The sequence below is a fragment of the Diceros bicornis genome, chromosome 14 (assembly GCF_020826845.1).
Source record: "Diceros bicornis minor isolate mBicDic1 chromosome 14, mDicBic1.mat.cur, whole genome shotgun sequence".
NCBI classification, from domain to species: Eukaryota; Metazoa; Chordata; class Mammalia; order Perissodactyla; family Rhinocerotidae; genus Diceros; species Diceros bicornis.
Genome location: NC_080753.1, coordinates 39,500,329 through 39,572,417, shown reverse-complemented (window position 1 = coordinate 39,572,417; position 72,089 = coordinate 39,500,329). Strand labels below are relative to the sequence as shown.

Genomic DNA, 72,089 nt, shown 5'->3' with positions numbered 1-72,089 from the left:
TATACATTTTTTGATGGTGAAGTGTGTACCAAGTAGTATTCTAGGCACTGGGAATACAAAGATAATAAAAACACCCAGTCTCTGAACTCATGGAGCTTATGATCTAGCAGGAGAGAGAGATGAGAATCAATAATCATATAAATCAATGTAAGTTCGCAACTGTGATGAATGCTCTGAGGGGGAAGTATGCTGTGCTGTGGGGATTTGACTTGGCTAGGGGTAGAAAAAGACTTTCTTAAGAAGATTGATTGAAATTTGAAGGATAAATACTACTTAAGTAGGTAAAAGAAAGAACATTTCAGGCAGAGGGAACATCTAAGGTGGAAGAAGCATAGTTTATTTGAAAAAACTACAAAAGGCCAGTACAGCTGGAATAGCTAAGAGGAGTCACTATAGAAGCCAACGTAGAGAGATAGTTAGGGCCAGATTACGCAGGGTTTTGCAGGCATATTATGAATCTGCTCTCCATTTTAAGAACAATGAGAGGTTATTTCTGTATTTTAAAGTAAGGACTAAGAGTATGATTTGCATTTTGAAAAGAACACTCTAGTTGTGTGTGGTGAACAGACTGAAGGCAAAAAGACAATAGGAGGGCCGGCCCTGTGGCTGAGCGGTTAAGTGCATGCGCTCTGCTGCTGGCGGCCCAGGGTTCGGATCCCAGGCGCGCACCGACACACGGCTTCTCTGGCCATGCTGAGGCTGCGTCCCACATACAGCAACTAGAAGGATGTGCAGCTATGACATACAACTATCTACTGGGGCTTTTGGGGGGGAAATAAATAAATAAATAAATAAATAAATGACTATAGGAAAGTGTAAATGAAGATAAGATGTCTATTTGCCATCATCAGGATGTTAGGTATGGCAGTGTGACAGCTTCTCGTTTTCCATGAAGTAGGAGGTGAGATCAATGGTGCCCATGAAGGTGGAAGTGGAAGGATTGATCCGAAGTTGAAGGAGAGATAGGACAGATGATGGAGGTACTTCCATACTCCAAAGCCAATTGAGAGAGGAGGCTTCAAGAGAACATCTAGAGAGTTTGATATGTGTAATCTAGAATTTAAGGGACACAAGAATTAGTGCCTGACCTGATTCATGGCTAAAAACATCTAGAAGCAAGAGCCTGAGTACCTGCTCTGACAGTAGAGTGAGGAGAGAGGTAGAGGGTGGAAGCCAATCTCCCACTGATATCAGACAAAGATGGGTGTTTCTTGGTGACAGATAAGTACCTAGTCTAAGGGACTGAGGCTTAATTCCTATAGGAAGGGATGCCCTACAAAAGGCTGCCTGCAGAGAGAGAGAGAGAGAGAGTGTGTGTTTGTGTGTGTGTGTGTTTGTGTGTGTGTGTGTGTGTGTGTGCAGGGGAAGGAAACTTGCTGGAGGACAGGTCTGAGGGGGGCAGACAGACAAGTGAAATCAGCAGAAGCATTGCTTGCACCAAAGAATTGAGGTGGGAGATTCTTCAGGGAAGCAAGGTTTCCAGCAAATGTAACAAACTGCCTAACAGCTATGGATGACTTCTAAAACTGAATACTTTTAAAGCCAGGAGAGGACCATGAACAGCACCAGCTACACAAAATGGCAAAATGACTTTCCTCCCTTCCCTCATCTCCTCCTTTCCTCCTCTCCTTTAGTCTCTCCTGTCACTGCACCATGTTCCCCAACTTCACAGGAGCCAGAAAGAGCAGCATTAGTGAGGAGAGATGGTTCAAAAGACCAGACATACCTCCCTACACATTGTAAGTTTCAAGAACTTAAAAAGGCCTGAGCTGGGAAAAGGGAAAGTTTTTAATTGGGTAAGAATTTTAAGACTTGATATTATACTGTACTGAAAAATGAGACTTATTAGTATCGTTAAAGAGAAGTTATTCTGACACGTTAAAAATGGTAAGATTTTATTCAAGACTACTGTAGCAGAGGAGAGAGACTGAAGTCAACTCCAAATATAGGAAAGGTAACTGGAGATTTATAGCCAATGAGTAAAGTGAAGGGATCAGTGGATGGAGAATTACCAACGGGAGAGCTCAAGGGTAGAGGGATTTTTGCTAAACTGGCTTAACAAGATTTTTGTGCAAGATAGGCCAAGGCCTTAGATATCAAGGGTAAAGGATGAGGAATTTGATCATGTCTCAAGGGTGGGAGAATTTTTGCTAAGCTGATTTTATAGGACTCTTGCTAAAACTGGGCTAGGCAAGCCAAGGACAGGGCCCAAGGTCAAGGCCTAGGTGAGAAGAGGTCTCAGGGGCTGGCCAGTGGCGTAGTGGTTAAGTCTACATGTTCTGCTTTGGCTGCCTGAGATCCACAGTTTCGGATCCCCGGCACAGACCTATACATCACTCATTAAGCCACACTGTGGTGGCATCCTGCATACAAAATAGAGGAAGATTGGCACAGATGTTAGCTCAGTGACAATCTTCCTCAAGCAAAAAAAAAGAGGTCTCAGAGGAGCCTGACTAATGTTTGGTCAAAGAGGAAGTATGAGCAAGAATCCAGAAACACTTTTGAATCTATGCGAGTTTTCATCAAGAAGTGAGGAAAAAGTAGTCTACAGAGCAGGCTTAAAGAGGCAATATGAGAGAAAATAGTTTCTTTCCTACTTGCACCCTACTGAGCTCAGTTCATTTAGTAGATTTGTAGTGCTGAGTTGTTCTGGTTCTTAATGAGAACTTTATAGTATTTTCCCATTACGTATAATCTTGGCTTTTGCTCTAAGCAATTTTATGAATCAGAGATATGAATTGCAAAAAGCAGAAGCTACTGTGGATAGTTTAAGCTGAAATAGAATTTATTTTTAAAACTGAACATCCCATAAAAGATTTTGAAACAGGCAAGAGAGATTACTGGGTACCGTTTCAATGGAATGCTGGAGTCTTCAGTGATTAGTTGATCCAGTAGAGAGTGTGGGCTTTTGTTTGTCTTTGGGTAAGCTTTTTTACAACTCTACAGAGAAAGAAGTTAACTTGTAGAAAAGTGATAGTAATGCAAATAATTCCTGTCCATAGAAATGCAAATTGTGGCTGGTGCAATGCAATTGACTATAGCCTGTATATTTATTCAGAAGTTTGCCGGAGCTAGCATCAATTTGTAAATTTATTTTAGTATTTCTTATCTGACTATGTGTATGTGGTAGTTTGAATTATCCTTTGAACCAATTATAATATCTAACTTATTAATTAATAGTTCTCTCATAAATTAATGAGTTAAATAAAATCTTTGACATGATGGGGTTCAGGACATATTACCCCGAAATATGGCACCTTGGCATATTGAATATCTTAAACTGAAGGAATTTGAGAAAATAGCAGAAGCAGGAAGGTTGCTCTGACCTTCCCCTCCCTTGCCCTTCTTGAAACAGATCATAAAACTCCGATGTGAAATGTATCCTCCCTGTGCCAGGAGGAAGGAAGACATTCTCATCACCAGGAGTGGGGAATTCGGGGCCGAGAAATCTGTACAAACCAACCTTGTTAAACTAACCCTTATCTTCTTAGTCACTTCTTCAACATTTGCTACTCAAAACCCAAACCCCTTTGTCTTGCCAATTCTTTACAAATTGTTTGTCTACAAGGTATAAAAGCTTCCTGCTTTGGTCACTTCAGGTCTTCATTCTCTCTTGAAGGCTCCCAGGTACATGTAAAAATTCAACAAAATTTGTATGCTTTTCTCCTGTTAATCTATCTTTGTCAGTTTAATTTTCAGATGCAGCCAGGGACTCTAAGACGTTCCAGGAAAACTATTTTCTCCCCTACAGACACATGTTCACTTTATATTTATATGAGAGCTACTTTACCTTTTAACACTGCAAAATTTATCCTTTAACATTCCAAATGTATAGATATCCAAAGAATCAGGCTTGGTGTCCATGTCCCCAATAACAATGTCCCAAATATACCACGGGGCTACTAAAGCAAAGATCCCAATGCCACTGCAGCCAGGCATAGACCTGGTAGCTCACACCACTACAACTGAACATTGAGCCACTGCTGTTCCTGAGAGCCACATGTCTCCATTGACATCCTCGAAAAATAAACAAAATCTTCCCAATGCTTCTTCCTCACATTACTGTCTTCTAAATCAAAGGTCCTTATGAGTGTGTCAATTAGAGAAGTCTAGATCAATCTCTGTACCGTAGATGAGTTTCTGACTTCTGCCTTGAAATGTAGGGGGCTCATAATAACATAGGATGGCTGTCAAAAGAAGTGTCCAATAAATATATGATATTTTAATCATATATCCATTCATGAGTATTTTTTAAGAGCTTATTTTTATTAGGTGTCAACATACAGAAACAGAAGCCAGTTTAAGAGGCAGTGTTTATTTGGGATCAAAGAATTGCAATTTGAGGAGCACAGATTCAGGTAGAGACCCAAATCATGTCCTGATTACAGGAGAGGGGCTCAGGGTTTTTATGGGAAAAAGGGAAGAAGATGAGGTAAGTTGTATTAAAGAAGAGTTCATTGGTGCTGGATGAAATAAGGCTAGGTTTGTACTTCATAGATTGGCTTGAGATTCCATCATCAAACAAAAGGCTAGACTTGTTCTTCATTGATTTGTTAGTGATTTAATCATCGCAAAGTCCAATTTCACCAATTTAACAGGATATTCTTGTCCTTACTGACTTCATGGAATGTTGGCAGTTTGGTCCAGTTTGGAAGATAAAGAAAAAAAGATAGGCATGGCAATTCCTCTGAAATGGCTGCTCTGGCTCTATTTTAATATGGCTCCACTCATGTCATTTTTCACGTAGGAAAGGTATACTGAATTTTACCTACGCCCTGTTTGGTGCACGCCCTCAAGATTATGTAACTTTTTTCATTTGACTCCTTAATTGGTGAATTATGTTAATAGATTGTCTAGAATTGAACAAATTTTGAATTATTGAAATGATATTTTTTTTCTCAAGTACACTTAAAAAGTGTCCTGCTGGATTCTGTTCATGAATATCTTTCGCAATGATATTAGTAAGCTGAAGGGTAGCAGAATGTTTCACACTAAAATATGCCTCTTTGGTATAACGATTATTTTGAGGTGATTGTTTTGAGAGACAACAAACATAGGAGAAACTCTGAAAATAGAGTCAAAGTTATCCTTTTGTAAGGGCGATTTACATTTATAAAGCAAATCTCCGTTTGTAAGAGTGTCTCCCTCTCTGTACCAGACAAAGAAGGATGACTCTAAATCTTAAGAGAATCTTATCAGTTGAGAAGGCAGTGACTTTAATCTGCAAAACAAACTTTACTTGTTTATCATGCTTTTCCTGATAACCTGTCCAAAACTGACTTCCATCCCACACTTTTCTTCTTTTAACTGAAGATAGTATTTAAGCTGGAGTTCTAAGACACTTTGGAGAGTTACTCATTTTCCCCTGGGTATCTCCCACGTATACAGGAGGTATATATACATGTTAATAACCTTCTGTTTGTTTTTCTTTTATTAATATTTTACCACAGGGGTCTCAGTCAGGAACTCAGAAGAGTAAAGGGAAAATTATTTTTCCTCCCCTAGAAAGCAAAATTATTCAGTGCTCTTTTTTTTTCTAATTAATACATTTTTTTCTTTAGAATAGTTTTAGGTTTTCAGAAAAATGAGCAGAAAGTACAGAGATTTCCCATATTGGTGCACTCTTTTCGTAGTACTTTTATTTGCTGCTGGTGTTAGAGTAACACTGGTGTTGTAAAATCAAAAACAGAATCATTGCTTCCTTCACTGTGCTATGAAACTATTTAAATATTGAAGGAGTTCAGAATATTCCACCCCAAAAACATGCCACTTTGGCATGTGGATTATTTTTAGGTAAAGGCAATAGAGAACCAGCAGAGGCAGAAAAAGCTCATTATTTCCCTTTTAACTCTCTAAAATAGAGTATAAATTTCCCCTTTTGTAAAGGAAATTTACATTTATAAAGGAAACTTCCATCAAGAAAGTTATCTGTACCAAGAAGAGAGCTATTCTCAGAGACAACTCTTATCACCTGAGAGACTTTTATCCACACAACACAGCAACCTTTATTTACCATACATTTCTTCCCTTACCTTCCCATAATGTGCCTCCCCCTACTCAGAAGTCCCAAATCTCTATCCTTTGTATATCCCAGGATGGTATATAATTCTCAGTCATCTCTGAAACTCCTATACATCCATATGTAATTAAAATGTTTTTTTCTTCCTGTTCATCTGTTTTATGTCAATTTAATTCTTATGCCAGTCACAGAATGTAGAAGCGTAGAGGAAGCATTGTTCTCTCCTGCAATATCATCAAAATCATGTGTTCCATAAGGATTTGAAAAGTTTTCACCTGTGAAACCATCTGGGCCTGGTGATGTTGCGGTTTAGCTCTCTGACCACTCATTTAACTATCTCCATGGTTATTAGGCGGTATGGTTCTCTAGCTTATATTGAATCAATAGTAGTAATGTTTATTGTCCTAGAAAATCACCTGTTCTGTCCAGGTTCTCAATTTTCTTTGTTGAGTTGTACAAAGTACTCTTTTATAATTATTTTAATTTCTTCTGCATCCCCTTTGTAATTCCCAATTTTATGTTACCATTTTACTAGCTTATTATCTATTTTTAAAATAGATATTTTATCTATTTTATAACTATATAGTTTATCTGTTTATAGCTATATATTTTATGTCTGTCATTTCTTCCTAAAAAATAATCTTTTGGGTCCTGTTTTCTCCTTTTTAAATTTTGTTTGAATCTATTTTAATTCATTTCTTATGCCTGCCTTGGCTCTTTAATTGTTGTTATTTTTCCAATGTTGTGTCTCAAATGCTTAATTATTTTACTTATTCTTTTTTAACGATGTGAAGGTTTTAGGCTCTGAGCTCAAATTTAGTTGTACCTAAAAGTTATCAAAATACATATGCAGAATATCTGGAGTAATGTCTCCCTTACCTCATAATAGATTTTATCCCATCTATATGGTACTATCCATGAAATCATGTTGAAAAACAAGACATGACTCATCTAGCTATAATTTATTTGTTCAGGGACGATCATCTTCCCATTTGGGCCAATTACAGCCTCTTTCCTGAGTTTTACCCTTTAGATAGTTACTTGGTCCAAAGGTAAACACTCAGAAGTAGGTTTTTGTGAAGGTAATAATTTTTTAAGCTGCTGGATCCCTCACTTGCACTTCAAGGCCCTGGGAGGTGCCCAAGCAAGATGTTCATGAAGTCATATATTTTTTCAAATTGTACTTAATGTCACTATGGAGATGCATAATCTGATTTCTGCTCCCCAGTAGGTGACTTGCTTTCTTTCTGTATTTTGAAGTTTAGTAATTATGAGAATATGTCTCAGTTTTAATGGATTCAATATTTGTTCTTCGTGGAAGATGGCTTTCTTTATAAATATTTACAAATATTTTATCAAGGTTTTATTTCTTATTCCATTTAGTTTTTCTCTACTTCAGACGCTAGTTACCTGGTTTTGTTTACATCTTAAATAGGTTCTGGTACCAATTCCAAGAAACTGATTTTTCTTGGAGTCCCCTGTCTCGGGAGATAAAGAAGCTCCTTTCCTCAGGGTGCCTCTCACAGGGGGGTTTTATGACTTGCTTCAGGACAGAAGGACAGGGAGAGAGTCAGAGTGAACTTCCTGCTTCCGCTGTTTTCTCAAACTCCTTCAGCTTAAAATATTTATTATACCAAGGTGCGATAGTTTGGGGTAGCATGTTCTGAACCTTATCAATTACAAAAATATGTTTATTTCCATGTTTTTATTCCCATATTCAAAACATAATATTATGTACTATCTCCAAAACTACTTCCAGTCGTTCATAACATCATCAATTGTAATATGGTTTCTATCTATCAGGCTCTCAAGAGGGAACAGATGGTGTGTTCACACTGAGATTCTTTTAGAAGGATTTCACAAAGGGCCTGTTTAATAAAGATGCCGTGAGGCTAGGGGGAAGAACAAAGACAGCAGGGTGGTTACCACTTGTAGGCCTGAAGGAGAGAGAAAAGGAGCCGTTACTTGAAGGAAAGGTCCACTTTGATGAACCAGCCTGTATTGACGCACAGAAAGAGATCCAGAGAAATAAACACTCCAACCTCTCTGTCCTCTCATTCTGATCTGCTAGTGCTCCAACAAATGAAACTCAAGTTGAAGTGAGAGGGCAAAGGAGCCCAGGATGTGATTCATAGAGGCTAGCCTGCTGTGGAAGAGTAGGCAGAGATCAGAAGATGGTTATTTTTTTTAACATCAACAATTCAAATCACTTAGCTTTCTATCTATTTTTTTTGCAATATACGTGATCTTATGCTTATAATGCCTATGTTGTGTCACTGCCTTGTCTTCCCTGATGAAAGTCAGTGTGATATCCAGTAACATACTGAGTCTTGTAAATTTTCATCCCTTAAGGACAATTCCCTAGATACTCCTTCTTATCTAGATCCAGACTTGGAACACAGCACCATGAGTGTTATTATGAGGTTTATATAGATCACTTAAGACAGTGTCTGGCCCACGGTAAGCTCTATCCAACTGGTGGCTGCTATTGTTATTTAGACAGAATGACCTCTAAAGGTTCAGGTGAGCTCTGTCTCATTTTCTAGGACTGTGTGGTGGGAACGTAGGAGATCGTCTCATGTGGTAGTCATTACTAAAGAGTCTAGGTTGCTTCTCACTGCTCCTCACTTTAAGGTCTTATTTAAAACACATATAGTGATCCCAATACAGCAATACAGCAGACATGGAGATGTGGAAACAGTTCTTCCCTCCCACCCCCCTTTTCATGTGTCTGTATGAAGAAACTTGGTCACTATCGGTTACTTTCAGTCCTGCTAGGTTCTATGTGGTCAGGAATAGGCAGGCTATTCCTTTCTTTACATGATTCTCCTTCTTATTGACAGGAATTATTCCATAAAAGCCCAAAGGCTTTGTATCTCTTGTGTATGTCCGCAGGTCAAAAATAAACAAAGAAACAAAACTGGCCTTTATAGTTAGAGGCCCCAGGGAAGAAACGAGGATACTGGGTGGGATTATGTCGCAGAGGCAAACTGTCTGCAACGAAGCTCTAGACAAGGTCAAGACAGGAGCAGGGAGGAGGTGGAGGGCTGGACACCGCCTTGACCTCTGTAACATGCAGCACAAATAAGGAGTGGTTACTGCTCTGGCAGTTTTCCCGCCAGAGATGCCAGACCAGCTGGCTCTATGACTTCGAATGCGGTTTTCAGGCAGGCTCGGGGAAGGTTTGCGGGAACCCCTAAGTGCAGCCTGGAGGTGCTGAAACGCGAGGCCAGGGGCACCGCCAGGAGGGCGGCGAGTGCTGGGAGACGCGCGGAGGGAGGGCTGGGCGGGCTCGGCTTCTCGATGTCCTGTATCTTATAGGAAGCATCACGGACCAGCCCGGGGGTGCGCGGTGATGCGCGCTTCAGCCAAATAGCCGCTGTCTTCCACGAAAGTCATTCCCTTCTTGGAGCGACGGCGAGAAGGAGCCAGAATCCTCTCGCTCTTTCTCCTCAGCCTTCTCTCGGGGTTTCTCAAAGGAGCATCCCTGGATCCTTCGGAAATGCTGTTTCCCGGGGGCGTAGAGGAAGGACCACATACACGAAGAATACGAAACTTCCGGAAGAGTCTTGAACAAAGCGTGTTTTATTCGCCAGGGTAGCCGCCGCGGAGGAAGGTGGCAAGTGTGGGTGGGAAAGAGTACCTGGCGGTCCAGCGCGCTCCCGCTCCGGCGTGTCGCGGGGACTGGGCGCGCCCTTGGCTCGTGGCTCGTGGCTCGTGGCTCATGTCGCTGTAGAGTGCGCACTGAGAACCCAAGGAAAGCATGCTCCAGTGGCGCAATCGGTTAGCGCGCGGTACTTATACAGCAGTATATGTGCGGGTGATGCCGAGGTTGTGAGTTCGAGCCTCACCTGGAGCATGTTTTCTTCCCTTTACGATCTCAAACGTTTCATTCTAATGCATTTTTCCCTTCTCCTTAAAGAAAAAACTAAAAAGAGGTTATAATATCTTCCCTGGTGAGACCGCGGGTATCCCCATGATTAAGGAGGCCGTTTGGTCGTTTTCAAACATAGGAAGAAATCACAAACCAAAAGGAAGCAAGTTGAATTTATTATCCAAGCAAATTCGTTTCTCTTCAATCAGGAGACCTTACAGCCAGGTTGCACAGATTCAAAGGGGTCTCCTTCACCCTTACCCAGCTCCTTTCTTTAAACTATTCCTCAGCTCTTTGGGGACCGAGCAAGGAAAAACCGGGTCTTGTGCTCTGCGATTTCGTGCAGCTGTCACCGGGGCTCAAGGATGTGCAGAAGCTGCTCCCAGGCATTTTAGCTTCGATGTCCACAAGGTTTGCAGTGAGATTGCTGAACTCCACCTGTGAAAGCTAAACGTGCTTTGAGTCGAGCTCCACCGCCTAGTTCTCATAAACCAGACTGGGAAAGAGGAAATAATTTTCCTCCAGCCCTGAAACATCCGGCATAGATGGCTGAATATGTATCTTCCTAATTTCATCAGAAAATAAACAAATGGCCTTGTTTGAAGAACTACATGTGTCTGAAATAAATGATTCAAGGTTACTCTGCTTTTATCCACTCTCTCTTGGATTTTATTCTGGCACACAGGGCCCTCCTCTTCTGTCCCTTAATTATGGGTATTCCCCACAGTTCTGTCCTCAGCTTTCCTCTCATCTAATGATATGCACATTCTTTGTATTATATTCATTCTCTTGATTACAACCTCTCTCTATAATTTGATGACTGTAACATTTCTGTCTCACCCAGTCTTCCCATTTTAATCCAGAGCTATACATCTTACTGGCTACTGGACATTATTGACTGGAAATTCCCACAGGTCTGTAACATCAACACAAGGGAAAATTATCAACCTCAATTCCACTCCCTCTCCTGTGCTCTTTGTCTCAAACGCAGTCATTCAACAAATACACAATGCCTACTTTGTGCCAGGTCCGTTCTAGGTGCTGATGTCACTGCAGTGAAATAAAAAGATGAAGCCTCTGCTCTCTGGAACCTAAGTTCTAGAAGCAAGAAATAAACAATGAACAATTAAAAATGAATATATAATTAGACAAAGTGGTGAAAAGTTTTATAGAGAAAAATAAAAATAAAATAAGAGGGATAGGGGATAGAAGGGTAGGTGCTATTTTATATAGAGTTGTTACAGAAGGTCTCTCTAAGCAAGTGACGTTTAAGCAGAGGCCTAAAGGAAAATAGGAGAAGGTCTTGGATGTATATGTGAAAGGCAGGTCCAGGCAGAGGGAAGAACAGATGCAAAGGCCTAGGTGTGGGTATGGCGCCCAGAAGCATAGTTAGTAAGAATGAAGAAAAGAGGTCGCTCTAGCATATTTTTCAACAGAAGAGCTTCTTCAATAAAAGCTAAAACCTGACATGATGTTATCTATGATACCAGTTAAGACTGACCAAATGATGTTTGAGGAAACGATGTGAAAGTAAAATTGCCAGAGACACAAAGAAGTATCTCAAGGGGTTGTTCCTGATTTCTGTGTGAATCTCTGACCAGTCAAGGACTGGATTGTCTCTAGTTTCCATGGCTTGATTTTAGAAGCCTCTAACGACTCTGATCACACCAACTTCTGTGAAATTGTTCAAAACAGAAAGCAGCAATGTAGTTTTCTAACGTTTCCTTTTTAGTAAGATATGACTATGTAATAAGATTCACCCATTTTGAGTGGACAGTTTGATGAATTTTGGCAGTTGTATTAATTTCCTATTGCTGCTGTAACAAGTTAGTGGCTTAAAGTTAACACAAAGATTATTGTCTTCTGTAGGTCAGAAGTCCAAAATGGCTCTCACAGGTCTAAAATTAAACTATTGGCAGGGCTGTGTTCCTTCTGGAAGCTTGAGGGGAGAATCTTTTTTCTTGCTTTTTCCAGTATCTAGAGGCTGCCCACATTCTTTGGCCCTTGTCTCTCTTCCATCTTCAAAGCCAGTAATTGAATCACTCTGATCTCTGCTTCTGTTGTCACGTCTCCTCTGACTCTTATGCCTCTCTCTTCCACTTTTTAAGGACCGTTATGATTATACTGGGCCCACTTGGATAATCCAGGGTAATCTCCCTATTTTAAGATCCTTAATCACATCTGCGAAGTCCCTTTTTGGAACTTTATAAGGTAGCACATTCACAGGTTCTGGTGATTACGGTGTGGACATCTTTGAGGAACCCTTACTTTGCCAACCACAGTAACTATATACCATTGTGGAAACACCACCACATTCAAGATGCAGAATGGTACCTTTTCCCTAAAAAGTTTCCTCCTTCCCTTTTGTAGTCCATCACATCCCTCCACTCCTGCTTCTGGCCACCACTGATCTACTTTCCATCACTATAGTGTTGTCTTTTCTAGAATTTCATATAAATGGGATCATACAGTTTGTAGGCTTTTGTGTGAAACTTCTTTTACTTAACATAACTCTGTGCTAACTCTGTGGCAGATATTCATTTTTGATTCCCGGCTTCTCTACACTTTCCATATTTATCCTTTACTGAGTCTTCTTGATTCTATTTTACCTCCTTAATGTCTCTGGATATTTCCCTGCTCACAGTCCAAAGTCCTTCCCAAAGGCCTCTGTACCTTGATAAATACCTGTCTTGTGCCTTGACATTTCTTTTCTCTTCCTCTTTCTTTGCATCTACTTCTTCCACAGGTGATCACTTGTCTGTCTTCAGGGCACGGTGGGAGCTCCACCTCCATAGTTTGCATCAGATGCTCTCCTGTGAGCTTCATATGCTGTGCCAGGCACTTGACACATTTATTCAGTCGTCAGTTTACTTCACTCTCTCATTTACTGGATCATAAACTCCTTGGGAGAGACAAAGACTGTATCTTAATTGCTTTTGTTTCTTTAGCACCCAGCTCAATTCCTGCCTCTGAATAGACTGTACCTCTCAGTATACTTTTTCCACCTGTGGTATCATGGAGATCTCTGATGATTTACTCCCTTTGTCTTCCCCCATTCTCACCCTTCAGGGTGAGAGTTTATTTTTATTTTACTGATTTAATGTACCTATTTTAGCAAAATAAAGGTTAAAGTTAGGTACTGAGAAATGAACAACATTAACAAGAGAGTTTTGTTTTGTCTTGCAGTTTCTCTCACTAAAGAATGTGAAAATCAAAGATCAGAGAAGGGATTTACCAGTGTTCATAAAAAAGTAGCAGTAACCATGACCTCTTAAACTCTTTTCTCTACCTAGAATGCTCTTCTTCATCTTGTATACATGACAGATTCCTGCACATTCTTTGTGGCCCAGAAAAAAAATCTGATGATTTCTTTCTTCTTATTAATAGATAATTTGTAATACTAAATTCATGTTTATCTCATTGTAAAAAAAGATGTATTTATATATACAACTGTCTTTCCTAGTAGTTCGCTTATCAAGGGCAATTACTATGACTTGGTTATTTTTTTAACTTTTAATTAAGTAATGCATTTAGTAAATGCTCAAAAATATCTATAGAGTCTCAAAATAATACAGTGAAATAAAGTCAGAACTTTGTGGGAAGAGAAGGAGGATAGAAAAGGAAAAAGGAAAAAGGAAGGCGGTTTGGATGAGATGATGAGAAGGAAAAAAAAAATGTGTTTCTTGGTTGTTGTTCTGTGAAAATATTGGATACTTTAAACACTATAACTCAAGGTCTCTAGAGTTGACATGTGCTTCTACCAGATGAAGGATTAATATATGTGCTTTGCTCACAATTAGAATTTGAAATGAGCTTGTTTTAGGGTAATAGCTACTGTGAGATCACACTACCATCAAAAAGGGCTAAATATTCCACTTTTAAAATTTCACTTTTCATATGAGAATGAGTCCAATAAATTTTTTAGACTATTCATGGAATGATATAATTTTAAATAGTGAAACAAGAATCTTTTCTTACCATTTTTGTGTTTTGTCTCTCTTTACTATTTTATTTCACCTCAGTTGCCCTTTCTATTTCTGGTGCAAACTGAAAAGATCCGTATCCTTAAAAGGCCCCACAAGTGATTTTATCCATAACATAACTAGGGACTACTTTTGTGTCTTTCGTCACATCCAAATTATATTTCATATAGCAGTTGTGTTAATTTTTAATTTTTTTGTATAGATAATACATTTGTATTGTTCAAAATATTTTTATGTGTAAAGTTCCACCCTATTCCTATCCCCACCGACCCAGTCCCTTGCAGTACAGGCGACTGGTTTCTGTTATAGTTTCTTGGAAAAATAGAATTATTTACATTCTCTTCTTTGCCAGATACCATTCTAGGTGAGTGTCTAGAGAGGAGCCCATCCCTTCCTGTGTAATGAAAAATTTGGCAATGCTTAAAGCGGTATCTGGTCTTTGCTCTCAGCTATTGGGAGATAATCTATATTATACCTAATAGCAGTGTATTTTTTTTAGGGTAGGGATGGCTGCACCCTATAGCCATGTCAGAAAGATCAGCCATGTGATCTAGGGCGGGGGCTTTGGGTCACTCAGCATCAAGTCAACCTGGAGAGTTAAGTTCAAACACATGGATAATCAATCACTCATGCCTATGTGATGAAGCCCCAATAAAAACTCTGGACATGGAAGCGTGGGTGAGCTGGCAATACTCTGTGTGTATTGTCGCACATTGATGCCAGGAGAATAACTTATCCTGAGGACAATGGAAGTTTCACTTTGCAATCCTGCCATAATACACTCCATGTGTCTCTTCTTTTGGATGATTTTAATTTGTATCCTTTCCCTGTAATAAGCTGTAACCAGTGAATAGAATAGCTTTTCGTGAATTCTGTGAATCCTTCTAGCAAATTATCAAACCCAAAGGTGTTTTGGGGAACCCTCCATACTTGCAAATAGTGTCAGAAGTCAGTGAAGTCAAGGGGACGGTGATCTCACACGTTGCTGTTTGACTAACTCCAGGTAGAGGGCTAAACTTCTCTTCTGACTTGACAATGCTTCTCATGCAACCCATCAATAGTAATATATCAAATAAATTTAATTATATCTAACACCTCTCTTTTTACAAGATCAAAGAGCAAATCTTTTCTGATTTTCTAGGGGCCCTCTGGGAAATCTGAAAGCCAGTTTTAGGTGCAAATGATATAAATTAAGATTTAATTGGGGGAAGCAAAATATCAAAAGTTGTCAGGTAGTGAAAACCTAATTAAATAGCATCACATGTTACTGAAAAACAATACCTGGCTGCCTATTTAACCAAAGTGACAATAAGATTTTAAAAGTAAACATAGAGGACTTCCAGTGTCCACTCTGACATGAAAAAAGTTCAGAAGTCACCACTGCCATCCTCACAACAAGAGAAAAGTGGAAAGTTAATAACTCTTCTTAGATATTTCAGAGAATTGAATTCACAGGGCAACCTGTTGACCCAAAAACTGGAAAGAGAGGAAGATACCACAAAGATCACAGCTACCAGGAGCAGATGCTGACAGCTGGAGACAGTACCAGTGGCAGCACTTAAATTCTAATTGATATGCTAAAAAGAGAGAAAATGCAATCATGTAAAATGCTCAGTTAAACCCAGAGAAGGCAGAAACAGAGTGGAAGACAAAGAATAAAACAAAGAACAAGGGAAATGAATAGAAAATATTTACAAATGTGGTAGATATTAATATAACTACATCAATAATCACTTTAAATGTAAATATTTTAAATACACTAATAAAAGACAGGACCATCAGAGTGCATAAAAAGACAAGACCCAACTATATTGTTATGAGTTGAATTGTGTTCCTCCCGCTCCAAATTCATATGTTGATGTCCTAATTCCCAGTGTTTTAGAATGTGACCTTATTTGGAAATAGGGTCATTGCAGATGTAATAAATTAAGTTACAATGAGGTCATACTGGAGTGGCGGAGGCAGGGGTGTCCTAATCCAATAAAACCAATATGACTGTTATCCTTATAAAAAGGGGAAATTTAAGACAGATATGCACACAGGGAGAATGTCTTGTGAAAATGAAGGCAGAGATTGGGGTAATGATTCCACAAGCCAAGGAACACCAAAGATTGCCAGAAAGCCACCAGAAGCTAGAGGAGCTTGCAGTATATATTTATAACTAATCTAAATCCACTTTCAAATAACACTATACCACTTCATGGGTAGCACAAACAGCTAATGACAGAATATTCCCAATTCCTCTCTCCCATCCATTATAACACTGTTGTCATTCATTTCACTTATCTACGAGCTAGAATCCCTGAATGCATTGTTGCTATTATTATTTTCTACAATTGTTATCTGTTAGATTGATTAAGAAAAAAGAAATAAAAGATTTTATTTTACCTTCGTATATTCCTTCTGTCTTATGGGTTGAATTCTGTTTATCCAAAGCATTTTGAACTAAATGAAAATGAAAATCAACTTATCAAAAGTTGTGGGATGTAGTGAAGGCAGTATTTAAAGGGAAATATAGCGTTGAATGCACATATGAGAAAAGAAGAAAGATCTAAAATCAATAATATAAGCTTTCACCTGAGGAAACTAGAAAAGAAGAGCAAAGTAAATCCAAAGCTAGAAGAACAGAAATAATTGCAAACATTGAAAACTAGAGCTGAAATCAATCAAATTGAAAACATGAAATAATAGAGAAAATCAACAAAACTAAAAGCTGACTCTCTGAAAAGATCCACAAAATTGATAAACCTCTAGCCAGGCTAACAAAGAATAAAAGAGAGAACACAAAAATTACTAATATCAAAAGTGAAAGAAGGGCCATGAGTACTAGATAATAAAGGAATATTACATGTAATTATCTATACCCACAAATTTGATTACTTAGATTAAATGAACGAATTCCTCAAAAGACACAATCTACCAAAAGTCGCACAAGGAGAAATAGATAATCTGAATAGGTTTGTAAATGAACTTTTGGGACCCCTTTCCCTGGTCTAACAGGTGAATCTAGCAATCAAGCTGCATAGGCTTATAGTCAGTCAGTCAGCTAGTCAGTCACAAAAATCCATGCTGTACTGTGAAGCAGCCATGCAGGTCATCCTAAGCCTGTGTTAGAATGACCTTGCAACCCCACACCTCATGACTGAAGACGCCAGCTGGACAGAGCCACAACAGGAAAAGATAAAGGGTACCTCGCTCTCACATTCCCCAGCCGCATTTCTTAGCGATTGAGGGAAAAATAACGACCCTGGTCCTTGCCTCTTTCTACACATAGGTAACACCAACATTACAAGCCTTGTTTGATATATAACCAAAAAGCTCTTGTTTATGTTATCTTTAAAGTAAATGAACATTAGATGTGCAAGCCCTTTCCCTGCATGTACACCACTTTGTTTAAAAAAAAAAAAAAAAGTATATAAGCTGTACTCAGATGTGTAGACCTCCAAGCAGTTCCTCAGAATATTCTATTGGATTGTTTCCCAGGACCCCAGTTCCTCACTTTATTATCAAATAAATTCCTTCATTTGACATTTACCCAGACTCTATTTCAGTTGACAAGTTCAATATCTGCAAATCAATAAATAGGACACACCATGTTAACAAAATAAAGAATAAAAATCATATGATCCTCTCTATAGATGCAGAAAAAACATTTGACAAAATTTAACATCGATTCATGATAAAAACTCACAACATACTGGGTATGGAGGGCATGTACCTCACCATAACAAAGGTTGTACATGACAAGCCCACAGTTAACATCACACTCAGCAGTGAAAAACTGAAAGCTTTTCCTCTAAGACCAGGAACGAGACAAGGATGCCCGCTCTTGAAGTTTATTCGACATAGTACTGGAAGTCCTAGCTGGACTAATTAAGCAGGAAAAAGAAATTGAAGATATCCACATAAGAAAAGAAGAAATAAAATTGTCTCTATTTGCAGATGACATAATATTATACATAGAAAACACTAAAGACTCCACCCAAAAACTGTTAGAACTAATAAACAAATTCAGTAAAGTTGCAGTAAAATCAATATACAAAAATCAGTTGCATTTCTATACATTAACAACAAACTATCAGAAAGAGAAATTAAGAAAGCAATTTCATTTATAGTAGTACCAAAAAGAATAAAATAATTGTGAATAAATTTAACCAAGGAGGTGAAACATCTGTACACTGAAAAGTATGTCATTGATGCAATAAATTGAAGAAGACACAAATAAATGGAAAGACATTCTGTCCTCATGAATTGGAAGAATTAATAACGTTAAAATGTTCATAATACTCAAACCAATCTATAGATTCAGTGCAATTTCATCAAAATTCCAATGGTATTTTTCACAGGAAAAAAAAATCTAAAATTTGTGTGTAAACGCAAAAGACCCTGAATAACCAAAGCAATCTTGAGAAAGAAGAACAAAGGTGGAGGCATCACACTTCCTGATTTTAAAATATATTACAGGGGCCAGCCTGGTTGCTTAAGTGACTAAATTCGTAGGCCTGGGCATGGATCTACACATTGCTCAGCAAACCATGCTTGGTGGCACCTCACATAAAACATAGAGGAATATTGGCACAGATGTTAGCTCAGGGACAATCCTCCTCACCAAAAAAAAATATATATATATATATACATATATATATATATATGTATATATATAACAAAGCTGTAGTAATCAAAACAGTACTGTATTGGCATTAAAAAAACAGACACATAGATCAGTGGAATAGAATAGAGAGCCCAGATATAAACCCACGCATATATGATTAATTAATTTACAGCAAAGGAACTCAAAATATACCATGGGGAAAGGATAGTCTCTTCAATAAATGGTGCTGGGAAAATTGGATAGCTACATGCAAAAGAATGAAACTAGACCCCTATCTTATGCCATACACAAAAATCAACTCAAAGTGGATTAAACACTTGAAGGTAAGATCTGAAATAGTAAAATTCCTAGAGGAAAAGATAGGAGGTAAGCTGTTTGACATAGGTCTTGGCAATAATGTTTCAGATTTGAAAATAACAACACAACACCATTTACATTACCACCAAAAAACAGAGAAATACTTAAATATAAATCTAACAAAATATGTAGATCTATGTGAGGAAAACTACAAAACTCTGATGAAAGAAATCAAAGAAGAACTAAATAAATAGAGAGATATTCCATGTTCGTAGGTAGGAAACTCAATATTGTTAAGAATTCAGTTCTTTCCAACTTGATCTATATATTCAATGCAATCACAATCAAAATCCCAGCAAGTTACTTTATGTATATTGATAAACTGAATCTAAGGTTTAATATGGAAAAACAAAAGATCCGGAATAGCCAGCACAATACTGAAGAACAAAATCTGACACTATTCAACTTCGAGAATTACTATAAAGCTACAGTGATCAAGAGAGTATGGCATTGGAGAAAGAACAAACAAATAGATCAATAGAACAGAATAAAGAAACCAGATGTAGACCTACCTCAAGGCAGTCAACTGATCTTTGACAAAGGAGCAAAGACAATTCAATAGGGAAAGAACAGTCCTTTCAACAAATGATTCAGGAACAACTAGACATCCACATGTAAAAGAAATGACTCTAGATACAGACTTTACATATATCACAAAAATTAACTCAAGTGGATGATAGACCAGACCTAAATGTAAAACATAAAACTATAAAACTTCTCTAGATAACATAGGAGAAAATCTAGGTGACCTTGGGTTTGGTTTTGATTTTTTTTAGATACAAGACCAAAAGTATGATCCATGAAAGAAAAAATTGATGTTAGACTCCATTAAAATTAAAATCTTCTGCTCTGTGAAAGACCCTGTGAAGAGAATGAAAAGATAAGCCACAGACCGGAGAAAATATTTGCAAAACACGTATCTGATAAAGGGCTGGTATCCAAAATATACAAAGAACACTTAATAATAGGTAAACAACCCAATTAAGAAATGAGCAAAAGATCTGAACAGATATCTCATCAAAGAAGTCATACAGATGGAAAATAAGCATATGAAAAGATGCTGTATATCATATGTCTTTAAGTATTTGTAAATTAAAAAACAATGAGATATCACTATACACCTTTTAGAATGGCTGAGATCCAAATGACTGACAACATCAAATGCTGTTGAGAATGTGGAGAACAGGAACTCTCATTCAATGCTGCTGGGAATGCAAGATGGTACAGTCACTTTGGAAGACATTTTGACAGTTTCTTGCAAAGCTAAGCAATTGCATACCTTGGGACTTACCCAAATGAGTTGAAAACTTATGTCCACAGAAAAAAGCACACACAGGTGTCTATAGCAAGTTTATACAAGATTGCCAAAATTTTGAAGCAACCAAGATGTCTTTTAATAGGTGAATGGATAAACAAACGTGGTACGTACATGCAATGGAATATTATTCAGCACTAAAAAGAAATGAGCTTTCAAGCCATGAAAAGACACGGAGGAACGTTACATGCAAATTGCCGAGTGAAAGAAGCCAGTCTAAAAAGGCTATGTACTGTATAATTCCAACTATTTGACCTTCTGGAAAAGGCTATAGAGACAGTAAAAAGATAGATGGTTGCCAGGGGTTGAGAGTGTGTATGAGGGATGAATAGGTGGAACACGGGATTTTTAGGGCAGTGAAACTATTCTGTATGATACCAAATGATGGATACATGATATTATGCATTTGTCACAACCCATAGAACTGTACAACAAAAAGAATAAATCCTAACGTAAACTATGGACAGAGTAAAATTTTCCGTAGCCATACTGTGTTTAAAACACAAAGTCCTGCTAGAGATAGGCCTCTACACACAGCTGCTCTCCCTTTCAAGACACTTGCCAGATTTGAAGGTGTGTGAGATAAGAGACTAAAAAGCTCAAAATATCTGAGGGGCAGCACTAAATCTCCTACGATTTTCCAGAGCTGAAGAGACAGACATCTGTCAGGTTCTCAAAAAAAAAAAAAAAAAGCTCAAGAATGTGATTAACCAACCTGATCTAACCGATATATCTAAAACAAGATATACAACAGTGGTAGAATGCATATTATTTTCAAATGTACATGGAACATATATGAAAATAGATCATGTATTGAGCCATAAACCAAATTCCCAAGGATTTAAGTTATGTAGTATATACTTTCACATCACAGTGGAATTAAACTATAAATCAATGAAACAACGTGTCTAGAAAATCTCTAAATTTTTGGAAATTAAGCAACAAACACATTTTTAAATAACCTTTGGGCCAAATAAGAAATCAAATGGAAAATAAAAAATATGTAGAATTGAATGATAATGAAAATGTGACATACTGAAAATAGTGAGATGTAATTAAAGCAGTGCTCAGAGGAAAATGTATGTCTCTAAATGTATATGTTAGAAAGAAAAGATTGAAAATCAAATATTTAGGCTTCCATCTCAAGACGCTAGATAAAGAAGAGCAAATTAATTCTATGACAGTAAAAGGAAGGAAATACCAAAAATAAATGCAGAAATCCATTAAAATGAAAACAAATGTACAATAGAAAAAAATCAATGAAGCAAAACGTTAGTTCTTTGAAAAGATTTATAGAATCATTAAATCACTAGCAGAATGACTTTAAAAATGGAGAAAACACGAATGACCAATATTAGCATAAAAAAGATAATAAAATGATATTATTAACAGCTTTATGCCAGCGAAGTTAACAATTTAGACGAAATATGTGAAAAATATAATTTGCCATAGCTGACACAAGAACAAATAGAAAATCTGATCTGTCCCATATCAGGGATATGGAATCTCTAATATGAAATTTTTCTACAAAGAAAAGTTTAGGTCCATATAGCTTCACTGGTGAATTCTTACAAATATTTAAGAAAGAAATAATACAAATTGTACACAAAACCATCCAGATAATATAAAAAGAGAGAAAAGTTTCCTAGCTTTGATGAAGTCGGTATGATGCTTATATCAAAACTTGACTAGGACATTACAAAACAAGAAAATTAGACAAAAGAGGTCAATATAGCTCAGAGAAATGGATGAAAAATACTAAATAAGATATTAGCAAATAAGATATTAGCAAATTGAATCCAGCAACATATTAAAAGAATAATTTATCATGACCACATGGAACTTATTCTATAAAGGTAAGATTGGTTTAACATATAAAAATCAATATACAGAGCACACTAAACACCAAAAGAAAAAAATTATATGTACACCTCAATAGATGTAGAAAAATCATTTAATAAAGTTCAATCCCCCATTCACGATTACAACTCAAGCAGACTAGGAATAACAAGTATCTTCTTTAATCTGATAAAGAGTATCCAGAAAAAAACCTACAGCTAGCTTTATATGCAATGGTGAATACTGAAAACTTTCTTCTCTAAGATTATTAACAAGACAGCAGTGTCCACCATCACAACTTCTATTTAGCATTGTACGGAGGTTCTAGACAGCAGTATAAGACAAGAAAAAGTATAAAGACTAGAAAGAAAGAAGTAAAATCACCATTAATCATATATGGCATGATAGCATACATAAAAATCCAAATTAACCACAAACAATTATAATTAAGTAAATTTAGAAAATTTATTGTATATAAAGTGGATATACAAAAATAAATGACATGTCTCTATACTAACAATAAACAATTAGAAAATGAAATTTAAAAAGAGGTACCATTTAAAATAACATTGATAAACATGAAATACAGAGCAGCTAATCTTTTAAAACAACACTTCTGCACTGAAAACTACCAGACATTGTCGAGAGAAATTAAAGACCTAAAAGAATGCAGGAATCTACCATGATCCTTGCCAGAGAGATCCAATTTTGCTAAAATATCAGTTCTCCCCCAACTGACCTATACAGTCTATGCATTGACAAACAAAACACTAGCAAGTTTTTTTTTGGAGGGTGAAGGTGGGTGGAAATTTACAGTTGATTCTAAAATTTATATTGAAATAAGATTTATTAAAAATATGGAATAGCTAAGGCAATTGGAGTAAGAAGAAGAAAATGAGAGGCCCTATATTATTAGCTATTATTACTTATTTTAAAGTTACGGAAATTAAGCCATGTAGTATTGGTGTAAAAACAGACACATAGACCAAGGGGATAGAATAGAGAGTCTAGGAAAAAAAAACAGATTCATATACAGTTCCCTGTTTTATGACAAAAAGACATTGCAATTCAGTGGGAGAAAAGATTGACTTTTCAATAAATAATGCTGGATCAATTGAAATCAGATAAGAAAACAATGAGTTCAATCTCTATCTCACACCATACATAAATTCAAGATGTAGACTTAAATGTTAAAAGTAAAACATTAAAACCTCTATATGAAAAAATAGGAGAATAGACTCACGACTTTAGTGTAGGCAAATATTTCTGAAATAGGAAGCAAAATAGCACTAACCATAAGCATTGATAAATTGGACTTTATCAAAATTAAAATCTTCAAAATACAAAATTAGGAGAGCTAAAGGTGTACCACAAACTGGGACAAGATATTTGTAACACATTTGGGCAAAGAACTTGTATTCACAATATATAATGAACCACAAATCAATTAAAAAAAAAATGACTAGCACCCAACCCCATTTTTTAAATGGGAAAAAGCAAATGGAAAGGTGTAAAATATCATTAGTCATCAAAAAATACAAGTTAAAATCACAAAGAACTATCACTACATCCTAACTTGAATAGCTAAAATTAAAATGACTAACAATACCCAGTATTGGCTATGCTGTGAAACAACCAGAAACCTCATACATTGTTGTTACTAGTGTAAGATGGTACAACCATTTGGAAAACTGTTTAGGAGCATCTAATAAAGTTAAACATTCCATATATCCTATGACCCAGAAATTCTATCTATCTATCTATCTATCTATCTATCTATCTATCTATCTATCCATCCATCTATCTATCTGATAAATGAGGGTTTATGTTCACCCGAAGCCGTGCACAAGAAGGTTCAGTGTTTTTTATAAAAACCCAAAATTGGAAACAATTCAGATGCCTATCAAAATTAAAACGGATAAGTAAATTGTGGTATATCTATGAAATGGAAGTCGATGAAAAGGAACAAACTGCTTTTACACATAAAAATATAGATGAGTCTCAAAGACAATATTGAACAAAAGAAGCCAGACATAAGAATGCAGATTCTATCAAAACTCTAATTGCATTTTTCCACAGAAATAGAACAAACAATCCTAAAATTTGTATGGAACCACAAAAGTTCCCGAATAGCCAAAGCAATCCTGAGAAAGAAGAACAAAGCTGGAGTATTATGCTCCCTGATTTCAAGCTATTTTGAAAAGCTATAGTAATCAAAACAGTATGGTATTGGCATGAAAACAGGCACATAGATCAATGGAACAGAATCGAGAGCTCAGAAATAAACTTACCACATATATATGGTAAATTATTTTATGACAAAGGAGCCAAGAATATGCAATGGGGAAAGGGTAGTCTCTTCAATAAATGATGTTGGGAAAACTGGGCAGCCACATGTAAAAGAATGAAACTAGATGACTATCTTACGCCATACACAAAAATCAACTCGAAATGGATTAAAGGCTTGAATATAACACCTGAAACCATAAAACTCCTAAAAGAAAACACAAGGGATAATCTCCTTGACATCGGTCTTGGCAGTGATTTTTTGGATTTGACTCCAAAAGCAAAGGCAACAAAAGAAAAAATAAACAAGTGGGACTACATCAAACTAAAAAGCTTCTTTACAACAAAGGAAATCACCCAAAAAATGAAAAGGCAACCTACTGAACAGGAGAAAATATTTGCAAATCATATATCTGGTAAGGGGTTAATCTCCAAAATATATAAAGAACCCATACAACTCAATAGCAAAAGAACCAAACAATCTGATTAAAAAATGGGCAGAGGATGTGAATAGACATTTTTTCAAAGAGGACATACAGGTGACCAACAGGCACACAAAAAGATGCTCAACATCATTAATCATCAGGGAAATGCAAATTAAACCACAATGAGATATCACCTCACACCTGTTAGAATGGCTATTATCAAAAAGACAAGAAATAACAAGTGTTGACAAGGATGTGGATAAAAGGGAACCCTTGTGCACGTTTGGTGAAAATGTAAATTTGTGCAGCCACTATGGAAAACAGTATGGAGGTTCCTTGATAATTAAAAATAGAACTACCATATGATCCAGCAATCCCACTTCTGGATATTTATCCAAAGAAAATGAAAAAAACTGACTTGAAAAGACATATGCACCCCCATGTTCATTGCAGCATTATTTACAATAGCCAAGGTATGGACACAACCTAAGTGTCCACTGGTGGATGAATGGATAAAGAAGACATAGTATATATATATATACAATGGAATATTATTCAGCTATAAACAAGAATGAAATCTTGCCATGTTGACAACATGGATGGACCTTGAGGGCATTATACTAAGTGAAATAAGTCAGACAGAGAAAGACATATACCGGATGATCTCACTTATATGTGGAATCCAAAAAAACCAAAAAACATAAAAACTCAAAGACACAGAGAACAGATTGGTGGTTGCCAGAGGTGGAGGGTGGGTAAAAAGGGTGAAGGAGGTCAAAAGTACAAACTCCCAGATATAGAATAAATAAGTCATGGGGATGTAACGTACAGCATGGTGACTATAGTTGGTAATACTGTACTGCATATTTGAAGGTTGCTAAGAGAGAAGATCTTAAAAGTCCTCATCATAAGAAAAAAAATTTTGTTAACTATGTATGGTGACGGATGTTAACTAGACTTATTGTGGTGATCATTTCGCAATGTATATAAATATTGAATCGTGATGTTGTACACCTGAAACTAATATAATATTATATGTCAATTATACCTCAATAAAAAGAACATTAGCCAGAGAAATTAAATAGTGGTGATAACTGCACAACTTTGTAAATATGTCAACCCCCTTAAATTATAAAAGACTGAATTTTGTGGTATGTGAATTATATCTCAATAAAAAAAGAATGAAAAAAAATTAAGCCAGAGATAAAATCTTGCTGGCAAAATTTAAAAACAGTAACAAAAAAGAACGCAGATTCTATTTGATTCAAGGTATAAGAAGTTCAAAAACAAAGGACAATACATATAGTGAAAGAGTTCAGAGCAGTGGCTAACTTTGGGAGGGTGTCAAATGATGGAACATGAGGGAACTGATGGTGGTTACACGGGGATATTCATTAAGTAATGAAGTAAAATTCATTAAGCTGTACACTTAAGATTTGCATACTTTACTGTATGTAACTTATACCTTAAGAGAACAGAAGGGAAAAGGAATAAAAATACTGAAAGAACCAAAGATATTTGAGCACCAAACTAGAAATGATCTCAAATGGTGTTGTCTTGAATTTTAGGAAGCTTCCCATTCCAGCAGGAAGCTTTGAATGACCACATCCCTAAAGCTATCCAATTCGTATCCTTAGCAACCATATATAAATTGTCCTTTATCACTCTGCTTTTTGTTCTTCCTATCATACTCAGGAAACTTTGGGTATGCTTTCCCATTGTCTGATTTTTATGTTGGTATAGTTACTTTTGAAATGGGAAAATGTGATATTTTCAGAAAACAAAACAAAAAATTTTCTTATTTTTCCAAAAAGGAAAATAGGAGGTTAAAAAGCTATTTAAAAATAATTGACAAAATGGTAGGTCCAGAGGTCGCTGAAATAGCTCAGTTGGGAGAGCGTTAGACTGAAGATCTAAAGGTCCCTGGTTCAATCCCGGGTTTCGGCAGGCACTGGCTCCTTTTGTAAATGTCGCTGACTTGCGCGTCGCTATTTGGTTTTGTGCCCTGTGAAAATTACTGACCCAGTACCAAATGTCAGTCGTCTTCAAATACATAAGTCCACCGTGCCATTTATATGGTAAAGAGCTACATAAATTTACCCTTATCATGGAAATTGCCTTTGTAAATTCTCTGGCAAAACGCAGTTCTATGCCCATACACTTAAGTTTTTCCACAGCTTCCAGTAATTCCTTGAGGTAAAGAAAAACTTATTCAGTGCTTTATTTCGTGTACACTTATATGTTATTAAATACGTCTGTAAGAATCCGGATGTAAACACTTTCAATTCTCCATTTAATTACTTCTGTTTCTGCTTTAACTTAGTTTTTGGCCTTATAAATCCTTACATTCTTGGCAGCACTTTGAATCTTGTAAGAAGTTGTGCTTATTTTATACAGCATTTTACTTGTTTCCAGCTACAGGGACAGTCTTAATGCCTGGCTAATTATTTTACTGTGCAGAAAAGCAAGAGATGACAACTTAAACAAAAATGGAATTTTAGTAGATTAAGATTATATGGGAAGATATATGTACACAGACGCACACACATATATATGCTGTAAAATAAAATAGGCATTGTTAATATCGATTTACTATTTTCCCTGAGACGTTGTTAGATAATTAATTAAAAGAATCTAATCTGGAATATAACATAAATATTTTGAAATTCTCTTACAAGACATTTGTGGCAGATGTTGTGGGTGTGTATTGCCAAAAATGTAGGTGGAGATATTAAAGATATGCTTGAATATGCATAAAATATTTTGGGCAGGATAAAAAAGAAACTGAGAACTTTGGCAGTCTCTGGGGAGGATATGTAGACAGTTGGGGTGTAAGACAGATGGAGATTCACTGCTCATTCTAGACCATTGTGTACAGTTAAAGAAGGAGAGATCTTTTACTGAGCCCTTCTTTTGGTCCGGAATCACTGCTAGTAACGTTCATACACGATATTTCATTTAAAAACAGGATAAATAATAGTATAGTTCTTGGATCTGGGACCTTCAGTCTACCAAGGGACGCAATTGACGGTGGGGGTGGGGAGAGGATAGTAGATCTAAATCTTAGATTTTACCAGCTGGAACTGTGCTGATTTTTCTAGGCTCTGGTGCAGGATTCCCGCCGGCAGTGCTTGGTTTGGGTTACTAAAGGGACAGCCAGTGCCCAGGCTTGTGCCATCTACCCGTAAAGCTCAGGACAGGATCCAAGAATGTCAGGGAGATTAGCCACCCTAGGGAACTCCATTTGTCCGAAGGAGGAGTTAAGGGTAATCCTTTTGGTGTTAAAATTACATAACATACATTGTCTCACGATGGCTTTACACGTGAACATCAGGAGTTTTGGAATGTACGAGGGGATCCTCAAAAGCCAGAATACAGTTGATTGACACGAGTCAAGAGGACGTGTGACTGCAGAAGCCATATCAGATAGATCCCTTTTAAGCGATTTTTGAACACTCGAAAGCCTTAGCTCTTGAAACCCAGGACAAGAGCCCTTGAGGACTAGAAAAATAAAACGTCGAAGAATCTGGCGAGACTTGAATACTTCTAGAGTAACGCTAGGAGCCCAACATTCCTCCCTTGCGCCAGCGTCAGTTCTAAAATCAAGAAAAGCATTACTTGTTGATTCATTTAGCTTTAAAGTAATACATTCGTTGAAAATTTACTAGGCGTCCTTCAGCAGGAAAGTTGGAAAAATACAAAAGAAATAATACAACCCCAGGAACACGTAAAGGGAGATTTCCTGAGGCTGCAGGAGATTTGAACACGGAAAGGGAGATTTCCTGAGGCTGCAGGAGATTTCTTCCAACTTGTCTTCGGGTGATAAGACCAACAGTCTCACCAAGGACCAAAGAGCACAGCTCACTTATTCTGGCCTCCCCACCCCGATGCTTGGACCCTTTGGTTCGCAAAATGGAATGTGAATGACGCACAGAATATGCTGTTGGGTGAGAATTTTAATACTTAGCCGAGAGCCACGGTAATCGCTCGCTTCTGCAAACCACTGCTGTCCTTTCTACCACCCTCAAAAAACATACTAGATCCCCTATGTCACTCCAGTACTGTTGGGCTGCCCCTAATCCAACAGTGGGTATCATTGCCGATGACGTCAATGCCTACATTTGCGACTCTTCAAAAACCCTGAGAACACGCGGCTCCTTTCTCCAGCCCCACTCGCCTTCCTTCTGGTTGCCTTGAACAGACTTAAAAGTAATACGTCATAAAGTTACAAGTCATTAAAGAGAAGTTTGCAATTTGCAATCGAGCACAGACATGCTCTAAAAAGGGGAGGCTTCCTTCACCCATGATTGAAAATCCCATTACAGTGTATTTTCCACAGAGAAATAAACTAGACTCAGTCTCTGCACAAAAATTTCTCCGTGGATTTTGTTGTCCAAATCCGAAGAATTGAAATAGTGTAGACTCCTTATTGAAGTCTGTCAATACGGCTTAAAGATCTCTTTTGAGGCAGGTGGCGGTGGGAAGAAGGAGAAATTCCCTCTCTTTTTATTTAAACAAACACAAAAATGTCAACGAACTTATAATTTTATTAAAAGACGGCGGTTTCACAGGTGGCCGGTTAGCTCAGTTGGTTAGAGCGTGGTGCTAATAACGCCAAGGTCGCGGGTTCGATCCCCGTACGGGCCACTTCGGGTAGCGTTTTGGCCTTCTCTTGCGGACCAAAGTAGACATCTCCAACTCTCAACCACCTTACAACCTAAAATCGCCACTGTTCAGAATCTGAAGTTCGGGCATTCTCCTTCTCTTAATGGAATAGGAAGGCCATACGCTTCCGTTTCGTTTTGTTTGTCGCTGTTTTAATAAAAAAGTAACATCCAAGCACTAGAAAGAGTTTCTTGAAGAAAATTGGGGGAGTAGCGTGGGAGCGAGGCGGGTGTGTTTTAGGGAATGGGAAATTTGGAACAGTTAAAAAATTGCCTGCTTACTTTTTAGTCAAACTTCTGGAGACAATACTATTTTGGCTCATTAAATGAGTTTCAATAGAGAAAAGGAAGCAGGCTCAGCGTGGCCAGTGACTTGGGTAGAGCGTGGTGCTAACAGAAGCGATACATGGAGTTTGCTCCCAGAACGTCTGTGCTTCATTCTTCTTTCTCCTTATCCCAGTCAGTTTCCAAGGCAAATATCCGCTCCACTTGAGGTTGCCGTTTGGCTTTCGTCGAAAATCTTCTCTCCCTTTAGCTGTCAAGAGCAGGTAACTGAATGCGATGCTGTAAGAATCGCGAGCTCGCCTTTCCGCTTGTTAAAGCCCAATAGACGTGGACCATCGGAGGCAGCGCGCTTGGTGGTTTCATTCATTCCAACCGCAGCGCCCGTGAGAGAGCACGTTGGTAACTTCAATAAATTTATCTGCGAGGCAGAGAGAGGATACAAGCTACACATTCGGAAACCGATTCACGTATGAAGATACTCTTTTGGTTTAGTGCGAGGAATTTTCACCCGCTTGACGGTGATTGCTCCCCAACCTCTCCACTCTGCCTCCACGCAGAGTGTTCAGAAAGGCTGCCCCAAAGCTGCCACTTCCCACGTCTTCCTTACACCCTCATCTTCTCCTGGGGTGTTTAATTAAAAAAAAAAAAAAAAAAAAAAGGGATTCCCGTTGGTTCTCCTGTCTGCTGAGGGCCAGTTTCTCCAGCTCCTGCCTATGTCCCGAAGATCGCTGGGCCGGGCACGTGGGGGAGACGTCGGGGCTGAGCGGCGTGAGCTGGCTTCAGGGACGAGCTCTAAGGGGCCCAACTAAGGCAAAGGGCCGCTTGCACCCCGCATCCTCACAGCCGAAACTTTCTTGACCCAATTTTCCCCCGGGAGATGTTCCTTTTCTTTTTGCTAGTACCCATGCGAGGGAAGAGCTGCGCAGGCGAGACCTCTACGAGTGAAGACTCTCCCCAGTGGGAAAAAATATTGATGGAGAAGATACTGGTAGAAAAAAAAATTGTTTATTTTTCTTTAAAGCTTCTTTGATTTTAAAACTTTCCTTCGAAGGGTCTTTTTCTGTCAATCTCCTTTCTCAAGTTCGGGAAGAGAGGAAAGGCAGGAAGAAGAAACTCTTACAGGATGGCTCCTTTGATGTTTCTGAAGTCTCTTTCAGACTCAACTGACAGCGATATGGGGTAGCACCACAGAAGGTGAAGGATCAGTTCCAGGAAAATACATTGGAAGGACTTTAAGAATTGTTTCAATATCCTTTTGAAGAAAGTATTCAGAAAGTGTGAAGGAAAAAGCAAGGCTAAGCGAGCCAGCCAGGAGTCGAACCTAGAATCTTCTGATCCGTAGTCAGACGCGTTATCCATTGCGCCACTGGCCCGCACCTAGAAAACGTCCCGTCAATATTAGTATTTTCATTACTATACACAGTTTATATCAGACGGAGAAATGGGTTTTTTGTGTGTGTGAGGGTTTTTTTTTTTTTTTAGATATGGATTAGGACCAAAAACCGTACTGATTCTGGGAAAGCATGATTTATTTTGTGATTCGTTTGCATAATATATATTTACATAAAATGTTTGGTGTTTTTTTTTTAAACAGTGACCAATCTTCACCTGTTCTCTGACTGTAAACATCGGAAACTTGTTTCGTGCTTAGCAGCTGCTTTTGCTGCTTGAACAAATATTTGTTGCTTGAACAAATCTCCATACTCCATTACCTATTCCCTGTCCATCGCTCTGTTTCACGTCCTCTCTTTCCTCTTTATCCAGCTTATATTAGCTCCTACTTTTCACCTCTTCATTACTTTTTTTTCAGAATATTCCTCTGCCCCCACAACATGCAATAAATACAAAATGCAATAAGGAGGCAAGAATTCTATAGAAGTGTACCTTTTAAGAATCGCATGTGGCAAAGAAACTTAGAAACTAGAACTCATTTGCTAACATATATAAAACTGGCTTACAATTTACCTCGCTGCCCGAAGTAGACAAAATAGCGGAAAATGCGAAAGTGCTTACAAAAGAGAGATTTAGTTTGTGGAGACGGAGAACAAAGTTTCGTATGGGCTTGAAATTCAAGGCAAAGTCAGAAGTCAAAATATACCCTCTCCTGTGTCTCAGTTTCCTGCTTTGTACAAAGCGCTTCAAAGAGCGCGTGGCAAATATGATGGAGTATTATCCTAAATTGTTATCGCTCTCACCAGCCTTTGATGTCAGGACAAACACTCAAGATTGCTGCCTGAGAATGCTTTCAGGAAGCTGCCGGCTCTGGATAATCAGAAAAGGAAACTGTTCCCAAGATTTTCAATGTCTCCTCTGTTTCCTTTGCGGCTTTGATCAGACAGTCTTATCAAATTTAACAATTTCATCTCAACGCAGCCAGTATTTTTGAGCGCGCTCTAAACACGGAGCTCCGTGAGAAGACTGGGCTCAAGAACTTCACAGACCCAGACAATGAAAGAGAACGACGGAACTCACAATTCGCTGGTGCCTGCCCTCCTGCAATATCCGCGTTGCAAATAGGAACTGGCCCCTAAAGATTTCTATGCGCCCTGGGCGGGGCGCGATTAAATTTTGCGGCAGCTTCAAACTGCGGCACTTCCGCCGAAAACGAGGACGCTGTGAGCAGGATTTGAACCTGCGCGGGGAAACCCCATTGGATTTCGAGTCCAACGCCTTAACCACTCGGCCATCACAGCCTCACACGTAAGACTTTCCACTCGTTAGACTGAAGACGAGTATGGGTCATTTGCCGTGTAGTGTGAAAGAAGAGGTGAGACCACCGACTCTTGAGTGTCCCCAAGAACATCTTCTCCAACACCACGCTTCCATGTTTCACTTAATGGCAACTTCAACTTTTCAGATATTTAGGCAAAAAATCTTGGCAACGTCCTTGACTTCAATTATACTTTCATTCTGCACATGTGAGGGAATTCTCTTTTCTATCTTGAAAACTTATCTTGATCTGAAAAACTTCTCACCACCCCAACTGCTACTACCCTGGTCCAAGATATCTTCATCTCTAACACGGCACACCTATTGCAAAAATCTTTTAATACAGAACATTCTATGAAAAGCAGAGATCTTTTTGAACCTAAAACACTTTACCGCACAGCTTTGCTCAAAACTCAACAGCATCTCCTCATTTCGTGGTGCTAAATGCCAAAGTCCTCGCTGGCCTGCAGGGTTGTTTGTGATCTCATTTCTCAGGCTACAACTTCTTTCTCACTCTGCTGCAGTTACTTTTGCCCTTCTTGTTCTTCATTGTATGTATCAGGCAGGTTTCTGTTTCAGGGCCTTTGCACTGACTGTTTCCCCTGCCAGGAAAACACTTGCTTTGATATATGTCTGACTCAGTCCCTTACCTACTTCAGGTCTTTTCTCAAAAATCACCTTATTAGTGAAACACGACCTGAATATTGTATCTAAAACTATAAACTCCCCTCACTCCAGTGCTTCTCCCCATTCTTTGTTTTGTTTTTCTCCATATCACTTAAGATCATTTAACGTGCTAACTTTTTATTTTGTGTGTTGTCTGTCTCCTCTATGAGAATGCAAGCTCCATGAGGGCAGGGATTTTTGTCTGTTTACTGCTAGATTTCCAGTACCTAGAAGAGTGTCTGGTATACGGACAACATTCAATAAATATTTGTTGAAAATGCATGAAATAGGTTTTAAAATCCTATTTTGCAGATGAGCAAATGAGATTCAGAGAGGTTATTGAGTTTCCCAGGATCACAACGTAATAAAACCAAGGTTGAAACCCAGATGTTCAAGTTTCCTGCCTAGAGATCTTTCTACTCTTCCAGAGGTGCCTTAGGGGCAACGGGTAGGGTTGAGGGGGAGGATTGGAAAGCAAAGTTCTCTGAATTGGGGAAAGAGGGAGAACCACAGGGGGAGTGGGATGCTTCTTGCTACCAAACCAAATAGCTTCCTCCATAGGAACTGTATATCTGACTAGAATTTTTCCGATGCCCACGTTCAAGGGCAACTCTCTGTGTAATTTTTCTTAGGGAATGTTGCCTTGACATCAGTACCATCATTCATACCCATTCCATTAAATGAAAAAATTTAATCCTCCTTTTTGTCCTGAAATATGCATTTCCCTGTTTCCTCCAGGGGAGCAGTACCAATAACAAGCATAATGTTTATGAGAGCTATGTCTGGTTACCCTCCATGTCCTCAGAGTCTCTTCATACCTGGCTTTCTCTGCCTCTCCCTGCACCGGGGAAATTGCTATCATATTCTATGCTGTTTCACTCTCTTAGTATCCGTGTCTTGCCGTAGAACTGTCCTTCTTATAGAAAATTGCAGTAATGAGGAACACTTCAGCCTCAGACACATATGAGTGAAGATACTGGCTCCAAATTTTACAACTTGTGTGATCTTGAGCGAGTTATTTAACCTCTCGACTCCTTGGCTTCTGCATCTATAAAACAAGTAAATGACTTAAATAACAATAGCACCTACCCCTTAGGCTTGCTTGTTAGTTTATATATGAAAAATCATTAAACACTTGATTTAATAGCTGGTAATAAATGTAGTTATTACTATTGTTCTAGCTGTTTCTTTCTCGTTATCAGTTTCAACAACATAACATGTGAAGGGGATCCGAATATGCCACCCCAAAATATGCCGCTTTAGCATAAGGATGATTTTGAGCTGAAAGTAATTGAGAAAAAGCAAACACAGGAAGGGCTCTCTGTCCTCCTCCTATCTGCTGAAAGCAGGGCATAAATTTCCCTTTGTGAGAGTGTTCCCCTCCCATCTCTCACACCAGAAGGAGGAGAACAACCCTTATCACCAGAGGTAGAAAGTCAGCACCAAGGTGAGTCTGCACAACAAATCTTACTAAAATAACCCTTATCTTCCATTAGTTTTCCCATATATTTACCTTCCCACAATTACTGTGCCTAAAAGCCCCAATTCCCCTTTTCTTTGTCTAGTCACTTCTCTACAATTTATCACTCTTTGTTAAAATGATATAAAAGCTTTCAATCTACCTCATTCTTTGGGTTTTCATTTCTTTTCTGTGAAGCCATCATGCACATAAAACTAAAATAAAAAATATTAACATCAATAAAATTTGTAAACTTTTTCTCCTGTTAATCTACCTTTTGTCAGTTTAATTAGTAGATCCCAGCTACAAATCTAAGAGAGTAGAGGAAAATTTTTCTTCCCCTACATGTGGAAATTGCAAACATCAGGGCTTTGGGAATTTGAAGAAATTATACCCATGTCCAGTAGGCTATTAAGGAATCAGCATGTAATGTGGATCCTGGGGTACTCATGTTTGAATCAAAACTCACATACTAGCTCCACACTTAGGCAAGATAAAAGTGATCACTGCAAGCCTTGGTGTCTCAACTTGAAATTAGAAAAATATGATTTCAATCTTCTTAAATTTAAGTCATGTTTTGTGGCCTAACATATGATTTATCCTGGAGAATGTCCCGTGTGCACTTGAGAAGAATGTGTATTCTGTTGCTTTTGGATGGAATGTTCTGTATATACCTATTAAGTCCCTCTGGTCTAACATGTCATTTAAGGCTGATGTTTCCTTATTGATTTTCTGTCTGGATGATCTATCCATTGATGTAAGAAAGACATTAATGTCCCCTATTGTTATTGTATTGCGGTCTGTTTGTCTCTTTAGATCTGTTAATATTTGCTTTATACACTTAGATGCTCCCATGTTGGGTGCATAAACATTTACAAATGTTATATCCTCTTGTTGGATTGACCCCTTTGTCACTGTGCAACACCCTTCTTTGTCTCTTATTACAGTCTTTGTTTTAAAGTCTATTTTGTCTGATGTAAGTGTGGCTACCCCAGCTTTCTTCTGGTTTCCATCTGCGTGGAATATCTTTTTCCACCTCTTCACTTTCACTCTGTGTGTGTCCTTATGTCTGAAGTGAGTCTCTTGTAGGCAGCATATTGACGGATCTTGTTTTTTAATCCATTCAGCCACTCTTGTCTTTTGATTGGAGAATTTAGTTCCTTTACATTTAAAGTAATTATTGATAGGTATGTACTTATTGCCATTTTGTTAATTGTTCTGGCTGTTTTGTAGCTCCTTTGTTCCTTTCTTCTTTCCTTGCTCTCTTCTTTTGTGGCTTGATGACTTTCTTTAGTAGTATGCTTAGATTTCTTTCTCATTATCTTTCATGTATCTACTATAGGTTTTTGCTAAATTAGGAAGATAATACCTTCCTCAGAGAATCATGGTAAGGGTTAAGTCTTAAAACCAGTATCCATCGAGTGCCTATTAGGTACTAGGCATATGCAAAGCAATGTAGTTTCATTGATGAGCAAAACCAGACACTGCTCCTACCTTCAAGCAACCTACCACATTCCAGTGAGAGACAGACAGTAATCAAGTTATCACACTGATAAATGTAAAATGTTCAGGGAAAGAGAATACATAGTACTATGAGGAATATGGGACTTTCACTTAGGGATTTTAAGGAAATCTTCCCTGAAAAAGTAGAGATCTAAGACCAGCTGAGATCTAAGCATGAGCAAGAGATAACTAGATAAAGAGGCAAGCACAAAGCTTTTCAGCTGGAGAGAACATCATGTGCAAAGTCCAGAGGTGGGAGAGAGACTGATTGCCTGGAGGCCCTCAAGTATGGAACATACACTGCAAAAGACAGTGAGCTCTGACATGCGTGTGGGGAAGTACCTAAGATGCAGTATTTGGGGCAGTTATATGTAATGAGTGTTGTAGAAGATAACATCTATAAAATGTGTAGAATATATCAGACTCTTAAAATGCTAGTTTCTGCCTCCTCTTCTCTTTATCCAGTCAAAATACTCAGAATATGAGATCCGATGTGACCTAACCTCTAAGGAAAAGCCAATTAAATTTGCCCCAATAAGTTGGAAAGAATTCACATCAGAAGGAGCATGAGAATCCTCTTAGCCCAGTGGTGGGATCTTAGCAAATTCTGAGCTCTCGCGCCCCATCCGGAGAGCCCATTCTCTGCCGCCCCCGTGCGGTCACTTAGTGCAGAAGCGGATGTTAACCGAATTGAACAGTAGCAGATGAGACGAAATAATTTTCCTAATGTGAGTTAGGAAAGTGGAAGCACTCTCCTTCTAGTGTCATGTCCATTCCAGAAGAACAACTATCCCCCTTAAATACCTGATGTTTAGCAAAATATGTCATGAAACACACACAAAGTCTTGAAACTTTTAAACCCTTTCTTGGTTCCGAGAAATCCCTCAAACGGTGCGAACACTAAACTGATTTCAGGAATGGTCCCGATCCTTCCTTTCATCCAGGGCAGTCTCTGCCCGCTGGGCGCCACTTCGAGTGGAGCTAGATGCTAGATGCTGAGTTCTGGGAGAACGCCGCGTTAATTCCATTCAAGAGGAGGCTCCCGGCAACGAGGGAGCGCCCTGAGCCCCTTGGGCCTAGAGGGAGGAGCGGGGCGGGGCGGGGCGGGGCGGGGCCGCCCAGTGCCGGCTCAGCCCACCCCTGCGGGCGAAGGCGCGGGCCAGCATTTCGCAGCGCAGGGGGAACGCGCTGGAGTTGAACAGTCTAAGATCAAACCCCGCAGAGAAACAAGTTCCAAAGGATCTGCCTGGAGGCCGAGGAAACGAAGGGAAAAGGGTGGTCCCGAAAATGAAAGTAAGAGTTTCCTTTGTCCAACACAGATACTCGGGGAGTTCTTGGGGGCAGGAATATCTTCTTATTCATTCCTCTACTCCCCTCTCCTCCTCACACCTCTTCTTCCCATTACACGCCTGATGAGTTTTGGAAATATCGTATATAATAGTAGTAGTAATAGTAATAATAATAATAATTGCCAGAGAAGGCTGTTGTCCTTTAACCGACACTCGGTGACTGGCGCTGCCCAGTTTCGAAGCGGAGCACTTTTCTTTCTTCGAAGTTCATGAGAAAGTCATTTTGCGGAAACCCACACATCCCGCTCTAGGGATTCCAAGGGAGCCAGTCCTGTGCCGCGGGCGCCTTCTCCGGTTGACACCGCTCGGGCCCCTCTGCCCTTCTCAGGCAGCGGACGGAGAGCGGAAGAGGAGAAAGAGGGGCCTACGACGTGCGGGGAGGGGGAGGAGGGGAGACGCCGGCTTCAGCGCGGGTGGCGTCAGGACAGCTTTCATTTTAAATTCCTGGACCTCAAAAGGAGCACAAAGGTTCGTGTGTGTTTTTAAGTCGTGGAAATGGACAGACTCAAAAGCGAAAATGAAACACTGTTTCCGCCCGGTTTCGAACCGGGGACCTTTCGCGTGTTAGGCGAACGTGATAACCACTACACTACGGAAACTTGGTGTTGAGAGAGCTGCAAGTAAAAGCAAACATCCTTGATGTCCTGGGTCTTTTTCTTGTAAATGAGTTTTCCAACAATATCATCTACCAGTAGAAATGTGTTCACTAAATATATCTACTATAATGTTCAGAGCAGCCTGTTTAGGAAAGCCAAAAAATTGAAAACTACCCCAATGCCCTTGAAGGCTTCCTAGAGAAAATGACAGCAGATCTGAGACTTAGATGAAAAGAAGTATGACAGCTGTAAAGGTTAGAAAGGAAATTTTGTCATTGGGGTCTGAATGGAGTAGGCATGGTCTTTGGGAGGAAATCCAAAGATTTGAAGCAGAGCATGAAGAGAAATGAGACTAAATGGGAATATATGGGCCAGATCAGAGGGAATACTCGATGTGCCTTCCAAAGAAGGTATATTTTAATCTGAAAGTGATTGAAAACTAACCTTTAATTCTTGGAGTGTAGATATCATCGGTGAAGTGTTTTTTGTTTTTGTTTTTTTAATCAAGGTGTAATTTGCATATATTAAAATGCACTATTCTTACACTCAATGAAAAAAAAATACGTGACATAAACTCATAGATTCAACAAGCTCAGCAAATGACAACCAAGATAAACATAAAGAGAACTATAACTAGCCAAATTATATTGAAATGCTTGAAAACCAAAGATTACGAAAAAAATTTTTAAGTAGCCAGAAAAAAAAGATAATATATTTTAGGTTACACAAAGGTTAACTGGAATAATGAATATTAATTCAAAGGAAGGCAGAAAAGGAGGAACAATGAACAAGTGGGACAAATGGAAAACAAATAACATGATGATTGGCTTAAATCCAAATATAAATAATTGCATTTAATGTAAATGGGATAAACACCTAACTAAAAGGCAGAGATTAGCAGGCTAGATAGTAAAGTAAAATAAAGAAAAACAGGAGCCAACTGTACCTTGCTTACAAGAGACACATTTGAAAAATAAGACGACACGTTGGAAGTACAGTGGTGGGGAAAGATATACCATGAAAACACCAACATTAGAAAGCTGCTGTGGATATATCAATATCAGACACACTAAACTTCAAGGTAAAAAATGAGGCCAAAGATAAAGAGGAACATATCATAATGATAAAATGATCAATTCATCAAGAAGACATATTAATTCTTATATGAAGTAAAACTGAGAAAACTAAAACAAGAAATAGAATAACCACAACCAACGAGTAGCTGATGAGAAGCTAAAAGAAAAGGGGAAATCAGTAGGGATATAGAAGACTAGACCTATACGTGTTAACCAATCAACTTGACCTAATTGGCATTTATAAGACACTACACCCACCTACTGCAAGAATACACATTATTCTCAAGTGCACGTGAAAAATTCACCAAAACGGGACAATCAAGCAAGTCTCAATAAATTTTAAAGAATTAAAATAAAATAAAAAAATGTTTTCTGACAATAACAGAACTAAACTAGAAGACAATAATAAAAAGATAACTAGAAAATTCTCACATACTGGGAAATGTAACCATTACACTTATAAATAATCCACAGGTCAACATAAAAGTACAATGGAAACAAGAAAATATTTTGAACTGAAAAAGCTAAAATACAACACACAACTAAAGCAGTGCTTAGAGGGAAATATATAGGTTTAAATGCATATACTAGAAAAAGAAGAAAAGTTTAAGACTGGGAAATTTTAAGGAGGAAATGATGGTTCGTATTTTAAGCCAGAGACTCTGCTGTGTTGAGAATGGCTTCAGATGACCAATCTTGAAGACAGGAAGAACAGGAGAATGCTGTTGTAGATTATGGTGAGGAAGAGCTATTGAAGACTCAAATAGGAACCAAAAGAAAGACAGAGGGAAAGACATCTCACGTATGCTGAAAGTAAAATCAGCAAGACTTTGTGATAATTTGATGGTGGGGTAAAGTGGTGGGAGAAGTCAAGTTTAACACAGATTTCCAATGGGATTGATGATCAGTTGAGTTTACGGTGTGCTGTGCTTGTGGTATCTATATGAAATCCAGGTGGAGATGGAAATATGAGTTTGAGGCCAGGGAGAGACTTCTTTTAGATGAAGATATTTTGAAAGATCAGCTCCAGGCAGGCAGCCAAAGCCCTTACAGTGGATGAGGAAATTCTGAAAGGTGCAGGAAGGACCAACTCCAGACACTCCACAATGGAGCCAAGATGTAAATGTCAGCACTGCAAAGCACCAAGATGCTTGAGATTTTTCCATGTGTAATCATGGTTTAGGTACAAGGCACAGATAACTTAAAACTTAACAACCTGTGGGTGTTCTAGACTCCTAAATTTGTTGTATCATCTATATGGAAATGTAGACACAGACTCAGCGTTAAACTGTTTCAGTACAGGGAAGAAAGTACGATAACAGGTAACAAGGACAGTTGAATCCAGAAGGTCTCAGCTGAGTCTGCAGAGTAAGAATGTTTGGAAGTAGTTATCTGTAGTGTAGTCATCATCACATTCACTTCATACACCTAGAGTTTCCTGATTGGACACCAAGTGGAAACACTCCCCAACCATTTCTCTTCCCCACCATTTTCAATCATCATCACGCCTTATCTTTCAGCTTTTTAGGGACATTTCATTCAAATCAATTCACCAAAGTTTATCCATTGCCCAGCATTGGGAACGAATACCTGACATGAAGGGACATGAAGGAGAAAGAACCTCACAGCTAACCTAAGACAAGACTAGGCCTATGTTAAGAGCACAAAAGAACAGCTGTCCATTTGAAGATCTCAAGCCGGGGAACATTTAGTGGAGGAGGAGGTTTGAATAAAGAATAACTTACATCAGGAAAGAAATCATATTTCAATTAAAAAGAAGTTCCTTTAGCAAAGACACAATTACGAATGTCCAGGACTTTGTTTAAAGTTGTTTTATAAAGTAACAACCTCTTATCATTTAGTACTGCTGAATACTCAGCTCTTCTTGAGGTACAGGACGTCATTGGTTAGATTCAATTCCATTTGAAGGGATTCTTTAAAATGTCACTCTTCTGACACATTTCCATTCCCAGATGCTCAACAAAGAAGTAATCAATCTGTTGGTCCATGACAGTGAGGAGTAAGAAGCCGCTTATAATGCAATCCATTGCTTGTAGAATTCTGTGCGCATTGCTAAGGAAGGGGGAGTGGGCATTTGTAGAGTCTGACAAATAATTGTAACATAGATCTTAGATTGACCAAAGAAATAGTGCAGATAAAACAGAAACACCATAGTTTTCAGGATTTGATGTCTTTTTCTGAACTTTTATGTAAAAATCTGCCTACAAAAGAGTCAAAGACTTCAGGACTCAAAATATTTTTCATTCGCCTCCAGTCTCTTGTTAGATACTTTACATGTTTTGTTGTAAGAACCATGTTTGTTAAAAGAACCATTCTTCTTTTAAGATGATGTCGTAGTCTCCTCTTTTCAAAAATTTCAGTGATGTCCTGGAGTGCAGAATCGTTTAAAAAGTAAGAACAGCTATTACGGTACTCAATTTTAAGTTTAAATTAGGGTTTTTTTTAGCCCTTCCTTTTATTTTTCCCGCCTTACCGTCCTTTAGAACAGGACTAAGAGCAAAAATACAAAGGGAAATTGCAGGGAGAAGTGGTCAGTAGCTAGGAAGATTCAAAGGTAGAGGATTTAAACTCACCACCACTGACCATGGATCACTGTCTTCAATGCACTATCCATTGTTCCTCAAAGATAATAGATAAATACTTCTATATATTATTTTGCAATTAGAAGAGCCAATAGCCATTCAATGGTCCACTGTAAAAAAAGAAAATCACCTCTATTCTAAGTGTGTTGAGGGTTCTGAGGTTCTAAAAACAGTGAAATCTCAGTAATCAAGCAAATCCTAAGGATATCTGAAAGGGCATATTTTTAAAGCTGTTGAATCTCTATCACTTGATCTCAAACGGTAGGACAAATGGGCAAACCTCAGCTAGGCTAGGCTACCTATCCACTGCTAATGTGATGTTGGGACAAATATTCAGTCCTTAAATTACTCTTGTTATATGTACTGGGAATGACATTGTTCAACCTTCTACCTTTGTTCCCTTCCACAAAGTACCCCATTTTTCCCAAGCAAAGTGTAAAGCCTGAGTATTAGAAGATTCATCCTGTGTTAGTTCAAGTTGGTTCCTACTTGCCTGGAGAAAATATCTTATACTATCAGGTTAGGTTCACAAAATGGAAAGGATAGGCCCCGCTGGGATTTGAACCCAGGATCTCCTGTTTACTAGACAGGCGCTTTAACCAGCTAAGCCACGGAGCCAACTTTGAGGGCTCCCCAAATTACGTATTATTTGGATATAATTTCGCATTTCTCTCACCCATAATATTTCTAGTAGTTGGTTTGCCAAGTGATTTGAAAGCAAGAAAGAATAGACATCTGGTCTCAGTCAAAACCAAAGAAGAATGTTTTTTGGGAAGGATAAATACACGGACTAGATTGAGATGACTATATCCTCATGAAATAGTGTCCCAGTATGGACATCACTAGACTACAAACTGGCGAGGGAGCAGAGACCTTTGTTGAACCCCAAAGGAAAAATGAATTGATCTTCTATTAATCATCATTTTGTTTTAACCACACCTGCTCTCTTCTCTATTAGCGCGGAGAAGGAGGGGTTACTGGTCAAAGATGAGCACATGTCTGACACACGGTTGCTGAAAGACTGTGAGGATATGTGCGGTACCCGTCAAGTCGCCCTCCAGGATGGCGGCACGCATTCCTCAAGTTCAGGAACGTTGACTGCTGATGGTTCACAGCTAGGCTGGTCTCTGGGACCTGCTCTCAGCAGAAGAGAGTCACCTTGCTCAAAGTTATACCAACCCTTGGTGACTGCCCAAATCCAAGACTGATTGATGGGGGAATAAAAAGGCCTGCCAACCCCCCCACCCCGCCTCAATTTAGGACATTACTCAAGGGCTATTCCAGGTACAAATATCCCTGTGAGACTGGCTGAGGCCCGTTACAACTGCATCAAGTTCAACTTCTGCCTCTTCCCAATCCTGCTTCCCTCACTCCCATAGCTGGTGATCATAAGATCGGTCCCAATAAACCTCCTGCACACAAATCTCCATCTCAGTGTCTGTTCCCCAGAAAACTGACCTGTGACAAAAAGCAAGTGACTGATGCCTACTTTGATCTCTAGAGGTCAAAGTAAGTCTGAATGTGACCCAAGCTTTCAGATATGATTTACCATAGCAAGTGCCGGAGTAAAACGGAATGGTAATAATAATAATATTTTACAAACTTTCAGAATTTTCACCACAGAACAAAACAAAGATATCTACTAGTTGAGTCAAAAGATGTACAAAGTTAGTGAAAGGTGCCAAAAGACCAGAAGAATAATTTATGATATTAAAAGCAAAGAATTGAAATGGAAAGTTAGACAATAAATGGCAAATTTTGCTAATCAAAGGATATGATTCTCATTTCTAGGAAAAATGTGAATATCAATGTACTAAACACTTTATATATTAGTAGTACATATCCAAAAGAAAACTATATAATATATAGATATATATGCACACGTACTTATAAATGGAGGGAGAGAGCATAAAGGCTTTTAAAACGTACGCAGGCCAAGTAACTTCTGAAAATATTACTACCCCTAACTTAGAAACAGTCGTGGTGGGAGGACGGGACTAGAACCTCGCAAGGAGAGCAAAGGGTGACTCAGGAATTAGCTGCTCTACTGGCCCTTCCCTGGGTTGACACCTGCCAGCAGGTGGGTCAGGTCGGGGCTGGAAAGGGCGCATCTCCAAGTTGTGACTCTGGAAGGAGGTTTCCCCTCTCCTTCCTCTGTGTTGCCCGACCCGGGCCTCGGTTCCTCCTCCCCTTTCAGATCCCGGCGTTTCTCCCCCGTCCACATAATGATCCTGACTCCGGACACGCCCTGGCTTCGACATCCCCTGTCACTGATTTGGGCGTCCTAGTTCTGCCCAGGAACGCGGCTGGGTCAGCTGCTCGCGAGAGTCCATCCCCACGGTTCTTTCGCCCCCGCTGACCCCAGCCTCGCACTCGGGCGCCACCAAGTGTCCGATGACCGGCACTGCAGCGCCAAGTCCCCGACTTGCCCGCGCGCGGAGCCGGAGGCCCGGGACACGCAGATGTGGATTCAGGGTCGCGGTGACTGCGGAACCACCCCGAGGCCAGGCGGCGACACGTGCAAGTTTCCGGGTCCCGAGGCCTCCGGGAGGAGCTGACCTGCTGGAATGGTCTCCAGGAGAGGAGAGGAATCTGGATCTCGCGCGCGGGAGCCAAGTCCTTCGAGGCCTATGGCGGCTCCGTGGTCATTTCCGTGATGCGCCCGTCACAGTCTCAGGAAGCCCTGCTCGGAGACGTCGGCCTGAATCTTCTCGGGTCATAACTGGCGGCTTGAGAAAGACTAAGTTTTTCCGGAAGAAGGACGGTTCTTTGAGGCAAAATATGGAGCTTTTTCCCTCCTCCTCACCCATCTTCCCCGCCGTAGGGAAGGATGAGCAGAGTGGGAACAAGTCTCTCTTCTTCCCAACAAAAACTTCAAGAAATGCTGAGCGTTGTGTGCAATTTGGAAGAAATCAGCAGGCGTGCTGGCCGGTTAGCTCAGTTGGTTAGAGCGTGGTGCTAATAACGCCAAGGTCGCGGGTTCGATCCCCGTACGGGCCAAGCTTGCTCGGTATTTTTGTCTTCCAAAATGGAGAGTAATATAGACCTACACTCGCCTCTTACTGTTCTTAGCTCTGTGGCCTGGACTACGCGGAGAAAACGAGTCTCAGAATAAAAGAAGGACTTTCAAACGTCCTTGCTGATGGGTCCTGGAACCCTAGGTGGGCGAAGTAAACTGATCCGCTCCCCTTGCCTGGGCTCCCGCCCTCCTCCATCTCACTCGCAAGGTGAACACGCTCAAGATAAAACGATAGCAGAGACCTGGCAGTTAGAAGGTACCAGAAAGGGCCTTTCTTTAGCTTTATTTCGTTCTCCTGTGAGGAAACTGTTTCTTGTAGATAAAAGTGAATTATTTGCTTGCTTCCTCCGAAAACAAACTAAAACCACCCACCCTTCATATCACTCGCTCTGGGTCATTCTGCATTCCCCAGTTCAGTCTAAGAGAAAATAAGATTTAAAACTGTGAAAAAAAATTTTTCCAAAACTTTAATAGTAAGCATGACAAATATCTTTGTTTTACACACTCTGCACACTTATATAAAAGGGACACATAATTTTGAACATTTTTAAAAATTTTTCTTGCCTAAATAATACATTCAAGTGTTTCAATAAGCAGAAACTAAAAAAAGATACATTGAAAAGCTTCCCTTCCATCCTTATCTCCCATCAGCCCATTTCTCACCATCACCTCCCATAGATAAACTCTGTCATTTTCCTCATTTCTGCTTACTGGTTTTCTTTATGCATATACGTGTAAATATTTATGTTGATTATTATTTTTCTTCTTTTTCACACAAAAGGCATAATTATTTACTCATTGTTTTGCATTTGCACTTTTCTCTTAGCATATCTTGGATATTTCAAATTGCACTTTCAGCTTTGTACACTGTCGCAATTAGAGCTTATTTTCAAATGAGTTGGTCCTGCCAGACAGGAATTGACTCTGGAAACTTAACCGTTGTACAAAGTGTAGGCTTTTCCAACCCAGGGAAGGAGGTGGTGGAGATGATATCCTTAATTTTCTCTTACAGTGTGAACAAACCACTTTAGTTCCTAGCTACTTAATCATCAATGGCTAACTGTTTACCTGTTTCACAGTCACATAGATTTTTTTTTAAAAATTTAATTTCTAAGCATAGAACTGAACTCTATATTACATATGAAAACACAAAAAAATGACATGGTTCTAATGTAGCCCAACATCATATTTTGTTTGGAGTTTCTCAAGACCTGTTCACCATACGGAATACTGTATGCAGGTCTGCATTTTTAAATGCTGCATTCACGATGATTCTAGTATATGGAAAAGCACTGGATTACTTTCTTTAGTCTTCTAGGGTTGTCATGTTTGAGAATTTATACATTCAAATACATATTATTTGATTAAAAGTTACTTTCAATTATCTTCTAACATTCATTTCTTTTCTAACATTAGAGTTGGAGCATTATATTGATTTTTCAAAATCATATGATTTTATTTATGGCTATATTATTTAAAAGTGATGGATAAGACAATTTTATAAAATAGGAAGGTCACTTCAGGATAGTACAGCTAGAATTACAAAATATTTGTTATAAAGAGGAGGCATTGCCTGTGAAGGAATTAGGAATGCCTAGTATAGAAGAGCTGATAAAATACTTCATTTCTTAGTTACTTTACACATTTGTTTAACGTTTGAATTTTTCATTGTTTTATTTACTTCAGGCATATGTAGGGGAGGCAAACTTTTCCTTTTACCCTCTTAGGGTTCCTTGTGCGTGAGCCTGAGAATTAAATTGGCATAAGACAGAACAAAAGGAAAAAGCATACATGTTTATTTAATACAGGTTTTACAGGAGCCTTCGTAAAGAATGAAGACCCAAAGAAATGGTGAGACCTACTTCCTTTTATATTAAGTTGAATAAAGAGAGGCAATTGCAGACAAGTGACTAAACTATGTCATGAGGAGGCTAAAGGAAGATAAAAATTATTTTAACAAGGTCAGTTTGTATAGAATTCTCTCCCTCTCAACTTCTCCTTGATGATAAGGATGTTACTTTCCTTCTGGTATTGGGAGGACATCTTTCATTGGGAATTTCATCTTCTGCTTTTAAGAAAAAGAAGAAAGATCAGAGTGTTTTTCTTGTATTTTCTTTTTTCAAGTGCCTTTCACTCAAAGTAGCACATATGCCAGAGCGACATATTTTGAGGTGGCATGTTCTGAACTCCTTCACATTCATTAGATCCTCTTCTGAACACATAAGCAGGGTCTTTCCTCACTCTTGGGTCCTGCCTTTCAAGACCCACTATCTTGTACCCTAGGGTTATTGCAGAGAGCCTCCTACTCTCCCAGCTTCTGCCTATAATTTTGCGTATAAGGTTGTTTTTGTTCCGCCATGCACAAAATTGTGTCTTAATGTAGCCAAAATTACAAATGTTTTTTGATGGCTTCTGGATTTCGTGTCTTTCTCACTCTGAGGGCATCAAAACAAAAAATTTTTCCCATGATTTCTTCTAGAATGCTTTCATTTTTTATCCTTAAATCTTTGGTCCAGCTAGAATTTTTTCTTGCAATGTGTTGTTTTTCCAGTTGGCTGCCCGGTTGTCTCAACATGTTTTATTAAATTATCCATGTCTTCTTCACTGATTTAAAATGCCAGTTCTATTGCAGACTAAATTCTGACCACTTTAAAGTTGGAAAAACCAGTAGGCTGATACTGATGTGTTTTTTTGTTTGTTTGTTTGTTTGTTTTTGTGAGGAGATCAGCCCTGTGCTAACATCTGCCAATCCTCCTCTTTTTTTTTGCCGAGGAAGACTGGCCCTGGGCTAACATCCTTGCCCATCTTCCTCCACTTTATATGGGACACCGCCACAGCATGGTTTGCCAAGCAGTGCGTTGGTGCGCGCCGTTGGCTGGAGCGGAGTGTGCACACTTAACCGCTTGCACCACTGGGCAGGCCCCTGATACCCATGTCTTGAAGAGAAAAGAGCATGGACCTTGGAACCCAAGGATCATCTATTCTAATTCTGCCTTTCCCATTGACTCTCTCCGAACCTCAGTTTCTTTGTTGGTCAAATGGAAATGTTAATTCGTAGTTCATAGGGTGGTGGTGAGGGTTGACATCAATAATGTGTTTAAAGTTATATAGCAAAGTATCTGACAAATAGTAAATTCTCAATAAGTGTTACTCCCCTTTCCCTTTAAGAGAAACATTCCCTTCTTTTAAGAGCCATCCTTAATAGAAACTCAGAAATCAAATAGGTAAATTGCTTCTGTAGGGGAGGATAAAGTTTTCCTCGACCCTTTTAGGGTCCCTGGCTGGGTCTGAAAATTAAACTGACAAAGACAGATTTACAGGAGAAAAGCATACAAATTTCATTGAATTTTTACATGTACATTGGAACCTTCTCAAAAGAGTGAAGACCCAAAGAAGTGACCAGAGCAAGAAGCATTTATACTTCTTAGGCAAAGAAACTACATTTGTGAGGAGTTGACAAGACAAGGGGTTTCCGGCTGTGGTTAATAAATTGTGAAGAAGTAACTAAGAAGATAAGGGTTAGCTTAACAAAGTTTGTACAGATTTCTCCTCCCCCAAATCCCCACCCCTAGTGCTAAGAATGTCCTCTTTCCTCCTGGCACAGGGAAGGCCTTTCATATGGGAATTTTATGACTTGTTTCAGGGAAAATGGGTGAGGGAGGGGGAGGTCAGAATAACCTTCCTGTTTCTGCCATTTTCTCCAATTCTTTCAGTTTAAGATATTCAGTATGCCAAGGTGTGTCCTGAATCACATCACTTCTATGTTTTGAGGGCAAGCTCCAAGTTTCCACAGTTTAAACGAAAGTCCTTCAAGACCTGTTGGCTGGTCAGGGGGTCAGTTTCCCAATCTGCCCTTTTGGATCTCAAGGCTTTTCCCGGCTTTCCAGGGTAGGAAGAAGGAGCCCATCTCCCATGGTTTCAGTGTCTGCCAAAAGGAATTGGTGAGTTTGAGAAAACTAAGTTTCTCCTGAAAGGCAAGTTTCGTTCTTGACAGAGGCGAAGCTTTCTTTTCTTTTCTTTTAACCAAAGGGGCCTGGGGAAGGAGTGAAGAAATTCTGTATTTTTGGCTAAGAAATGCCAAAAAGACAAGACTATTAAAAATATTAAGGAGTACCTATAGCTCATGTTCTGGCTGGTTAGCTCAGTTGGCTAGAGCGTGATGCTAATAACGCTAAAGTCGCGGGTTCGATGCCCTTACGGGCCAGTTTTTCACGGTAAGTAAATTTTTACACCTGCCCAGATCCGAAATCAGCAACTGGAAAGGCAAAGTTCAGCTGGTTTGTTGGATTTGGTTCTATTCAATCCTGCAATCCCCAGAGTCTCGAGACTTTTCCACTCACACAATAGCCTTGTTACTGCTTTAATGTTTTAAAAAAGTAACATACAAACATTAAAGTGGAAATATTTTCGAAGAATATTAGATGAAGTGCGAGTGGAGAGTGAGGGGAACCAGTGCTTCTCAGAGTCCAGCTCTCTATAATCATGTGCCCAACAGGAACAGATACTTGAAAATTGATAATATATGTTTTTCAAAATGATGAATACGAGCATATCTCCCCCCTCAGGAGTTTATCGTGTTTGAGTGGAATTCATATATATAGAGGTATATTTGTAGATATTAGTATCATATCTAATACATAATGTAATAACAGCTACCATTTATTCATTCAACACACTTTTTCCAACAGGCTCTGAGCCAGTCATTGTTTCTGACACCAGGGACGTAGCGCTGAACAGAATGTATATTTTTTCAGGAGTCCATAGATATAATTCACAGACTGCCCAAGAGGGTCTATGGCACAAGAAAGCTTAAGATTCTTCCCCTAAATCAAACTCTATTCACTAAACTTGTCCTCTTCCACCACACAGAGTCCTCAGAATAATTAATCAAAGGAATCTGGGTAGTGAACAGAATTACTGTCAAGCACACAAGAGATAGGCAAAGCTGAGGCCCAAGTCTGACTGATTTCACTGGTAAAGATACAACGAACCACTTTTAGTTTCAGTGACCTTATAACTTAGGACAGGAAAAGAAGAGTAACCAAAGGTACCAGCTCCCTGGGTCTTTGTCCCGCACACCAAAAAAGGAAGACACTGGAGCAGAAAGGGCCACATGACTACAACACAACTTATAGAACACCCCGTTGGTGAGGAGCCAATTTTAGACTGCAAATGAGTGGTTTATAATGTGCAGCTTTACCCTGAGGGAGGGCCAGGGGAAAAAGTCTCATTCCTCATCAGAATTTGAGAGGTCATAAGAAACTATCTCATGACAGCTTCCCAGATGAGATAGGAAGGTGAGTGGGAGACGGCCTTGTAGCAGTTCCTCACAAGTGTCTCATCCTCTTGTTTTCCAGGAGGATCCCAAGGCATTCGACGAAGACTCAGATTCAAGCCTTTGCCTGCATAGCCTGTATGGATGCGTGCCAGGTCTCCAGGGTACCATGGTGGAACTGTTCCCCTATAATTACTTACACAGAAGCAAAGGAAACCCACACTGCCTATCCAGTACTTCTGGATTACATATGAGATAGCAACCAGGAATATTAAGAGACGATGGAATGAATAGGTAATTTTTAGAATAGAACTTTAAAAAATACTCAATTTAATATACATGGAAAATGTTTAAAAAGATATCACATCCATATAAGAAAAAAAAAATGCTAAAAAAAGAAACAAAGAGCAAGAAACAGATTTTAAGCCTTTCTCCCCTTTTGGCGCCCAAATAAATAGAAAAACTGGAAATGTGGTGGAGGAAGTCTCCCATAATATGTATGCCAGAGACAGAATCATGAGAAAATAGAAGCGCCGTTCTGGACATCCAATAACTCACTGAGAAAAATCCCAGAGAGAAATGGAAGGAGGAAATTGTCAAATAAGTAACGGAAAAGATTTTCATTGTGTTGAACAAGGGCACGAGTCCTCAGATTGAAAGAGTCTGCGAAGTGTCTAGCATAAGTTATTTTCAAAAGACTGATACCAAATTACATCAGGTTCTAAAAGCTTCCAGGGGTAGTGGCAGGGGGAGGCATTCATCTACAATAGAAGGAGAGTCTTCATAGATGTCTCAATGGCAACATTAGAAGGATGTTAGAAGATACTTACATAATGTCTCAAAATTCTAAGAGAAAATTTTTTGTTTGTTTTTGGCTTAAACAACAGAAATTTATTTTCTCACAAGTCTGGAGGCTAGAAGTCTGAGATCAAGGTGTCAACAGTGTTTGTTTCTTCTGAGATGTCTCCTTGGCTTGTAGATGGCTATCTTCTTTCTGTATCTTCACATGGTCTTCCCCTGTGTATGTTTGTGATGTTGGATTATGGCCCACCCTCTTTGAAGGTCTTATCTCTAAACACAGTCACATTATGAGGTACTGGGGATTAGGACTTCAACAGGGAAAATGTTTTAAATACAGAATTCCATTGCTATGCAAACCACCAATCAAATGTGAAGTCAGAAAAAAGACATTTGTAAACATATGATGACTCAGAAAGTTGACCTAAAATGCACTTCATTTTAAAAAGTTATTTGAATATATACTACAGAGGGAAGAAGGAGGAAGAGAGAAAGACATGGAACTCAGGAAATAGTGAATCCTATCTAGGAGCTCAAAAAACAAAAATCTCAGGATGACAGCTTTGCAAGAGGCCTAGAATGCAACCAACCCAACTAAAACAGGAGGCTAGAGGTCTCAGGAAAGGAGACTCAGTAGAAAGAAGGGGATCATGCAGAACAGATTTAATTGAGAGCTTGGAAAATATTGAGACTATGGCATTAGGATGCATCATTTGGCTGCAAAATAAAAAAGGAAAAATCCCATTTTAATTAGTTGAGGAAAGGAATATAATACCTCATTTAACAGGAAGTCCTGAGATAGGATGGGAATTGGATCATGACTGACTCTATTTCTCTATGATCTGCTCTGTTCTACCTCCCTTTGGTGTTGGCATTAACCTTAGGCTGTCTAACCTTATAATAATCATTAATATTGCAGCCAGAAGTACCCGGGGCAAACTGTTCTTTGCTCTTGGCTCAAATGGAAGTCATAACCTCTTCTCCCAACCATGAAAGTCTGATTATGCCAATTTAGGTCCCTTGCCCACCTCTGAACTGATAATAGCCAGCAGGGGAATACCATATGCTTATTGGTTTAAACCTAAATCCTTAAATCAATCACCTATGAGGGCACAGGATTTACGTATTTATCTTAGACTAATGAATTGCCCCTGGAACTTAAAATGAGGGTAGAATCCCCTGAGTTATCTAGTTTATATCCATGAGTAATGGATATGTGGACAAAATCAGTTATAGGAGAAAGGGTACAATGGGTGCCAGGTAGCAACTGTGCCTGATAATATAGATTGGCTCACTCTATACCTCTGCAACCCCATTGTAGTGTGACTTCCTGTACATTGGAGCCTGGACAGGTAAAAGCTAAATTTCTCAGACCACCTTGTCACTAGGATTCCCTGTGTGACATAGCTTTTGCTGAGCAGATGCACTTGTGCGAGACTTGGAGAAGTGAGTGTTGTGAGATGAAGGCTGGATAGCTCTTCTGGCATGTGTCAACCTAAATAAAGAGGCAAACTGAGGAAAGCTCAAATTACCAGAAATTGAGTTTATTAAGAAATAGCAGAGGAATTGCAATCCAGGAAAGGCATGCAATAGCAAGCTACAGGAGAGTCCATTGAGGGTTTGGGGCAGGATGTATTTATGGGCAAGGAGAGCAAAGAGGGGGAAGTCTGCCCAGAGTCCAAGCAGTAAGTTCATTGGCTTAAGGATGGAGAGAGATTCTTGGAGGATGTTCGTTGGTCAGGGGATAGGTCTTGCTCTTCTGTAAATCAGGCATCTAGGGGAAATCAGTCTCTCAGTTAAGTTCTGTTCTTCTGAGAGTACATGTGTGAAATTCTCCATTTCATATCCTCCAGTTCCATTTTAGATTAAAATCCTTTCACACATGCTGGGTTGTTGGGGTATTTTTGTTTATCAGCAGCTACTGTGACAGAAAATCTAGGGTTTTGTGGAACAGAAAGTGGCAGCAAGAGGATTTCTACTGAAACCGTTTCACGGTGTGATTGGGGATTTTCCGGGGTGAGTGCCTCTGGCAGTATGGTATCCATACTAGGTTCTGGCCTCCAAGAAATTCTGTGTACTCATAAGAAATCCTTTTTGGTTTACCATAGTTAGAGTGGATTCTATTTTCTGCAACTAAGAATGCTGAGTAGTTATCAACATGGTCTGCTGCAGTTGTGACAAAGGTAAATAGTGGGAAATAAAAAAAGGCAAAAAAAAAAAAAAAGTTAAAAAAACAGTATATCAAAGCTGTGGTCCGTATTTGAAGCAAAGTAAAATTTAAAGGAGTCTAGGCAACTGATGGAGGATAAGAGAAGACCTTGACATTAGGAACATTGTAAATGACTCCTGACTTTTTGATTGGCTTACTGCACAATGAGACTTACCCTTCAGAGATCAGTCTACAGAGTTTACTCTTTCACAGACCCTGACCCTTTTACTCTTCTATCTGATTGACAAATACCATATTTCTCTCTTTTCTTTCCTATTTTATCCCACAGCCATAATAATCTTTTCTCTTTACCCATTCCACTGATTATGTCCCTTATTTCTCCGTATTCCTTGATTTTCTTTTTGCCCCACCACTCCATCCTAATTGCATTACCCACTATTACCACTATCTAAGAGACCTTCCCATTCCTACTTCTTTCCTATTGTTCTTCTCTTTCATTCACATAAACTTCATACCCAGGCATCATACTCTGTTTATTTCTTCATCTTGTTCATTTTTTTCCATACATATTGCTAACCTTTTTCTCTCAATCTTAACGCCCACCTCTTCTCCTGGGTTCTTGCTTGACTTATAACCCTACTCACAGATTGTTTGAAAGGGCTCCTAATGCATGTTGTGTGTGGGGAGGAGAAGGAGGTTGAGGTTGTTATCCTATTAGAGTGGACAATGACTACTTACATGGTGAGCTCTTCAGGTGGGAAAACAAGGAATAAGAATGTAGAGTTTGCTACAAAGCAAGAAATTCCTATGAAAGTTGAATTACCTGAAAGATATATCTAGCAGAAAAAATGTGAATGCTTCTTTGTATATGATTCCAGATAAGGCTGTGAGCTTTGATGGCCATTTAGAGAGAGATTTGGGAAGTTCTTTAGGAGAGAGAGGATGAGCTTACAGCGAACTCTGTCCTTAGTGAACCCTGGGTGGTGAACACATACTGTGAAGAAACCTTATCAGCATAATGATATGAAAAAGCCTTCGGTTAGAAGCCAAGCTTTACAGATAATCTAAAATGGAGTAGGTCTTTACAAATATTAAAAAAATGTGGAAACATACTTCTCATATAAAAACTACCTTTTGCTGAACAAGAGGATCTGCTTTGAGAGAAACCAATTAAAGGAAAGTAGTAAGCTTTCTAGTCAAAGCTCATTCCTCTGACACCAGAGATCTGAAGTAGAGAAATGTTATACCCTGTGTTAATGGTTTAGAACACATTTCATGCAAAGCTCTTATCTTGTTCAACTTTAAATGACCCACACTCCAACAATACACAGACACTATTTCTCTAGCACTTGTATATATATGGGTTGCATCATATTATTCACTTGTTTGACTATTGTCTGTTTTAGTTATTTTATTTATGTATTGAGTTGAAAGTTCCTTGAAGATGTACTGTAAAACTTAGAAGTTTATAATATCAAAGTGCATGAGTGAATGCAGGTAAATGCTTCATTAGGAACTCATGTTCCTAATTCTCAATTACGTGTGATGAAGAATTCATCATAGACAGAAGCTTTATGACCCTATACCGTGGAATAATATTGAGTGTGGTATGTAGTCTTTTCATTCTGATGTGAGCCTCCCTTAACACAAGGAACTCTACAACAAAAGACGACTGGTCGGTGTAGTAGAAGGTGGGTAAAGTTTCAATTACAATCACCTCTGGGACAGCAAAATCTAGACTAAGGGACTGAGATGTATTTATTTATTATCCTTTGATCAAAAGAAAAAAATACATTGGATCTGAAACTCGTCTGTGTAACAAAGAAAATGCAGATATTTATATAGTGGATAAGAGAAAGAAATTAGATATCATTTTTTCAGGATGAAAATTCCCATGTGAAAGATGCCCTGTTTATACCAAGAGGAAAGTAAGATTCTTATTATCAAGGATGGAAAGTTGAGGCAGAGGGAAATTTGTACAAATTAACCCTTATCTTCCTAGTCATTTCACCCAACTAACTACCCTAGCCCAAGCCCCTTTGCTTTGTCATTTTTTCATAATTTTACTGCTCTTTGTCTGATTCAGTATATATGCATTTAATTCTAGCTGCTTCTCTGGGTCTTTATTTCCTTATGAGGACTCCTATGTCACATACAACTTATAATAAATAAATTTGTATGTTTTTCTCCTGTTAATCTGTCTTTTGTTACAGGGTCCCGAGCTGAGAACTTAGAAGGATAGAGGGAAAGATTATATTTCCTCCCCTACACTGGAGTGAAGGACTGGAGTTTTCTGTGTGCACTCTTAAAAGTCTCTGGGAAACAAAATCCAGACTGTGCAAAACCCTCATGTTTCTTCTACAAATACCTTAAAAGGAGAAAGAGAGAGAGAAACTATAGATTCAAAAAACTTAAGAGACATATATGGCCAATGAATTGTTTTAAAAAACATATATCTTATATATATGCTTTTTATATTATAGAATATATTTATAAAATATGTAAAAAACTGGAAAAATATGAACAATGGTTGGATGCTTGGCAATCTTATTTTTGTCATTATTTTTAGATGTGATAATGGTGTTGTGATTATGTTTTTAAAAAGGGTCTTTATCTTTTAGAGATACTTATGTATTAGTCTTGTGTCAGTCATATAGGAGCTTGAGGCAAAAGGAAAAATCAGTAATACTGATTCTCTATTAAAATTTTTGAAATTGTGCTCATTATGACTTTTTGGCATTAATTTTGATTTTAAAAAATTACCTTAAAATATTATTTGTCTCGATTGCCAAGCTTTTTGGCTGCCTCCTAAATTCTGTGCCCAAGGCAAGTGCCTCACTCACCTCACCTTAGTCCCGGCTGTGTTAAATTTATGATGACATATGTCTGAGATTTACTTCAAACAATGCGTTGGGGGCAATGAGGGTTGGGTTATAGGTTAATAAGATTGCTATGAGGTGCTAACTGTTGAAGGTGTGCAATATGTACATCGGATTCATTATACTATTCTATCTATCTTTGTGTATATACTTTTGAAGTTTTCCCCAAAAATTTCTCTGTCAAACCTGAACCCTTATCAGCCCATTTAGAGCGCTGGGCGGAGGAGAGAGAGAGAGACGCACGTGAAGCGTTAACAGCTAGAAATAACCACCGAGACGCAGAAACCTCCCACGTTCCTAGAGCGGACCTGGAAATGACGCCAGGGAAGGTAAACAAACCCCCAGTCCCTTTATGCGACCCCAGAGGGCAAAGTGTTGTCGGTCTTGTTTTTCTGGAAGTGGGCCTCCGCGATCTCGGGAACCAGCACCCCGAATCCTGTGCCCAAGCAGGACCGCCACGTGCCTTGAGACGGCTCCAGAAAGGCCAGGCTTCGGAGCCTCCAACCTGACGACGGTGGGACTTGAGCAAATGTCGAGACAGCTAAGTCTGGGACAAGAGTTGGTCCCCATGGCACACATTCTTGCTCAGAAGCAGCACACTGCAACATTCAGGAGGTGACGGGGAGGAGATGAAGGCACATGAGCGCCGGCGCTTCGCCTCCGGACCCCAACGCAACCTCGGCGGCTTCTGGAAGGGAATGAAGTCGACGACTCTGCAGAGACTCTTCTGGCCCGGGAGCAGATGGCATAGGCCTGGACGTCCCCACCAGATAGGGTCCATCCGGAAGCAGCCTGGCCGTGTGGGCGGTAATAAGTCACTGTTTATGGGTGTGGTTTATGAGCGACGGACGCGTTCGGGGAGGGATTCAGGTTCTTGAGCGACAGGTGCTGAAGAGTTTACCTGCTCTGGGCAACAGTACCTTGGGGCAAACCATTACCCAGAAGGCAGAAAAGTTGTGACTGTGTGGAGTGCACTGTTTGATGATTCTGGGCATCAGGTAAATATGAAATGTGTAATGCTATGACGAGGAGGGGGGACGGCGGGGAGGTGATCGTCAGACAGTAGCAGTCCATCTCCACAGCCTGCCTCTACCTTAGAATCACTTGGAGAGTTTTTAAATTTCCTGGGTTATGCTGATGTGCAGCCAGTGATGATAGCCACTGGACTATGGCCAGATCCAACAGGTGCCTCTCACCCTTTACTCTGGGCAGAAACCATTCTTCTGACACTAGTCGAGGCATTGTGGTTTAACTAGCACTTTATTCGTGTCTGCAGTTCTCCGAATGAAATTTACCAGCAGATTACTGAGTCAAAAACTTGGATAATGCAAGGAATGAGTAGAGGAAGCGAGTTCTCATTTTATCCTTATCTAATCTGAGGAACTCAGGAATATTTCTCTCTGTTTAAGCAGATTTTCTTCACAAAAACGAAAGCCATATAAGGATTTTCTGGCATTGCCAGGAGCTCAGTGATAGAATTCCAGTGTCTTTTCTGTCAGGAGTTAATGTAAAAACTCAATGAAGCTCTTAAAGCTCTAATTTTTTGGAAATATCCTTCAAATTATCTTATTCTGTTGCAATGATTATAATAACACTTATTGAGGAATTGTATGCCAGATACTACTGAATAACTTTACAAATGTTGTGTAATCCTCACAGCCGTGTGTGAGAGATGCTATTGTTACATACATTTTTATGACAGTAAAGCCGAGGCTCAGAGAGTTTAACCTAGTAACAAATTCAAGATCCATGGCTAGTAAGCATGAGAACCAAGAGTTTAAATTCATGTCTGTATGACATCAAAGCCTGTGTTTTTGACTTGGTTAACCTAAAAATAAAGAGCCAAAATGAGAGGCAGAGAGGCATTTATTTTGGGATCAAAGAATTGCAATTCAGGGAGCACAGATAAGAGTAGCAACCCAAATAGTGTCCCGCTAGGGAGTAAGAGGCAGGGGCTTTTAAAGGCAAAAGAGGGAGGTTTGCATTACAAAGAATGTTAATTGGGGTTGGTGGCAGAAAGCTAATCTTGGCTAAACAGAATTGATTGCTAAGGCTAGCAAGGGGGAGCCAAAAGTCTATCACTGTGACAAGTTGCAGATTTCTCAGAATATTTGTGTCTTGACTCACTTGGCAAGTTCATGTTCTGCCCAATGAGGACATGAGTAAGCCCCATTCCCTTGATGGCTTCCCGGCTCCATTTTAAAGCCCTTAGAAATAAGTGACCCCGTTTTGTTTCACATTTCACAACGTTTAAGCCAATGGAGTGCTTTTGCTATGGTCTCTCATTTTAAATTTTATTTTACCACATAAAAAAGTCAAATTATATCAAGATCTGTGACCCCCAACCATTCCACAAACTTTTCGTTCAGTATGTACCTAAAAGGACCCATTTCCTGTGCAATGCCTCTAGCAATCATTGTAATTGCAGAGATCTGGGTTTTTAAATTTATTACAAAGAAAAGAAAAGCTTCAGTAGTATGTCGATTAAGAAAGAAATGTCTAGAAAAGGGGAATGGGATATGAGAACCAGGTTGTACCAAATTGTCAATTCATGAAAAAATAGCAACTAGGAATAGGATGCTAATTTTGACCAATTGGTTTTGAATAGAGGCTTTAACAGAAGCCATTCTGTTAACTCATTCATTTAAAACAATAATCTCTGCCCTTGTTGACTTTATATTTTAGAGGGAAAATATAGTTTCACAGATGGTGGTAAGTATTGTGGAGAAAAATAAAGCAGGAAATAGCAATATGGAGTGTAGGGGTGGGGAAGTGTGAAGGATGGGTGTTGCAGTTTAAAATTAGAGGAATTGGGGTAGCCTAACTGTTATTTGAGCCAAGACTGGAAGGAGTGAGGGTGAATCATGAGGATTCCGGGGAAACAGCATTCCAGGAAGGAAATATCATGCTTTGTTTTGGAAGTGGTAAGAAGCCCTATGCTGTTGACCAGAAACTGATGTGTTAGGACTGTCACAAATACACCAGGGGTGATCAGAATCCAGTCAGGAAGGGATAGAATTAGTGAGAGGAACAGAATTGACATTGGTGGTAAAAATAGGCTTTTAAAAGAAACATCTTTTAAAATAGACTGAAGGAAACCAGAATATGTCACCCCAAAATATGCCTCTTTAACATAAAAATTATTTTTAGCTGAAAGCAATTAAGAAGCAGCAAACCCAGAGAAAGCTCTCCGTTTTCTGCCTAAAGTGGAATATAAATCGTCCTTTTACTGGAGGCTAACTCTTAACAGCCCAGAGAGGTACCAGAGGAATCTGCAAACAAACCTTACACCATTAGTTTCCTCCTCTATATTTACCTTCCTATGGTTTGCCACTCTTGGAAGCCTAAAACTGCTTCCCTTTGTCCTGTCGTTTCTCTACAAATTTATCGTTCTTTGTTCAAGATGCTAAATAATCTGGAGTTTTAAGCCACCATTTTGAGTTCCTTTTGATTTGTATCTCTCCCTCCAGATGTGCACTGCATGTGTTAATAAACTGTTTTCCTCTTGTTAGTGAAGCCGGGTACCTGAGGGTTACTGTAAATATTCAATAAGAACATAATTACCTTTCAACTTTGTTTCCAACATGGACATAGACGAAAAGAAGTTGATCTTGTCAATTTACTGTTTTCTTGATCAACCCGAGGGGTAACTCAAGGGTCACAAGGATTTATGAGCTTGTTTTAAAGAAGAAAAAGAATGCCTTCAAAGAGGTTACAAATCACCAGATAACCAGCCCCCAGCTGCTGTTGATGCCCAAAAGTCACATTGCCCAAGGGCTTATCTGGAGTAGAAGAAACATGGATCAGCCCTTTGTTTCTCTGAAACTCCTCCTGCCAAGTCCCTTAGCTCTATAAAAACCCCTGCTTTCTTCTCTTCTGAAGGCGAATTTGAGAGAACCTACCCTCCTGCTTTCTCATTTTGGCCAATTCACATAAACCTTTCTCCATCTCCAAGCACCAGTGTCTCAGTGACTGACTTAACTGTGCATGGGGCACACAAAGTTGAGATTTTAAGAGGTTCGGTATCATTAGTCTTTTTGTTAAAGATTCCCGGCCTAAAACATAATATGGGTAGAGGTGAAGTTTTACCTTGCCTGCAGTAACCTTTTATAATGAGCATATATTGGGCCGGCCCCCTGGCTTAGAGGTTAAGTGCGTGCGCTCCGCTGCTGGCGGCCCAGGTTCAGATCCCGGGCACGCATCGACGCATCGCTTCTCTGGCCATGCTGAGGCCGCGTCCCGCATACAGCAACTAGAAGGATGTGCAGCTATGACATACAACTATCTACTGGGGCTTTGGGGGAAAAAATAAATAAATAAAATTATATAATGAGCATACATTACTTAAAATATCTTTATTTACTTATATATTTATTTTTAAAAAATATATAATCATCTAATTCAAAATCAGAATCATAAAGAAGGTATACAGTAAAGTCTCACTCTTGCCCTAGCTCCCGTTGACCCTATTCCCTTCCCCACCAAGCAAACTGTTAACCATTGACAAGAGATTTTCATATATTGAGGTATATGGGGTAACTATTCGGGTTCAAAACTGATTCGACTTAAACTAAGGAAACCTGATATATGGCCTGTCAAACATACAGTGTACATCTGCTTTAACCACTAAAGTAAAGAATGTACTCTCTTAACATCAGAATGCATACTTCCCCTCCTACGCTGTATCAGTAACGCCCTATTAGTCCCTTTCCCATCATCAGGATCACATTGACCTGCTAATTTGCAACTGAATACCTCTTTGAAAATTCGGTGAATATGTATCCTGGGCATGTTTAATGTATGTTCTTTGTTCTAAAAAGGTCTAAGACTCTACTGAAAACCATGCTTCTCTGGGACACTTTCTTCCTTTCTGGTAAAACTCTCCTGGGTTATAATCCTCATCCTGGCTCAAGTAAAACTCACATTATCACTCTATCTATAGAATGGTTATTGGTTATTTTGCGTTGACACCATTTTCTTTAGTGCTTTTAGGTGTCTCCAGAATTTCTTTGTGAAAGTACAAGCAAATACAATGTATATTCTTATTTTCACTCCTATGCTGTGTGTCATACTATACCCACTTTTTCCATTTAACACTGTATCCTAGATAGTTCCTTATTAGTAATAGAAAGCTTCTTCATTTATGTATGAATGTACCACTGTGATGTGATATAATAAGAAATATGTATTTTGATCTTCATCCATGGTTCCTGGCTCACTGATCCCAAAACCTTTGTAACTTCCTAAGTGATTAGAGCAGCAGGGCATCTTTTGTTAACAATATTTGGTGTTTGTCCTCAGTTCCTGAAATAGCTTCAGAGTGATAAATGTGAAATGAGTGTCTTGTTATTCATTACAGACCCATTTCAACCACACCTGAACTTATTTTAAGGAGGTGATTTTTTTGGAAAGCCCTAGATAACCTAAAATAGGGAACTGGTTGCCAGGGAAACCGATCTTGAGATTAAAGCCCCACCCACCGGCCTCCAGGAATGGGAGAAGGGCTGGAGATTGAATTAATCACTTACCAATGATTTAATCAACCGTTCCTTTGCACTGAAGCCTTCATAAAAACCTAAAAGGATAGGGTTTGGAGAGCTTCCAGGTTGGTGAACAAGAAAGCATCCACCTGCCAGAAGGGTAGTGCACCCCAAACTCCATGGGAACAGAGCTCCTGTGGACCCTTCCAGACCTTTCCCTATGTATCTCTTCATTTGTATCCTTTAATATCCTTTGTAGTAAACCAGCAATCTAGTAAGTAAACTGTTTTCCTGAGTTCTGTGAGCCACTCTAGCAAATTAACTGAACCAGAGAGATAGTGGGAACCTCCAATTTATAGCCAGTCGATTAGAAGCACGGGTAACAACCTGGACTTGCACTTGGCATCTGAAGCTAGGGCAGTCTTATGGGACTGAGCCCTTAACCTGGGGGTCTGATGCTATCTGCAGGTAGATAGTATCAGAACTGAATTGAATTGTAGGACACCGAGCTGGTGTTGCAGAATTGCTTGGTCTAGGAAAAAGCCCACACACCTTTGGTGGCCAGAAGTATTGAGGGAAGTAGAAAGGAACAGTTTTCCTTTACAGTGAGCAGTGAGTAAAGGAAGAGGAGTTTTCCCCAGACAACCGTACTGTATTTAACCAGTTTCCCAGTGCTGGACACTTTGGTTGTTTCTGATCTTTTGCCATTACAAACAGTGAATGACCTTATACCTATATCATTTTTCACACGTGCAAGTGTATCTTTAGGATAAATTCCCAGAACTGAGCTTTACCCAGAAAACTTCCATGTGAACCCAGGCTTTGTACACTTATTAACTGAATGACTTTGGGAAGTTGCTTAAGCTTTCAGAGCCTCGATTTACTCTTGCAAAATGAGTTGATAAGACAGGATTAAATGATACGATGTATGTGTAAATATATGTCCTACACCGTGTCATTATCTTTTATGATAGCTGAAGAAAACATAGTCTTCCTCCATTCCCTGTAAATATTACTGTTAAGCTGATTAATTTTGTTTTATTAAATAACTAATCTTTTTTTTCTGAAGTGTGACATTTCTTTAGAATAGACTAACATAAAAGTCACGTTCGTGTTTTTGTACGATGAGCTAAAACACTGTAAACGTATCCCCTCTTCCATTTATGTTGAGATTAATATTAATCCTGCCACTGTGTTTAGCACCTTCCTTTACCGTACTTCATGTGGAGTAGTGGATGTGGGTCATGTTCATATGTTGGTAGAAGATTTATTTGCAGCTCACATGTGCAGAATGAACTGTTTGGGGAGCTGGCCCGAGTGAAGAGAGTCAGCACTAGGACTGATTTCATGCTCTTCCTACAGTTCTGCTTTGCTGGGAAAGGGAGATCAGAGACCAGGTGCCGCAGCAGCAAACATCAGAGCCTAGTCTTAGATTATGCCTGCCCTTTTTAAGATCACGCCATGCCAGAGCATGGCAGTGGGCCTCAGCTCCTTCACTCTGGCTGCAGACTGCCTAGCACACTCCTAGTCACATGCATTCTCTCAGGGACAGCACCCACCCTTCTGCAGATGAGTATGTTTCTTGCTCAGTGGCTTCCCATAGGTGTGTTTTTCTCTTAATCAACTGTTACTTTACCCTTATCCTTCCTCACAACTCCCACCAGTCTTATTTATACCAGCAGAAATATCTTTTTATGGATCTTCTCATATTTTTTTTTATGCATCTGTGGTCTTGTCCTTAGAAAAGTAAGATCATTGTATCAAGGGTATTTGAGGATATATTAGCCCTCAAGTTTCATCCATGTTGTAGCATCTGTCGGAATTTCTTTTCTTTTTAAGGGTGAATATTATTCCATTGTATGTATATACCACATTTTGTGTATCCATTCATTCATCAATAGACACTTGGATTGCTTCTACCTTTTTGCTATTGTAAATAATGCTGCTATGAACATGGGTGTACACATATCTCTACAAGACCCTGCTTTCACTTCTTTGGAGTATATACTCAGAAGTGGAATTGCTGGATCATATCATTCTATTTTTAATTTTTTGAGGAACCTCCATACTGTTTCCATAGCGGCTGTGCCATTTTACATTCCCACCAACAGTGTACAAGGGTTCCAATTTCTCCTCCTCCTTGCTGACACTTGTTATTTTCTGTTTTTTTGGTAGTAGCCATCCAAATGGATGTGAGGTGCTATCATTGTGTGTTTGATTTGCATATGCCTAATGACTAGTGATTTTGAGCATCTTTTCATGCACTGATTGGCCATTTGCATATCTTTGGAGAAACGTCTGTTCAAGTCCTTTTTTCCATTGTTTTTTTTTTTTTTTTTTTTTTGTGAGGAAGATTATCCCTGAGCTAACATCCAATGCCAATCCTCCTCTTTTTGCTGAGAAAGATTGGCCCTGGGCTAACATCCGTGACCATCTTCCTCTACTTTATATGGGATGCCACCACAGCATGGTTTGACAAGCGGTACACTGGTGTGTGCCCAGGATCCGAACTTTCGAACCCCAGGCTGCCGAAGCAGAGCACGCTCACTTAACCACTACACCACCGGGGTGGCAAGTTGTTTGTTGGGTTGTGGATTTTTTTTTTTTTTTTTTTTTTAGTTTAAAGAACTTCCTGGATCTGCTGTTCTTTGTAGGGATTGTAGATAAAAGAGAAGGTATGTTCAGAATTAATTCTTGAACTGCCTTTAATGCCTCTGGTCTTTTTTGAATATATGTGTATAGAGAAGGTAACACATAAAAAACGAATTGTTGTTTTCCAGGTGGACAAGGTGGAGGAGAGAGAATTCCCAGGCAGCAGGGCTATAAACAAAGCAGAAATATCCTGGTGACTTTGGCTAAACCATATAGCAACAGCAGGTAAGTCTGGAGAGAGAAATCTTTATAGATCGTGTGGGGGAACATAGACCTGCATCTTCTAGCCCAATGCCCTCAGATAGAACTTTGCATAATGATGGAAGTGTCCCACATCTGTGTTGTCCACCGTGGTAGTCACTAGCCACTTGTGGCTCTTGAACGTGTGAAATGTGGCTAGTACCACTGAGTTTATTTTATTGAATTTTTATTAATTTTATTAGCTCCATATGGCTAGTGGCTACCATATTGGACAGTACAACTCTAGGCAGTTTTAAATAAGGTGGCATAACCAGAATTATGTGTTAGAAAGATTACTTTGTAGTCATAATGTGGAAAGTGTGTTGGACAGGGGGCAAGACCAAAAGCAGTAAAATCAGTTAAGAGACTCTTAGAATAATCTAGGTAAATATGTTAAACTTTGGCCACCTCCTCAGTGATCAGCCCCTTATTCTATTTTTTTCCTGTATTAGTTAGGTTGTGTATATGATTAGTACTCCAAAGAACAAGTAACAGTGGTTTAAGCAAGATTGAAAATTTATTTATCATATGAATGTCCTGCTGAAAGGCAAGACAGAGACTTCTAGAAGCTTTTTTCCAAAAAGTTCTCAGAGGCCTGTGCTCTTCTTGCTGCTCTGCAGTCTCCAGAGCATTGTCCTTGTCTACATGGGCAAAACCAAATCACAGCCTTTAAGAAAGGGAAAGAAAATATTGTGACCAAGCAGCTTCCTTTAAGTGATATGACAGAATGAAAGTCGCACACATTTTTGCTCATACTCTGTGTTAAGCTAAAACTTGGGAGAATCTTTCTGACATCACAGGAGCCACATATTTAGGAAAGAGTCTGTAAGTATGAAAAGTGTGGGAAAATTTTCAGCCACAGCTCAGCCTTTCTGGTATAACAGTGTCCTCACATGGGGAAAGAAGAGCAAGGTCTTTGAATGTGAGGAGTGAGAGAGGACTTTTGTACAACATCAGACTCCCTGCTGTACTAGTTTGCTAGGGCCGTGCTAGGGCCGCTGTAACAAAGTACCACAACTGGGTGGCTTAAACAACAGAAATGTATTGTCTCACAGTTCTGGAGACTGGAAGTCCAAAATCAGAGTGTCAGCAGGGCTTATTTCTTTGGAGGGCTGTGAGGGGGAGATCTGTTTCAGGCCTCTCTCAGCTTGTAGATGGCCATCCTTTCCCCAGGTTTCTTCACATTGTCTTTCCTCCATGCATGTCCCTGTGTTCATCTTTCCTGTTTTTATAATGACAACAGTCATATTAGATTAGGGCCCATGCTAATGACCTCACTTCAACTTTTCCTCATTTTACTTCTGTAAAGACCCTGTCTTCAAATAAGGGTCACATTCTGAGGTTTTGAGGGTTAGGACTTAAATGTATGAATTTTGAGGGAACACAGTTCAACCCATAATACGTAATAAGGGAGCTTGTGAAGATGACTAGTTGAGAAAGTATCGGACCAGAGTTCACATGTCATTTGACACCAGAGAACCCATATTTAAGGAAACCATTCATATTAACATTTAACATGACTTTATGACAGCCCCAAATAAATTTGCCAACTGCTACTCTATTCTGTTAAAGAGCAGAGATGCCAAAAGCTGACACTATGAACTAGATCAGTGGATTTTCATGTTTCAGAAATGTTTATTTCTCAGCAAAGAGCCTTGAAAGTGGACATTTACCTTTTCCACATTTTCTTAAACCATAAATAAGCCAATATAAGGGAACTAGTACATCTGCTATCGAGAGTCTGGATATCTCAACTGCGAAAGCAAGCCTGGGTTGCATATTAAAAAACAGAAATGATTTAACGTAAAAAGCTTGGCACAAAACTATGTTAAGCATAACATTGTTAGGACAGAACCAAACTAAATTTTATTTAATGGTTGACTTTATAAGTTGTTATCTCATTCTTTAAATATGTCCCTTGTTTCTTGTAAATCACTTGTTCTCTGCACACTGGAACATCCACTTGGCCAGTTTGTGAGTGGTAAGGCTCTTCTCTGCCAAACTCCAACTCATCTGCTGTAGGGAGTGACCCTTCTAGTGAATGTTAACTTTCTAAATTTACTTTTCCCAGAATATGAACCTATGTGCCATTTTAAATATTTTTAAACTTTCTCAATTTTAACATTTTAATAATTTTATAACTCATTCCCTAACCTGTTATATACACTGATCAGCTGATAGTTTAGAATTAGTACTTTTGATCTAAGTGTTTTCAGAAACAGGATGAAGTTCCAGATGATCCCAGTAATCGTTGCTATAGATAAGCCTTCCTTCTTCCAGTTAAGTGAAAGTGATATATCAAAGAATGCAAATTCTTCAGGGTTTAGGTTATAATCCTGAATTAAGCAATCTTTCAAACACTCAGAAAAGAAAGAAATCCAGTCCTTTCTCTCTTCTTTAAATATCCATCCAGTTTCTTCTACAGAAACTGTTCTGTCAGAACCCAGATCTCCAATTATTAATGCCAGCTTGAAATTCAGGACAGAGGAACTTAATTCATAAATTAATGCTCCTTGTTCCCCAACTTTATACAAATGAAACAGGAAGAAAATATACAAAGCCTTTCTTTAAAGAAGTATATGCTGTGTTTGGGAAGTTACATTAAAACACATACACACCAAAAAATACGCTATAGGTCTACTTGTAAACAAGTATTTAAATAATATAAGCAGTGTTTACAAGTTTAGTAGAACCTTTAAAAAAAGGAAGGGAGACAGCAATTAAGAGGCCTCCATGCCCTCAGGTTTTATGATTTCATGTGGTGACTAAGATGGGGCTTGCAGGGGAGTGGACATCTTTTTGTTAAAATATTTGGACCATCGAGTCAAGATATTTGAGCTTCAGAGCCATAGTTTTTGAACGCTTTAAAAAATCTGATGAAAGCTATGGTCCAACTCCTCAGAAAAATGCACATACACTTGATACTCTGCATGAGTTTCTGGTGTTCGTGGAGACCCTTTAGGCAGGTACTGTATATTATTTGTCCTAGACTCCTTTTTCCTTCACTTTCCTCCACCATGGTAGCTAGAGAGCTAAAAATCCTTCCCTTTCCTGACTCCCTTGTAGTTGGGGTGGCGTGTGACCTGGATCTGACCATTGAGAATCAAGTAAAAGTCACTTGTGGGGGACTTCTGGAAATGTTTTTTAAAGAAGAGTGATTTCTCTAAAAAAAATAAGGTCTTTCTAAAAGAGGAGGCATGACTGGGCTGACATGTTCCATCAACTTTTTACACTATACTTCTTTGCCCTTCTCTCTTCCTATCTGGAATGCAGACACTCAGAAAAGAAAGCAGCTATTATGCGTCTGTGATGACAAAAGCCACAGAATAAAGACAATTGAGCAAGAAGACAGAAGGAGCCTGAGAACTTCGTGACATTCTTGGACAGTGGTACCAGCCTTGGATGATTTACCTCAGGACCTCTTGTTAAATGACGTATATTAACTCCTTTCTGTTTGACCCACTAGAGTTGAATTTTCTGTTGCAGTGAATACAATCCTAACTGATGATACTGACTAATATGTGTTAGCACCTGTCATGTGCCAATGTAATTCTAGGCACTTTATGTACTAACTTTTTAAATCCTCACAATGACCTGATGAGATAGGTCAAAGGTTTTCAAAGTGTGGTCCCTGAGTCAGCAGCATTAGCATCACCTGGAAACTTGTTAAAAATGCACATTTGGGGGCCCACCCCAGAACTTCTGAGTCAGAAACTCAGAGTAGGGGACCAGCACTCTGTTTTAACAACCCCTCCAGGCAATTCTGATATATACTGAAGTTTGACAACTTTATCTCTGTAGATAGGGTATTGTTACTATCCCTATTTTACAGATAAGTAGACTGAGCTGAATTTTGAGTCACTTGCCCATTTTCACTCAATTAGTAAGACTAACTGCTAAGTCTATGTCTGTAACCACTGCATTACATCACATGTTAAGAACTCCTCCTCTAGACTAGTAGTCTTCAAGATTTAAAAGCACACCCCTTTGAAAATTATGTACCCTCTTGCATATTTTTAGATTGACATCTAAAAATTTCACATCATAAGTACAAATAGTTGTAAAGAAAGTGATTTCCAGTAAAGAATGTGATCACAGCATGGCCTCTGACAAGCAGTATAGGTCTGTGCCTGGGAACCAAACCCCAGCCACCAAAGTAGAGTGTGCCTAACTTAAGCACTAGGCCACCTCGGCTGGCCCTGAACTTAATTTTTAAAAAAACTTTCCAGGGGCCGGCCACATGGCATAGTGGTTAAGTCTGGCACATTCTGCTTCAGCAGCTGGGGTTCATGGGTTCAGATCCTGGGCATGGACCTATACCACTTGTCAAGCCATGCTGTGGTGGCAACCCACACACAAAATAGAGGAAGATTGGCACAGATGTTAGCTCAGGGCTAATCTTCCTCGAGCAAAAAAAGAGGAAGATTGGCAATAGATGTTAGCTCAGGGCAAATCTTCCACACTAAAAAAAAAAAATTTCCAGTGACCATATAGCTTTAAGAGTTAACAATTTATTTTCTGGATTAAGGTATTGCAATTTTTGTTGGTATACAATCATCATTGTGAATGTATTATATATTTTGATAAGTTAGTAGATATACAAACTAAAGTTGAATTGCAAATGCATCTCTTAATGAGATGGGTGGGACTAAGATTTTCTAATTAATTCATGTGTCTATGGCTGAATATTCCTTGTTGCAAGAATGAGACAAGTTCAACATCACTTTTATGTCTACTTTTCATTATTATAGATATGAGCGATTATGTTCACATAGATGAGATAGGAATTAAAGGAGTTTTGAATAGGAATGCAATTCTAATTTTTCTAACTCCTATGTTACATGCCAAAATCACATTATCTCTCATAAAATTTTGTTAATCTATTGCTCACAACTGGGTTGGACTCTCTTTCACTTTTGTTGAAAGCAGATGTAATAATCAGAAACCACCTGAGTTGCAAAAGGATTTTGTCACCCAGTCATTTAAGCCATTCACTTTATCACTGACACCATTATTTTAGAGTTCTTTTGTCAGATGCTTCAAGGAGGTTTTGCAGCTTGGGGCAAGATGAAGGATAAGATATGGGATGGATGACAGTTATCTCCTTTTTCTTTAATGGGAGAAGGGTTGTGATAAAAAGGGAGGTGGGAAAGCAGAAAGTTTTCAGCCAGATCAGTCATAAGTGAATCCACTTGGAGTCCAAGATGAGGAAATTGATTTCCTTAAAACCTTGTCCATGTATTCCCAGGAATACACATACCCAGTGTGAAAACTAGAGGATACCAAGAGATACTTCATAGAATCCTCATTATCATGTTCTACATCAGTTTAAACAAATCTATTACTTCAGTTTCAGTTTCTCACTCAGGAAGTAGGTATATCTGCAAAGACTGTGGAGCAAAGCTGCAAATCACAAATTGTTTGTGCTCACAGTGTCAATATACACTCCTAAGAGATGTATGTTTGAGTACCCTGGGTCATCTTTAACCTTTTCTTCACATATTTTCAGATAAATACTGTTATCCTGAATATGTCCTAAATTCAGTAGAAAACTTGTCCTGGTAGCAATAGTCACAGCCAAATTTTTGAGTATCATAAGATTAACCTCTATGCTGCTTTAGGACTCTTTGGTCCCAATCCCAGAGTGGTGTTTCTGTGTACATAGCACCAGGGGATATGAATTTAGAATCATAAGTATTTGGCCTGTTTCACTCTTCCCTGGCCCGACATCGTCCTGTAAGTTTTTTCTGTGTCTGCACTAAGTTGCTTTCTTTCTCTTGTCCATAACTATACTGATCCATTTTTCTTTTTTTATTGTGGAAAGAACACTTAACGTGAGATCTGTCCTCTTAACAAATATTTAAATGTCCAATATATTATTGTTGACTATAGGTACAATGTTGTACAGCAGATCTCTAGAGCTTATTCATCTTCACTGACTGAAGCTATGCCTGTTGATTAATAACTTCCCATGTCCCTCTCCCCCCAAGCCTTGGCAACCACCACTCCGTTCTTTAATTTAGTGAATTTGACCATATTAGATATCTCAAATAAGTATATATATTACAGTATTTGTACTTCTGTAACTGGCTTATTTCACTTAGCATAATGTCCTCAAGGTTCATCCATGTTGTTGAATATTGCAGAATTTCATTCTTTTTAAAGGATAAATAATGTTGCATTGTATGTATATATCACATTTTCTTTATCCACTTGATGAACTATAGGTTGTATCCACATCTTGCCTATTGTGAATAGTGTTGCAATGAACATGGGAGTGTTCTCTCTTCCAGATCCTGATTTCATTTCTTTTGGCAAAATACCCACAAGTGGGATTGCTAGAACACAGTAGTTCTATTCTTAATTTTTTGAGAACCGTCCATACTGTTTTCCATAGCAGCTGCACCATTTCATTCCTACCAACAGGGTGCAAGGGTTCCAATTTCTCCACATCCTCAGCAACACTTGATGTCTTTTTTTTGGGGGGGGATACTAGCCATCCTAACAGGTGTGAGGTGACATCTCATTGTCGTTTTGATTTGCATTCCCCTGAATGTAAAGCTTCTTTTGAGCTTCTTTTCATATACCTGTGTACCATTCATATATCTTCTTTGGAGAAATGTCTATTCAAGTCTTGAGCCCGTTTTTTAATTCGGCTATTAGATTTTTATTTTTTGCTGTTGAGTTGTAGGAGTTGCCTCTGTTTCCTTATTGATCTGCTGTCTAGATGTTCTGTCCATTATTGAAAGTGGGGTATTAGAGTCTCCTACTATTATTGTATTGCTGTCTATTTCTCCCCTCAGTTCTATAAATGTTTGCTTTACACATTTAGGTGCTCTGATGTTGGCTATTTATAAATATATATAAATTATATATTTATAATTATTATATCTTCCTGGTGGTTTGACCCTTTTATCATTATATAAAGTGTTTCTTTGTCTTTTGTGACAGTTTTCCCTTAAGTCTATTTTGTCTGATATAATTCTAGCCACCCCTGTTCTCTTTTGGTTACCAGTTGCATAGAATATCTTTCTCCATTCCTTCACTTTCAGCCTATGTGTATCCTTAAATCTAAAGTGAGTTTCTTGTAGAGAGCATATAGTTATGTCTTTTATCCATTTAGCTACTCTTTGCCTTTTGATTGGGGAGTTTAATCTATTTATATTTAAAGTAGTTATTGATAGGGAAGGTTTTACTATTGCCATTTTTTCATTGTTTTCTCTTAGTCTTGTAGTTCTTTTGTCTGTCTTTTTCTCTCTTGCTCTCTTCCTTTGTTGGTTTTTGGTATTCATATACTTTGATTCCTTTCTCTTTTTCTTTTGTGTAACTTATATAGGTAGTTTGTGTATGTGTGTGGTTACCTTGGGGATTATATGAAATATCTTATAGTAATAACAATATATTTTAAGCTGATAACAACTTAAGTTCAATCACATACAAAAACTCTACACTTTAACTTCTCCCCCACCACATTGTATGCTATTGTTGTCACAACTTGCATCTATTCATATTATGTGTCTTTAACATATTTTTAAGTTATAGTTATTTTTAATACTTTTAACTTTTATACTAGAATTAAAAATAATTTACCAATCACCATTACAGCAATACATTATTCTTTGTCTATAGATTTACCTTTACCAACAAGTTTCATACTTTCTTATGCTATTGTGTTGTTCTTTAGCATTCTTTCATTTCAGCTTAAAGAATTTCCTTGAGCATTTCTTGCAAGACAAGTCTAGCAATGATGAACTCCTTCAGCTTTTGTTTATCTGGGAAAGTCTTTATATCTCCTTCATTTCTGAAGGACAATTTTGCTACATAGTGTTCTTGGTTGGCAGTTTTTTTCTTTCAGCACTTTGAAGATATCATCCCATTCCCTTCTAGCCTGCAAAGTTTCTGCTGAAAATTCTGCTAGTGTTATGGGAGTTTCCTGGTATGTGACAAATCACTTTT

At 38.9% G+C, this 72,089-nt stretch overlaps 8 non-coding genes across 8 annotated transcripts; 4 read left to right on the top strand and 4 right to left on the bottom strand.

The window, feature by feature from the left end:
* Positions 1–9,784: 9,784 nt before the first annotated feature.
* On the top strand, positions 9,785–9,878 carry TRNAI-UAU (transfer RNA isoleucine (anticodon UAU)). The gene is made up of 2 exons: positions 9,785–9,822; positions 9,843–9,878. It is a non-coding gene; the product is annotated as a tRNA-Ile (tRNA).
* A 16,706-nt stretch (positions 9,879–26,584) lies between these two features.
* TRNAF-GAA (transfer RNA phenylalanine (anticodon GAA)) lies at positions 26,585–26,657 on the top strand. The gene has a single exon. It is a non-coding gene; the product is annotated as a tRNA-Phe (tRNA).
* Positions 26,658–29,283: 2,626 nt separating this feature from the next.
* Positions 29,284–29,357, top strand: TRNAI-AAU (transfer RNA isoleucine (anticodon AAU)). Its single transcript has one exon. It is a non-coding gene; the product is annotated as a tRNA-Ile (tRNA).
* A 1,602-nt stretch (positions 29,358–30,959) lies between these two features.
* Positions 30,960–31,032, bottom strand: TRNAR-ACG (transfer RNA arginine (anticodon ACG)). The gene has a single exon. It is a non-coding gene; the product is annotated as a tRNA-Arg (tRNA).
* A 1,238-nt stretch (positions 31,033–32,270) lies between these two features.
* On the bottom strand, positions 32,271–32,352 carry TRNAS-CGA (transfer RNA serine (anticodon CGA)). Its single transcript has one exon. It is a non-coding gene; the product is annotated as a tRNA-Ser (tRNA).
* Positions 32,353–37,871: 5,519 nt separating this feature from the next.
* On the bottom strand, positions 37,872–37,944 carry TRNAV-AAC (transfer RNA valine (anticodon AAC)). The gene has a single exon. It is a non-coding gene; the product is annotated as a tRNA-Val (tRNA).
* Positions 37,945–42,164: 4,220 nt separating this feature from the next.
* On the bottom strand, positions 42,165–42,238 carry TRNAT-AGU (transfer RNA threonine (anticodon AGU)). Its single transcript has one exon. It is a non-coding gene; the product is annotated as a tRNA-Thr (tRNA).
* Positions 42,239–44,546: 2,308 nt separating this feature from the next.
* TRNAI-AAU (transfer RNA isoleucine (anticodon AAU)) lies at positions 44,547–44,620 on the top strand. Its single transcript has one exon. It is a non-coding gene; the product is annotated as a tRNA-Ile (tRNA).
* Positions 44,621–72,089: the final 27,469 nt, after the last annotated feature.